We start from the raw sequence: 72,089 nt of genomic DNA on the forward strand, positions 1-72,089 counted from the left end.
ACTAAAGATCTTCTAACTTCATATGCTTATGTACAACCAAAGGATTTGTGGTTTTTATCATATTACTACGATGGATTTACATTGACAGCAGAAGGATTCAGGACCAGTTTACATCCAAACCAAACCAGGCAGGTAGTAGTCACAGCAAATGTTGACACATACACCACCTGGAAATCTGACACCTTGATGAAAAAAAAATAAAACAAGAAAGCATGAAACCTTCATTAGTATCGTGCTGCAATTGCCTTGAGGAAATTAAATTAAAATTCCATCAAAACATAATTATCTCTTTTGCCTTTGGTGTGTTCATTGTTTACTCACTGCAACATGTCTGTTCTTTGCAATGGCAAGGCTGGCTATTCCTGCAGGGAGGCCCTGTAAAAAATATCAACAAATGAGCTGCTGCATTATTCTATTTAGCAGAAATGTTGTTATGTGTGACTGCCATTTTGACATGGCAATTATCTAAACAATGTGTATCAACTCATTAAGGTAGAGCTGTATGAGAATCATCATTATGATGATCACATACAGAGCCTGCAGCACAGCGTAGGTAGTCCATGTCAGCAGGAAACACATTTCCCAGGTACAGAGAGAAACCAGATGTGATGAGAAGACTGCCCTGAGGACGCACACACAAACACATACACATACACACTGATGCAAGTGTATACAAAGTGTCCAGTTAACCATATGTAACACAATACATTAAATTTAATAATTTAAAATAGCGTGTGACAGACTAAATAGATACAACCTCTGATGTGCCTCCTTTGTACCTCTCCCTGACAATTTTTCCTCTCACCCCTATGAGAACGCTGTAGAGCCAGGCCCTGTAGCTGAAGCAGGGGTGCTTTAGAGGCTCCACCTGGGCCAGCTGCAGATCACTGGCCCTCACGTCCACTGTGTAGCTGTCCCGCTCAGGCCTAGGCAGCTCCCCCCTATCTAGCCTTCTATCCACTCCCCTGTCGCCCCGTCGTCCCAGCATCTCACTTCCCTTCTGCAGAGTGGACACGTGGCTGTAGGTGAACTCCTCTCTGGCTGAGAGCTCATTGCACTGCATCTCTGAAACAGCTGGTGGCTAACTTCAATGATGGGATGAGAAACACAAAATGAGGATTACAGGCACAAGAAAATGGGGGACAGACAAATCCAACTGTGAAAACTGCATCAGTTCAGGGCAATTGAACTGTTTTCAACATGTTTCTTCATAGCTGTTTCCATCAGTAAGTTTATTTTCACAAAAAAAAATAGAGTACTCCAAACTGGGAATTCAGGAAAACAAACAAACAAACAAACAAACAAACAAACAAAAAATGCAAAAAGTGCATTAAAAACTGAAAGAAAATTAGGCAACCTGATGGCTCATTGACACCACCTATTCCATCTTCCTCTTTTTCACTTTTTTTTTTTTTTTTTTTTTAAATATTGCTCCCTCTACACTCACCTGTTGTTGAGTATCTTGCAGAATGTCCCCAAATATTGTCCAGCAAATGTACCCTTCAACAGCTGAGATCAAATCACCACATGCAAGACAGCTTGTGCTTGTCTGGAGCTCCTTCTGTTCCTGTTCTCTCTTCTTAACACAAACACTCTCTTTCACCCCCAACTCTGCTCCCCCCTCTCTCTCTCTCTCTCTCTCTCTCTCTCTCTCTCTCTCTCTCTCTCTCTCTCTCTCTCTCTCTCTCTCTCTCTCTCTCTCACACACACACACACACACACACACACACACACACACACACACACACACACACACACACTCTTTACGCAACGTTTCTCAGAAACTGTTCTGTTTTGTTGAGCTCTTCAAAGCATGGAGCTTTGAAAGGCATCACTGTTGTGAAGCCAGCCTACTTTGGGCCAAAGGGAGAGCTCCTGTGCATGACAACAAGGGGAGGATGAAGGGGCTCAGGCTGGGGGCAGAGTTAGTGGAGTGAACACACTTTTTACATTTGCTTATGCACACACATGCACAACAACCTACTCACAAAACAACAATAAACACACAGACGTGAGCATATGGCAGCACACAAAGTTATGTATTTAGAAAACCTACTTCTTTGTAAGAAAAATTAAACAGCCACAGAGAAACCCGATCATGTACAGTGCCTAAACCATTGAATGTGTCCTCATGTGGAGTTCAATGACTTCTCTCTACTTGCTGTTCACAGTGCAGTAAATTACGACTTCCAGCAGTGCTTTAGAATAAAGAAGCAACACAGCCATTTGCATGCCTTAATCACATGGTTCCTTGTCTGACGCAGCTAATGTGATGATGGATAATTTCTGGTGTATATAAGATTCTCCTAGCTCCTCATTTCAGAGTGAATTCTATTGGATGACGACATCTTGTGAGTGTGTGCATGTGTCTTCTTTGTGCCAATGTATAAGCATGTACATGCTTATAAATGCCAATGCATGTACATGCTTATACATTGCTTATCGGGATTCCATGCAGTCCTCAACACAGTGGAACATTCTTAGCTCAACAATCCTGGGTGACAGTAACCATGGTGACTCCTTAACAACTACTGTCACCCCATCACTCGCCATTCTCATACAGACCCACACACACTCAAGCAGAAAAGCATTTTGCAACAGTTCTCTGTAGACATTTAAGGGGAATAAGGAATGATGACAAGACAAAATTCAAATCTTTGAATGTAAAAAATTACTAAAAGCCTCTTTGGACTGGTATGTTTAGTCCCAGTAATATGATTGTTGGGTAACCTGCTGCCCTGGACATGCCAAATAAAGAAATGTGCATATTAGTATCATGTTTGCCCCTTGGGTTTCACTGTACCAGGCTGGCACAAAGCCAAGGACAGTTGTTTTTACAATTGGTAATATGCATTGATCTTTACCAACTTTCCCTTGACACAGTCTGTCAACAGAAGTCAAGATGGGCTAAGCTGTGCTTCTGTGCTTTGGCACAGAATGTATTCAATAGCTGCATATTACATATTCAACTGTTTGTCAAACTAAACTACAAACTAGAATGTGTATTTAGAGTCCATTTTGCACACTTGCAGACTATTGTAAAAACTGAACTAAAACTAAGTGAAAAAATATTTAAACATATTTTAAAAAAATTGTGATACTAATCATAATGCAACCTACTGTTGGGAGTTTTTATGTGGTGATTTGTACTACTTTGTGTGTTCTGCAGTGTGTGGACTGGTCCTCTTCCGACAGAGGTTGGGCGGGGCTGGGGAGCCAGCCCGGACACAGCTGGCTCCTATCACAATCCCGTACGGGATATATACGGAGAACAGCAGTGGACTCAGCGGCAAATTATTGTCCGCCTCACAGTGGTATAATCGGCTCCTCCACATGTTCTCCAGTGAATGATTTATCACTTTGTGAATGACATCTTGGATAGTCACTTTGTTATCTCACCTGCCCTTTTGCGCCTCGCCCCTGCAGAGGGTCCGCCTGTTCCCATCACCAGCTTCCAGGCTCCAGCACCTGCTGCCCAGCTGCCTCATCACTCAACCCCACTCTGCCACCAGCCTCCATCTCGCTACTGCTCACCTGTGTCTCCCCACCACGTGTCATCTCGCCTTATGGAGATTCCCTCCTCACCGACCTAAGATTCTCCCTTGTCGTCTGATTGATTGATTGATTGATTGATTGATTGATTGATTGATTGATTGATTGATTGATTGATTGCACTTTAATAATCCCCAAGGGGGAAACAGGACAATAGATACATTGAGACAGGGCACAGTACAACATACAATCATGCAATCAACAGGACAGATAGATAAGTACAACACACACTACAGCAACACACAAACAGGTGTACCACATAGACACTGACAGGACACAATAATCACAGCAAAACCAATAAGTAAATCACAACATCATAAAATAGTCAACAGCTCTTATTATAGAATATGAGAACAAAGGACCTCCTAAATCTCTCAGTGGGGCATTTGGGTTTTTTGACTCCTACCACTCATAGTGAAGATGCTGTGCAAAGGATGGTCATCCCTTGACAACACACTCCTCATCTTCCTCATCACCCTCTTTTCTACTATTTCCTCCACATAACTTGGGCATGAGTCAATGATGGACCTGCCTTCCTTATGAGTTTGTTCAGCCTGTTCCTGTCCTCAACAGTTACCACCCCAACACACAACAGCATAAAAGAAGAACACTTTCCAGTATTCCATGATAAAATATGTTTACAATAGGCCTGCCCATATCAAATGACCTCAGTTTCCTAAGAAAAAATAGTCTAGACTGGGCCTTCTTGAAAGTAACTCTACTGTTCTCCTTCCAGTCTAGTTTACTATCCAAATGCACACCCAGGTATTTATATGAGGGAACTACCTCTACTGGCTGACCTCTAATAAGAATAGGGTCTACCTCACTTTTTTTCTTCTTAAAATCAAAGGCTAGCTCATTAGTTTTATCTATATTTAAAATGAGATTGGCATCATCACACCAAATGACAGAGCTATCCACCTCATTCTGATACGCTGCATGGTCATTGTTGGTAATGCAGCCCACTAATGCAGAGTCGTCAGAAAACTTCTGAAGGTGACATGAAGCACTACTATGTCTGCAGTCAGAAGTATACAGTGTAAATAAAAAAGGAGATAAAACTGTGCCCTGATGTGCCCCTGTGTTAGTGGTGATGATCTCAGACTTGGTGTCATGAACCCTAACATACTGAGGTCTACTTGTGAGGTAGTCAGTAATCCATGCAACAGTAGATGAATTAAGATTAAAATCAGAAAACTTTTTAGCTAAAATGTGTGGCTGTAGAGTAATAAAAACACTAGGCCCTCCCTATATGCAAACTGAAGTGGGTCCTGAAAGGCACTGAACTGTGCCCTTAGGTGCTCCAGCACAGTCCTCTCAAAACATTTCATTGCATGTGAGGTTAACGCAATAGGTCTGAGGTCATAGAGTGCCTTAGCATTAGGTTTAGGTACAGGTACAATACAAGATGTTTTCCAGATTGCTGGGATTTTTGACACAGACAGAGACAAGGAAAACAGATGATGTAGCACCCCACACAGCTGATCAACACGTGCTTTAAGGATCCACGACAAGATCCCATCTGGGCCAGGGGCCTTATTTACATTGAGCCTCCTCAGCTGAGAGCTTACCTCCTCAACAGTGATTGTTATTGGGGGGCAAGGAGAAGGACCACCCCCATCGTCCTCTAAGGAAACTATGGAATGTGATGGTGACTGATTAACTGAGTTGACAGTAGGGTCAAATTTGTTGCCTGGCCGTATCCAGTTATTAACTTCAAGCCCTTCCATAGACCCTTAGTGTCAGACTCCTAGAGTTTGTTCTCGACCTTATTTCTATAGTTATTTTTCCCTTGCTGTTGCAAAGTGAGGTGCAGAGGACAAAAACATCATGCAGGCAGGGAGTGATGCTGAACAAATTTAGGCAGACTTTTATTCTCTAACAAAAAAAACAAAGAAAACTTAACACTACCCTTTAGCTCCCATCTCTCAGCTTAGAACAGAATCTGGTGCTGCTCTTCCTAAACCAGTCCAGGCTCTCCCAGTGCTCTCACATATATAGTATAGGAGCCCGCCTTGCCAGTACAAACTGACCTATCAGGTCAGCACTGCAGGAAAGAGGGCTGAAAAGGTTAACCACAAACACATAATGTCTTTCTTAGCTTGCTCACCCAACAAAGCCTCATTTCATTCTCATAATAATAATAATAATAATAATAATAATAATAATAATAATAATAATAATAATAATAATACATTTTATTTGAAAGCGCCTTTCAGGACACCCAAGGTCGCTGTACAGAAAATATACAAACAATGATATAAAATACAAGATAAAAAACAAGATACAATCAATAGGGACGGGGGACTGTGTGAAGCAGTTTATAGAGTAGGCAAGTCTGAATAGATGAGTTTTGAGTTTGGATTTGAAGATGGGCAGGGTGGCAGAGTTACGGAGGTCAGGTGGCAGTGAGTTCCAGAGTTGGGGAGTAGAGCGGCTGAAAGCTCTGCTCCCCATGGAGCTAAGACGGGCAGCGGGTACAGTGAGATGGAGGGAGGAGGAAGATCTGAGGGCACAGGATGGAGTGACAACGTGCAGGAGGTCGAGAGGTAAGGAGGGGCAAGGTTATGGATAGCCTTGTAGGTGTACAGAGGGATTTTCTAAGTGATTCTTTGAATTACCGGGAGCCAGTGAAGTTGCTGAAGGACAGGGGTGATGTGGTGTGATGAGGGGGTTTTGGTGATGATCCGGGCAGCAGAGTTCTGAACCAGCTGAAGTTTATGGAGGGACTTTTGAGGTAGGCCGAAGAGGAGAGAATTCCAATAGTCAAGGCGGGAGGTGACAAGGCTATGGACAAGGATAGCGGTGGTGTGGAGGGTGAGGGAGGGGCGGAGACGAATGATGGAGCAAAGGTGAAAGTAAGCAGACCGGGTGGTGTTATTAATGTGAGATTGAAAGGAGAGTGTACTATCGAGGATGACACCCAGACCCAGACTTTTAACCAGGGGGGAGGGGAAGACTAAGGAGCTGTCAATGGAAAGAGAGAAGGTGTCAACTTTAGATAGGGTGGATTTGGTGCCGCTGCACGGTGGCGCAGCAGGTAGTGCAGGTGCCTCACAGCAAGAAGGTTGCCGGTTCGATCCCCGGGTCAGGCGGGGCCTTTCTGTGTGAAGTTTGCATGTTCTTCCCGTGCATGCGTGGGTTCTCTCCGGGTACTCCGGCTTCCTCCCACAGACCAAAAACATGCTCATTAGGTTAATTGATGACTCTAAATTGTCCGTAGGTGTGAGTGTGAGTGTGAATGTTTGTCTGTCTTTGCATGTGGCCCTGCAATCGGCTGGCGACCGGTTCAGGGTGTACCCCGCCTCTCGCCCATTGTAGCTGGGATAGGCTCCAGCCCCCCGCAACCCCGAAAGGGATAGGCGGTATAGATAATGGATGGATGGATGGATTTGGTGCCAATGAGTAGGAATTCAGTTTTATTGCTATTTAATTTTAGAAAGTTAGAGGTTCATCCATCCATTTTCTATGCCGCTTATCCCTTTCGGGGTCACAGGGGAGCCGGAGCCTATCTCGGCTGTCAACGGGCGAGAGGCGGGGTACACCCTGGACCGGTCGCCAGCCGATCACAGGGCACATACACACAACCATTCACACTCACACTCATACCTAGGAGCAATTTAGAGTCACCAAACAACCTAATGAGCATGTTTTTGGTCTGTGGGAGGAAGCTGGAGTGCCCGGAGAGAACCCACGCATGCACGGGAAGAACATGCAAACTTCACACAGAAAGGCTCGACCCGGGAATTGAACCTGCGACCTTCTTGCTGTGAGGCACGCGCAGCCCCAGAAAGTCAGAGGTGAACCATGATTTTATTTCAGAAAGGCAGGAGTTGAGGGAGGGGGATGGGAGTGTGGAGTTTGGTTTGCAGGAGAGGTAGAGCTGGGTGTCATCCGCGAAGCAGTGGAAATAAATGTTAAATTTACGGAAGATATGGCCAAGGGGGAGGAGGTAGGTTATGAAGAGGAGGGGCCCCAGGACAGAGCCCTGGGGCACACCTGTGGTGACTGGGGAGGGGTCGGAGGAGAAAGACTTGAGTTGTATGAACTGAGTTCTTCAGTGTGTTATCACAAATATCATACATTCAAAATAAGCAAATCATTAAAATATCGCACAGGATTTTTTCTTAATCACCAGTCATTTCATCTCTCATCCTTTTGCCCAATCAAATCTAAGAATTCACCCACTCCTACTGCACATAAAAGGGCTATTGTTCAGGTGTGCTCCCTCTTTGAACACCAGCACAAGATGGCCTCCACCAGGACTCACCCTCTGACAGGTTAAAACTTTGATTACCACATGAGTTTACTAGATTCTTAAAAAAAAAGTGCTTCTAATGCTGAGTACAATTATACAAGATTGGTATTTCTCACTTAATTTATTGAACTAAAATTTAATAAAGAAAACAAAGCAAATGTGTGAGAGTATCTTACTTGAGAAACAGGGGTTTAACAAATAGTGAGGGAGGTGAGGCTTCCTCACGCTTGCCTAATGGCAGCCCTTAGATTTTTTTGTGCAACTTTAACCCTGTCCTTATCTTTGCTCATGAAGGCAGCTTTCTTATCATTTATTGCATTCTTTATTTCTTTTGAGACCCACAGCTTATCATTTGAAAATAGTTTGATAGTTTTACAGGGAATGGTCAAATCAGTGCAGAAATGAACATAATAAGTAAAACAGTCAGCCACTTCAGCCCCGTTGGGGTCTTCCTCATAAAACACAGACTAGTCCATACACTCAAAACACTCCTGTAAGTCCTCGAAAGCCTTCTTAGACCATACACGCCCGGACTTTGTTGATAAAGGCTGTTTACGAGCCAAGGTGGTGTATTTGGATGAGAGGAGCACCAGATTATGGTCCGACGTGCTGAGTGGAGGGAGGGCGGTGGACGTGTAACTGTCTTTAATATTAGCATAAAATAAGTCAATAGTTTTGTCACCTCTCGTGGGGCAGGTGACAAACTGCCTGAACGATGGCAGTGAGGCTGAAAGGGTGCAATGGTTAAAATTGCCATTGATCATAACAAGAATGTCCGGAGAGTGGCTTTGAAGTTCCTGAGCTACTCTTGCTATCACGTCAGTCGCCAGTTTGGCATTGGATGGGATGGTGGGATGTACGCCAAAATGACTATGACATTAGAGAATTCACGAGGGAGATAATAAGGTCTGCAATTTACCACCAGCAGTTCAATGTTCTGATCATGCACCGCTTTACAGTGATGTGACCAGGGTGACAACATTGTTTGTTGACGTACATACACACACCTCCCCCCGATTTCTTGCCTGAGTTCACCGGGTCTCCGTCATGTCGTATCATGGTGTAGCAATCTATGTCAGTGTATGCCATTGTAACGCTGTCCGTAAGCCAGGATTCAGTCAGACAGAGAAGACTGCACTGTCGGTACAACCGGTCATACTTCACAAGCGCTGCCAGTTCATCAACTTTATTGACTATGGAGCACACGTTGCCCATAATCACAGATGGTAATACAGACTTGTACTTCCTGAGCCTGTTCTGCACCCTAATGGCGCTCCGTCACCCTCTTCTCATCCATTTTAATTCCGGATGTAAATCCAAGTATGGATGGCCACAGTTCGCCATTGTATCCCGAATGCTGTATAATTCACCCAGGCCGTAGGAGACGACTGCTGTTTGGTTAGACACTCCAAGGCCTTGTACCTTCATACGTATGAATCCATTCCATAAAACTAACCACAGAAGTCCAAATGTGTGTACTTCAAATCCCGACATATTGCGTGTGATTCTAGCATTCCAAATAGTAACAATGCTGTGACATGACGGTAAAAACAATACAAAGACATACACTTCTCACAGCTGCAGGTAGCGAGTCGCCAACAGGGCAGGTGCCAAATCACGACACACACAGTCTGAGGGCACACTGTGCACAATAAACTGTGAACCAGTCTCTCCGAAAGTCTCAGAGTCTGTGTCTGAGTCCAAATTACACCCTTTTACACAACAGGATAATCTGGCCTCGACATGGACCCAGCAGACTCTGAACAAATTCACCAAGCCCTGAGTAATCGGGGGTGGTGGTAGAATGTCACGAACAGCTGTGATGGGCACCCTCCAGGACTTGAACGCTAGTGTGAATCAAATTAACACCCACCTCAGATGGCGTCTCTAGCGGCTCCCCAAAGTCATCTGGTGCAGCTCACTACCCGTTCAGCCTCTCCACCACGCGCCAGAGAGCCCTTTGTCCCTCCTCCCAAGCAGCATGCTGGGGTTCCAGGGTCCTGTAGCCGTTTTCTGCTACAGTGCCCTTTAGTGTTTGATCAACAGCCGGCTAGTTATCCCAGCGACCGGGCAAAGATAGCTTATGTTATTAACATCTTAAGGGGGAAAGCAGGGCAGTGGGCGACAGCTCTAAGGGAAAGTAAATCCTGGGTCTTAGATTCATTTGATAGTTATTATTCCGAGCTCCACAAGGTGTTTGATCATCCTGTGTGCGGTCAGGAGGTGCCGAGCAGCTTCTATCGATCCGGCAGGGCGCTGCTTCGGCCGTTTCGTTCTCCCAGGATTTCCGTATCCTAGCCGCGGAGAGCAGCTTAAACAAAAAGGGCTTTGTGACATTATTTATAAATGGACTTTCTGATGATTTAAAAGATGAGCTCGCCACTCGGGATGAGCCAGAATCATTTGAGGAACTTGTTTCGTTCGCTATTAGATTAGATAATCGATTGAGGGAGAGATCAAGCAAACCGAAATCAATCCCCACCGCTCAACGCAAGTCCGGTTTTCAGTATCCTTCTCTTCCCAGGCCTGTTCTGCCCGAACAGACTGGAGCGCCCCCTGCAGGAGAGGGGGAGCCTTTGCAACTGGTTCGAGCACAGTTATCCTCCAGTGAGCGACTACGGCAGGTCCAGATGAAACTCTGCGTGTACTGTGGACAAGCTGGACACTACATTTCCTCCTGTCCCCTCACACCAAAAGAAAGGGCTTATCAGTGAAAGGAGGCACACCAGTGAGCCGATCTGCTTCACAACACAGCCCTCCTCCACGAGTGAGTTTACCAGCTATCCTTCATTGTCACCATAGTCAAGTGCCGCTTATGGCGTTAGTGGACTCAGGGGCCGACAATAATTTTATTGACAGGGAATTAGTGAACCAACTCGGGATTCAGACAGAGTCTCTGGAGGTCCCTAAGGATACCAGTGCTCTTGACGGTAGGTTAATTGCCACGGTCACCCACCACACTATTCCCCTCACCCTAGTTTTGTCGGGTAACCACAGAGAGCAGATTCAATTTTGTGTCCTTCCCACTCCCACCTGCCCTGTGGTTTTTGGGCTTCCCTGGCTGCACATCCACAATCCAAATATTGACTATAATACCAGTTGGAGTTTGCTTTGTCTCCCGAGTCACCAGATGTATCCCCCATAGACAGTATGACATGGCCATAACATCTCTCGCCCCGAGAAGGAGGCCATGGAGAAATACGGCAGGTTTTATCCGACCATCTTCATCCCCCCTAGGAGCTGGGTTTTTCTTTGTAGATAGAAGGATAACACACTCCGCCCGTGCATTGACTTCCGAAATCACCTTCAAGAACAAATACCCTTTGCCTCTCATAGATCCCTCCTTTGAGCCGTTATGCAAAGCTACAGTATTCACTAAGCTGGATCTCCATAAAGCATGTCACCTTGTCCAGATAAGAAAGGGAGACGAATGGAAGACAGCCTCTAACACCCCCCTAGGCCACTTTGAGTTTCTAGTGATGCTGTTTGGCCTGACTAACGCCCCCGCTGTTTTCCAGACACTTATTAACAATGTGTTACGGGACATGCTTAACTGATGCGTGTTCGTCTACCTTGACGACATTCTCATTTTTTCTCAGTCACAGGAGGAGCACACACGACAGGTTCAACAGGTCCTCCAGCGCCTCCTGGAGAATCGTTTGTATGTGAAGCCCGAAAAGTGTGAGTTCCAAGCCAAGTCTGTCAATTTCCTAGGTTATGGGATTGCTCAAAGACAGCTGAAACCGGGTCCTGTCAAAATAAGAGCAGTGGCAGAATGGCCCGTTCCAACCTCCCGGAAACAACTTCAGCGGTTTCTAGTCTTTGCTAACTTTTACCGGAGATTCATTTGTGACTACAGTAAAGTAGCAGCCCCTCTCACCAAACTAACCCCTATAAAAGACTGCTACCGCTGGACTCCTGAGGCCGAAAGTGCTTTTCATCGGCTGAAAGACCTGTTTACCCGGGCTCCGTTGCTCCTCCACCCTGATCCTGAGCGGCAACTTGTGGTGTAGGTGGATGCGTCCAAGTTGGGCGTGGGAGCAGTCCTTTGTCCAAAGGAGTTCAGAAACTAATAAGATCCATCCGTGTACATTCTTTTCCAAGCTATTATCCACTGCGGAGAAGAATTATGACGTTGGAAACCGTGAGCTTCTGGCAGTGATGTGGGCACTTCAGGAATGGAGGCATTGGCTGGAAGGCGCAGCTCACCCATTCCTGGTATGGACAGACCACAAGAATTTGGCCTACCTGCAGACAGTGAGGAGCTAAATTCCCGTCAAGCGTGGTGGGCTTTATTTCTTAGTAGATTTAAATTCACACTGTCCTACTGTCCAGGCTCACGCAATGTAAAACCAGATGCTCTGTCCCGTCAGTTTTCTCCCAATTTTTCAGACACAGACCCTGAAATCATCTTGCCTCCATCCTGCGTCATTGGGGCTGCTTCATGGGAGATTGAGAGGTTGGTCAGAGAGGCACAGAAGAGTGAACCAGATCCTGGAAATGGGCCTCCGCATGTTTGTTCTGAACGCTGTTTGCTCACAAGTACTTCAGTGGGGACATTCGTCCAAATTAACATGTCACCCTGGTATTCACCGCCCTCTGAAATGTCTTCAGCAATCCTTCTGGTGGCCCACTATCACTCAGGACACAAAAGAATTTTTTTTTTAACTGAAATAAAACCCGGAGTGGTATTTAGAGTTGTATTTTTTTGTCTGAAATTGTGGATTGTTGATTTTGAGTTGGACTTTGGGGAAGGGGATTTTGGTTTGCTGCATTGATTTTCCTTCAATATATGATCCTTAAATTGAATGAATTGAATGTGTGTTTTCACTGTGTTTGTTGTTTAATGTGCCTGGCCTCCCTTGTGTGGTTTTGAGGTAAAACAACCAAACATTAACTAAATAATCAAAAGACAATTTAAAGAACTGACTCATTCCATTAACATCTTAAATGCCAGGAGAGATACCTGGCTGGCACCCCTAAAAACCACCCTTAAAAACAATATAAACTTAACGTTCAGACTCAACCCGTCACAAAACAGAATTATCAATGTCCCCTTGTGGGTGTTTTTGAGTGAAAGACTACACCAGATGAATCTAAGAGCAGGTCCTTTGTATCCTTTACATCAGTCTTTACAGAGGGAAGATACATTAAGTCACAAATATACAAGTCAAGTGGACAGCTGACAGCATAATTTTCACAGTTCAGGACCAAACAGTTCTGGAGACTCTCACACATGCTGATGACAAAAATATTCTCGCCCAACTTTCACTCATATAAGTGTGAAAAAGCAGTTCCTCTGTGAAACTTTTCAAGAGTTCAAACTGAAAAAAGTAAACAGGAGCTTGTTGTTTTTACAGCATTATCTACTGTAACAGTAAGACACATTAGAAAACATCTGTGGATATATACATTAAGCTGCATTATTAATAGTTCTGTTTTTATCAGCAATATTTATACAGAGCTGAAGAAGGAAAAGTCCTCTTTCACACGCAGTTGCCCAGATTGTTTGATTAAAATCCCTCTTTTGCATGTGTGACATTACAGGTACTTGTCATTACTTTCTTTGATTGGCTTTAAATATAATCAGCACAGGTAATGCCCAGACACTGATATACAAATGAATTGCTCTGTACAGGTCTGCATGCTGACGCAAATAATCACAATATTAAGCAGTAGTTCTTCCTCACTGCCAGGAAAAACAGGCACTTATGGCTTATTGGAATGTGCTGAGTTATCACCTCAGCACAATGAGTCATGTATTGTATGTGTTGTTACACTGTTCACTGTTACAGCTGATTGGACCTCTTCCTCTGTACTCCTAGCTGATTCAATACACAGTATTAGGAGTCAGTATTCTTGCTGAGTTAGGGACATTGTTACAGTAATTGTATTATTGGCAAATTATGGCAGAATACAACTATCTCATAAGAGTCATCGTATGTTACTGTAATTCACAATTGATAGACATCAACAAGACAGACAGACTACGCTGTGCTAAAATAAATAAGAGGCGTATGATATTCACAGACAGAAAGATTGAAAAGGAGATACAGACCCGTCCTCCCGTCCATTATCATGGGGAATGTGAGATCTCTTCCCAATAAGTTGGACGAATTAGCGGCGCTGACCCGGCACCAGAGGGACTACAGGGAGTGCAGCCTCATAATGTTCTCGGAAACGTGGCTGACTCCGCTGAATCCAGACACGGATGTGAAGCTGGACGGCTTTAAGCTGCTGCGGGCGGACAGGACGAGAGAGAGCGGTAAGAGGAAAGGAGGAGGGCTGGCAGTGTTTGTGAATGACAGATGGTGTAACTCTGGACACATTACTATTAAAGAACAACTCTGCTGCAAGGACATTGAACTGTTAGCCGTTAGCATGAGGCTATATTACCTGCTGCGGGAATTCTCGCATGTTATCGCGATAGCTGCGTATATTCCCCCCTCTGCTAAGGCTGAGGCAGCCTGTGATGTTCTCCACTCTGTCACAAGCAGGCTGCAGACAGAGCACCCCCAGGCCCTCCTTCTTATCTCTGCCTCTCCATCCTCCACTCTGCCCACCTTCACCCAGTATGTTACATGCTGCACTAGAGACAATAAGATACTTAACTTGTCTTATGCCAACACCAAGGAGGCATACACTTCTTCACCCCTCCCTCCCCTGGGAAGATCTGACCACAACCTGGTTCATCTCCTGCCTGTGTACAAACCTCTCGTGCACAGGCAACCAGCTGTGTCCCGCACAGTGAAGAGATGGTCCGACGAGGCTGACGAGGCTCTGAGGGACTGTTTTGAGACAACTGTGTGGGAGGAATTCTGTGATTCTCATGGAGAGGACATTGAGGGTCTCACACACTGCATTACGGACTATATTAACTTCTTTGTGGAAAACACCATACCCACCAGGACTGTACGGTGTTTTTCCAACAACAAACCATGGATTAACCCTGACATAAAGGTTCTCCTTAAGGAGAAGAAGAGGGCCTTTAAATCAGGAAATAAGGATGAGCTAAAGGCTGTGCAGAAGAAGCTGAGATGGAAGATCCGTGAGGGGAAAAACAACTACAGAAAGAAGATGGAGGTTCAGCTGCAGGAGAAAAATGTCAGTGGAGTCTGGAGAGGCCTAAAAACCATCTCTGGCCACAAGGAACCTGACTCTCAAGCTTTAGGGGACCAAAAGTGAGCGAATGACCTGAACTTATTCTTCAATAGATTCGATCAGTCATCTGTCCCTCCCCCAGCCCAGTCTTCCATGCTGCAGCCCCCCCTTTCCCCTGTCCCTTACAACAACACAGGTGAGAAACCAGCTCCGGAGGATCAAGGCGAGGAAGGCTGCAGGCCCAGATGGCATCAGGTCCAGGCTCCTCAAGTCCTGCGCAGATCAGCTATGTGGGATTGTTGAACGCATGTTCAATCTGAGCCTGAAGCTGGGGAGAGTGCCACAGCTATGGAAAACATCCTGCGTGGTACCAGTGCCTAAGACTCCGCACCCCAAGGACCTCAGCAGCTACAGGCCGGTGGCACTAACATCCCACCTACTTAAGACGATAGAGCGGCTGGTCCTTGTTCATCTCCGCCCCTCGGTGAGCCCATCGCACTTCAGTTTGCCTACCAGCCTGGCATCGGGGTGGATGACGCCGTCATCTTCCTCCAACACCGAGCTCTCTCTCACCTGGAGAAACCTGGGAGTACTGTGAGAATCATGTTTTTTGATTTATCCAGTGCAATACCAGTATTGTTTGCTCATATTTCATTACTCCTTGTTTATATTGTTTTTATTGTTTGGTTGATATTTAATCTTTAATGGACTAATAAAGGTATATCTTATCTTATCTTATCTTATCTTATCTTAAAATGGATGGTCCTATAAGTCTTATTTTTCTCTTTCACTTGAAATGATCCATCACTCAGATACATCTCAATACAGCGCCATTTCTTTGATAAATATTCTCTGGCCCTGTGCTCAGAGAAGTCAAGAGATCAGGCGATGGATCCTTTGGAGGAAGACAGATGAATGGACTGAATGCGCATGGCCAGGGTTCTCTCCAGGTCGTGCAAGATGTCACAGCTGGGGTCATCTGGAGGTGTCGTACAGCAGCTGTTTGAATGGCTCCAACTCAATCAGGAGTACCATGTTCTTTAAGAAGTAACCCTCTATATAGGACGCCAAGTCTGGAGCATTAGGAAACTGTGTGTGTGTGGGGGGGGGGGCTTTTTTTTTTTTGGTTACACACTTTATGCACACATTTTCAAGATATTGCAGATAAACTTTCTTAATTTCTTAACTTTAATAAGAATTCAAATTACACACTTACTCTGGACACTTTTATCCAAAACATTCTAGTCTGTTTTTGCACCTTGGTGTGGTTGTATATCTCCACACATGTCTCAGTGTTGATGTTCTTGGAGCAGATGATCTCACAGTGCCTCTGCAGTGCTTCCAGCTGGAAGAATTTGGCAGCAGACAGAAGCTGGAAAAAATCAACTCAAATTATTGTTTAGAATTTGCTTTGTATTTGATAATAGACATTACTGTAGTATTTGAACATTGATATATCCATACTTATGGTTCCTAAAGTCTCAAAAAGCAGAACAGGAGTCAGAGCATTTAGCTATCAAGCTCCTCTCCTGTGGAACCATCTTCCAGTCTTTGTCCGGGAGGCAGACACTGTCTCTACATTTAAGAGTAGGCTTAAAACTTTCCTTTTTGATAAAGCTTATAGTTAGGGCTGGCTCAGGCTTGTCCTGGACCAGCCCCTAGTTATGCTGCTATAGGATTAGACTGTCGGGGGACATCCAAAGATACACCGAGCTCCTCCGTCCTTCTGTCCCTCTCCATCCGCACGCTCTCATGTCCTACCACGGCGTGTTACTAACTTAGCTCCTTCCCCGGAGTCTCTGTGCTTTGTCGTCTTGCAGGTTCCCATGGACAGTGGCTGAATCTGGATTGTGGATTTCAGCTGCGTCTCCTGCCTTGGCCCTGCCTGACATCCACTGCAACTGCTACTGCTGTTATTACATCCACTGTCACTGTTACTGTGACTGCATGTCTGTCTCTCTGTCTCTCTCTCTCTCTCTGACTGCTTTTCTTTCTGTCTGTCTGTCTGTCTGTCTGTCTGTCTGTCTGTCTGTCTGTCTGTCTGTCTCACTCTCTCTCTCTTGCTCTTCCTCTCTCACCCAACCGGTCGAGGCAGATGGCCGCCCACCCAGAGTCTGGTTCTGCTCGAGGTTTCTGCCTGTTAAAAGGAAGTTTTTCCTCGCCACTGTCGCCAAGTGCTTGCTCATGGGGGGATTGTTGGTTTCTTTGTAGATAAAAGAGCTTGGTCTGTACCAGCTCTATATGGAAAGTGTCCTGAGACAACTTCTGTTGTGATTTGGCGCTATACAAATAAAATTGAATTGAATTGAATTGAATTGAATTGATATATCCATAGATGACCTTGAGATTCTAAATTTGTTCATAGTTAAAAGGTTTGTTTTCAGTGTAAGCTTTATAGTACAAAATACAGCTGGCAGTGAAAGCTGTAATAATGCCCTAACCTCCATAATATCAGTATTCCTGATGTGCAGAGCCTCTGTTCCTCCACAATAGAGATACTGCATAACTAACTGAAAAGAAGAAACACATGTTGCACAGCTCCCAAACAAGAATAAATAAAAAATATAATATGAATTTATGAAGGAACCAGTATGTGGTTCAAGTGTCATGCAAAAAATCTCACCTGAAAAATATGATATTTGACATTGCTGATTTCAATGCATGTGTTTTCACCGCAAGGTCTGTTTGCTAGAACAGTTTTAAACCTTGGGAGAGAAGGTCAAGAGACAGAGCAAGAAAAACATAAAAAGAGAAATCACAGGAAAGATCTGCCATTTTGGTAATTTATTAATGTTTTTAACACTGTGAATAGCATGGAGGAAAGCAAAATAAGCCTCTAATTACTACACAGTAATGAGTTTCAGTTGAGTTGAGTTGCAGTCGGGGTGGGGAACTGCTAACATCAACTGGGGATATTGTCGGGCAGTGGAAGGAATACTTTGAGGACCTCCTCAATCCCACCAACATGTATTCCTCAGGCGCTGAAGTCACCAAGGTAGTTAGGCAACTCTGCAGCGGTTGAGCCCCGGGGGTGGATGACATCCACCCTGAGTATCTCAAGGCTGTGAATGTTGTGGGGCTGTCCTGGCTGAAATGCCTCTGCAACATTGTGGTCATCATATGAAATCACATACCGATGGCACAGCATCGGGAGCAGTTTTTAGGTTCAGTATCTTGGACAAGGATACTTCGGCAGGTGGACTGCCGAGGCCAGGGATCGAACCACCGACCTCCTGATCGGTGGACAACTGCTCTACCTCCTGAGCCACAGCCGAGGAGAGTCTAGTTGATAGTTGAACCACAGATCAAGGAGGAGCAATGTGGTTTTCGCCCCAGCTGTGGAACTGTGAACCAGCTCTATACCCTCGCTAGGCTGCTGGAGGGAGTTTGGAAGTTTGCCAAACCAGTCCACTTGTGTTTTGTGGATCTGGTACCAACAGAGTTTGAGTCTGGCCCGCGTAGTAAGTTGGACCTATTCCCGGTGAGGGTTGGGCTCTGCCAAGGCTGCCCCTTTTCACCGGTTCTGTTCATAACTTTAACAGACAGAATTTCTAGGCGGAGCTGAGTGGTGGAAGTTGTTGGGTTTGGTAACCAGAGGATCTCGTCTCTGCTTTTTACAGATGATGTGCTCCTCTTGGCATCATCGAATCACGACATCTTGCTGGGACGGTTCGCAGCCGAGTGTGAAGAGGCTGGGATGAAAATCAGCACCTCCAAGTCTGAGGCCATGGTCCTCAGCTGAAAAGGGTGGATTGCCTGCTCCGGGTCAGAGAGGAGGTCCTCCCCCAAGTGGAGGAGTGTAAGTATCTTGGAGTCTTGAGGTCAGCAGGAGGATTGGGGTGGTGGCTGCAGTGATGCAGGTGCTCAAACAGTCCATTGTGGTCGACTGGCCTGGGAATGCTTATCCTGATCCTGCAGGAAGAGCTGGTGGAAGAAGCTAAGGAGAGGTTGTCTGCCCCCATGACCCGGGCCCATGAAAAGTGGAAGACGACGAGTACGAGTATATTAAAATGTTTTTGAAAGCCAATGTTCCAGTAAGTGTACCTGTTGGAAGCTGTGAAGAGCAGGACTTGCATAAAAAGGCTTCCCCTCCACCAAAAAGGACACATCTGACATCTCCTTGTTGTTCAGGAAGTGCAGACCTGAAAGATGATAAAATAATGAGGTCATAAAAATGAGGTGTACAATTTAGCCTTGCTGGCCATTCTTCATCATTTCTGCTACTTGTTTTTTTGGACAATTACTATTCCAATCTCAAAACACTAGATGGCAGTATGTACATTTGCATTTCTTTTGGGTAGCACGGTGGAACAAGTGGTAACACTGTTGCCTCACAGCTAGAAGATCCCCGGTTAGAATCCCATTGTGGGCGCTGGTGGCGTGTCCTCCACCATGCTTTGGTGCCTGCTGCTCGAGGAAAAAGGGGCCTTTCTGTGTGAAGTTTGCATGTTCTCCCCGTGTTCACTCGGGGTTTCCTCCGTAATAACCCCCACTAAAAACATGCAAGAGCTCACCTGAGATCACCACCTGACCAATGGTGACAAAGAAGTACAGGTCCCCGGGCGCGGGCGTCAGCGTTGCCTGGCAGCTGGCAGCCCACTGCTCCTGGTCTGCCGCGGAGGATCGACAGATCGAGGATGGGTCAAATGCGGAAAAAACTAATTTCACGGAAAGCATGGCGTGTAGTGCAACTAACACCTTGTGTAATGTGATTAATAAAGTATGTTTCTTCTTTCTTCTTCTTCTTCTTCTTCTTCTTCTTTCCACTAGACATTCTCTGCAGTATCAGCCAACTAGAGAAAATAAACTAATGCTTTCATGCTGCCTTAATGCTGTGTTTACACATAGTTAAATTTTACAAAAACAAAGCTAAAAAGACAGGCCCTCACCCAAGCGTGATGACTGTTTCCTCTTGATCTCTGCCAGTTTAGGGATGGGGTAAGGGCCATAACACTGGGTCAAAATTGCTGACTGATAACCTCATTCTGACAAAAAAAAAAAGACAAAGCATTAGAGGATGATGAAAGGTGCTTGGCTAGGCAGTGCTCATCCAACATCCAGAAATTAATGTTTTGCAAGAACACAAAAACTTACTGCAATGATCCTCTCCTATACAAACATCCCCAACACTATTACCAGCACAGTGAGAGAATGAAACATCTGAAGCCATCAATCACACTCAGCATTCACGTTGTTCAAGCAATTGTTCTATAAGTTACATATATACACAAATGGATATGTCACACCTTTCACAGACAGGGGATCAGGTGAATATCAGACTTATTTTTTACGCCCTCTGTTCCTTGGAAATTACTGTAATGGGGAACACCATGTCAAGTGAGCTACAGTTGTAGTGCTTTCCACTTGTCTTTGTGTAGTGCTAAAAGTGAAGGAGGAGGGTGGACAGTGTCATTCAACTGCAGCTTACTGAAGTATGATGCCAACAAACAGCATTAACAGCCACATATTCCACCTGGAACAAATTTGCATGTCTATAACATCCCCCTCATTCACTCGCCAGATAAAATGTGTGACAGTGTGTGACAAATGGAACTGAACTGAACTGAACTGAACTGGTCTGATTGGTGGAAACGTTCCTTAAAGTGCTGAACAAAGGATTCGATGGGCCGAGGCAGGCTGTCTGTCAGTGGAAAGATGAACAGCCCCTACTTTGATGTTGCTGATCCTCATGGTAGAGAAAACAGTGCCAGGGGTCCCAGGGCCAACGGCCCACAGTGGGATGGGGTCACTGGCCCCACCATATATCAACCAATACAGTGATAAGGACTGAAGAGGCCTTCACATGATAAGAAATTTGCTCTTTGCTCACCGCCAGGTAGGGCGCAGAGGCGCTGAGGCCTTGCAGTAGCGTAGTAGTAGTAGTAGTAGTGTCATGTGTCACTCTGGTGCTTTGATTCTCAGCAGTAACCCCTTTTCTCTCTCTCCCTCTGCTCCTAGACTGAGTGCACGGATCAGCATCAGCTCGGCAGCAGGGTTGATTTGATTCACCTGTGTCTCATCCTGCAATCAAGCTGGCTACTTAAGCCGGCTCCAAACTTGCCTCTGTGCCAGAGTATTGCGTATTGCTTCTCTCATGTGCCCTGCTCTCGAGCTTTGTTCCTGCCTCACGACGTTTTGCTCCAGTCTCTCTAGATTTTCTTTGTACTTTGTCTTTCTCCAGTTTGAGCATTCTCCTGGACGTTTTTCGGTTGTTTGTAAGTAATTTGTCTTGTGTTTTATCTGACTTTATTTGCTACTTTTTTCCCTTTAAGGTGATTTTCAGTTGGTTGTCCTCAGATCGAGCGTTTTCCCTTTATGGTGATTTTTTGTTCCTCGGATCGAGTGTTTTCCCTTTATGGTGATTTTTTGTTGTTACTTTTGGAAAATAAACTTGTTCTTTTGTACTCTGCATTTGGGTCCTGGCAAATCCCTTGCACGAACCGTGACAAGTAGTCGCTATTCCAGACGCAGTAGTCATTTTAAAGGCCCCTACACATGATCAGCAGTAAAAACGCTTTGTGACGGCTGTCCCATTAATGTTTTCCTATGGAGAGAGCGCTGGTGTCCGACTAAGCAGCACCGCGACCCTCGGTGTGGCACACCGCTCGGATCTGCCACTTACCGCTGTGCTCAAAATTCAGATTACTTGAACTTTAACCTCGTTTGCCGCTGACCTTTCAAAGCGCAACCAATGAGATAACAGCTCTAGGCAGCGTTTACGAACTACCGTTGAGCTAAATACAATGCTAACGTTAGCTTAGCTGTTTGTGTACGTTCGCTATTCCAGGCAGACACAGCGACTACTGCGTCTGCCTGGAATAGCGACTACTACTACTACTACGCTACTGCAAGGGGCCTTAAGGGTGTTTGTGTGTGAGAGAGGAAATGCTGTAGGTATGGGATTGCACATGCATGTGAGCCTCTGTAGGTCTGCTTGTGTGTCATTTATGTGTTTGTGCATGCGTGTGTGTCTGCGTGTGCCTGTGTGCGTGCATGTGTGTGTATGTGTGAGGGTTTGTGTATGTGTAACCACTACTTGGAAAAAATAGATTAACCAATGGTTCATAAGTAGCTACATAAGTTTCTCACACACAGGCCCGATAAGGAGGATGATAAGCAAAACACAAATGCACTTTAGTTAGAACAGAATAGAGAACACATTTATTACATTCAACACAATAATGAAAAAAATCAATAACCCCAACATAATTGTCTTTTTTTTCCTTTTCCAGTTCAGTTCTGTTAAGTCAGGTCAGTATGTTTTTCTTATAGTCAGATCTCAGTTCAGTTAGGGGCCCCCTTTTTAGTCTTTTATTTTCGCTCAAGCTTATCTGTCTCTTTGAGTGGAAATCCAGCGCATCCCAGGACACCATTGGATTTTCTCCCTCCACATGCGACAGCAGAGATCCTCGCCGAACCTCCCGCTCGCTGGGAAATCTTCGTGGCCGTCCTCGTCAGAGAGCAACACACACAAAAAAACCAACCTGCATACCATATAAATTAACCTTAGTTAATATCAAATTGTCTCTCTCAGTATGCAAGTGAATCTGGAAATCTTATTTCTAAATTACTTCTCCATACTCACTGCTGGCTACATGTTCATATACACAAACAACATGCCCATAATTAAAAAGCATTTCTTGAACAATATTGTCCACCAGCAGCAGTAACTTACATTACAAAACACTTTACAGTGCCCGTTGTCTTAGTCACACACATTTCTCCGATTGGTTTTTTTTCCCGATGCTCACACACGTGTTAAGCTAGCGGTAGCTAGCGCTAACTAAGAAGAACAATTCAACACTCACCGGAGAGTTTAAAGACTTAAACACTAATCCTCCTCTCTTGCTTCGGCAACCAAACGTCCCAAAAAACAAGTAAGTATCTCTCGAACAATACAGAACCGTCTAAAAAAATCACTTTTCTCTTCTTTTTTTCTCCTCCCGTAGCTTTGTATACATACTCCGACTCCGTCGTCTTCTTCTACTGTGTACCACTACGTACGATCCTACTCCTTCTGTCTCCCGCTGAGCTACTGAACAAAGCTTATTCTATGGCGTCTACCGCCCCCCTTTGGATTTCCAGTGAAAAACCACTCACACAAACATTTCAACTGTAACCGAACATCTATAAAACACAAATGTAAACACACAAAAAAATAAATGGAAATGTAACTATAACTGTACAAATGAAATGAACAAATGAGTTTAACAATAAAATAAATCATGTTGAATTCATGGGGGTTACATATGCACTGCAGTGCTTTTTGTCATATTAGCAATGACAGCAAAGCTCACATTGCTGGCAGGGCAGTACTAAGCCAACACACAAACAGAAGTCGGGACAATGATGAAATCTAATTTGACTAAGGGAATCATGAGCTTAAGTAATGAGACGGGACCCCTGATCTAATGAGCATGTCATAAATCATTATCATTTCAAGTAATTGCTATTGAGCAGGCCTCTGGTACTCTGTCAGTCTCTCTAAGCTGAGCTATGACCTGACTACCTAATGACAATCATGCAAAAAAAGAGATAAACTCAGTAAACAGAGCAGACAGATTTGAAAATATAAAAGAACATTTTACAGATAGAGATCAAAAAGTAGTTTTGGAAGTTCTACTGAATCTATAACAATGTGACATACGAAGTGGCACCTCAAATAACAATTCAAAGTGATTTAACAGGTGAAAGAGACTGTGTAGTACCTTGCTGGCTCTGAGGATCTGGAACATGAGAGACAGGCCGTGTGTGATGAGCTCTTCAGTGTACTCCTCTTCCTCAATGCAGCTGAACTCTTTCAGAAGACCCTGGATCAGAGGTCGGCGATGCTGATGGAAACATGTGCGCAAAGACTCCAGCCAAGTGTGCAAAGTCCATGGAACCCTTAGGAAATAGGTATGGATGTAAACACGCATGAAGCATATCAAATACACATATAAACATATAAAAAGAAAGTACAAATGTGTGATACTGTACAAAATGCATGCGCATATTTTAGGGAGTGTTTACAGAAGCAAACCGAGCCTCCGTATATCCATGGTGATACCGACATGCCCATGTTCTGAACAATGGTACATGGCTTCTTTCAGGGCTTTAAGTTTGGCCTCCCCAGATCGAATCAGATCCATCTGTGACAGACTTCTACTTTGCAGCTCCAAACCTTCTGCCAGAATCTCTTCCAGGGATATGACATCACCTGTACCACTCTCTGTATGGGACAACAGCTTAGGAAACACATTTCTTGAAGAATAAAAGTACAGAAACAAAAAAGAAATTTAATTTCATTGATCTGCACAGGACTCTATTAAATTGCTTTGCATTGCTTTAGTTTGTGTGTCCTGTCCAGCATGTGTTTTTGTCCAGTTTAAAGGGGAAACAGGTGCATTTATATTGTAATAGATAATTCTGTGTAGCAAGATGTGGTCATTACTGAGGACAATCTGAAATTAACTCACAGCTTTGATTGTTATTGTTGCATAAAGCTCAGTTTTAATTAACAAGTATGTCTAAATAAATACATGCTTAGTACACATCATTGTGAGTTGTACTAAAATTATATTTAAATTTCTGTAGTGCAATTACAGACAAACACTTTTTTGCATTTCTTTGATTCTCCATGTGGATTACAACAGTAATTTAAACAGTTAATCTCCACCAACTCCAATTGTTCAGTGTTTACGTATTATTTACACTACTACTTGCAATACTGCACAATACTGTTTTACATTTATTTATCACTTGCAACTTGCGCATATTTTTTTCTGGTATATAATTTATAGCTCTGACTCTATCTCTCTTGTTCTTTTGTGTTTTCTGGTTTTGATGTTTGTGGGTCTGATTTTATATTTGTGGGTTTTTCCTCCTGTGGAGAGATTTTGGTTTATTGTTCCTTTTATTACTTAATAAAAAACGTTTAATGGCTACCTGTGATTTCGTCCTCTGTGCCTTGGCATTAGAGTAATTTTCTGGTAAAGGGGTCTCCAGACCTAACAATTTTATGTTTACATTTAACCTGCTGCCGCAACAAAAGAATTTCCCAAATTGGGATCAGTAAAGTAAAGTCTAAGTCTAATGTCTTTATAGAAAAGTTTTATGTTCCTGTCACCATTTTATCTGTCAGTTTGTGAAAAATTGATAAAAAGTCAGCCATTGAGTATTCATGTGATAGGCCATGTTCACGGACCATGTCCATTCTTTTACGTATTAACATTTCTGAAAATATACTGTAGCTGCCCAACCAAATACACTGGTGTTGTGTACCAGCTTTGGTAGAAACGGCACAACAAAAACTCATAGGGAAATATTTGCACTAAATTGAATGTGAACAAAGGTTGAGGAAATTCATGGACGTCCTCTTTTTCAGATTGTGTTTGTGCATAAACAAGATTATGTGCTAAATACACTATGTAGTCATGAGTGAACATGAATGTGTGTATGTGCATGTCTCTGTGTGCACAGCCTCCAATACCTGTGTCCGTGAGCTGCTGCCAGACTGTAGGAATTCATGTATCCCTGTGGCGTGGTGGAGATGCCATTACTGTACACGGTTCCCACCATGGGGTCTGCCCCATGCTCCAGCAGCAAGCTCACCAGTTCAAGTTACCTGTGCATGAAAAACAATTGTCAGAGAGACAAGATATAAGCAGGTATACATTTGATCATTATTCTGCCTGTATGCCTCACGGGTTATTGACTAGTTATAGAAAGCCTGCTGCTGTTGTCTGTGTGCTACAATACAGTTGGACAGGAGGCTGGGGATAGTAGTCACACTGCGTCTCTGTACCTGCAGCAGCAGCCAGTTGCAGTGGGGTCTCTGTGTAGTTCTCCATACTGTCCTGCAGTGACCCCTCCACATTGGCTTTGGCATCCAGCAGCAGCTGCAAAGGAGATTGGTTGGTGACATCGAGGGGCATAAAAGAAATAGTTTAAAATGTTGGGAAATATACTTATTTGCTCTTTTGATGAGAGTTAGATGAAAAGATTCATACCACTGAAATTAGTGAAATTACTTATATTTAATGACAAAAGGTATTGATTCAGGACGGCACGGTGGAGCAGCAGGTAGTGCGTGTGCCTCACAGCAAGAAGGTTGCTGGTTTGATCCCTGGGCGGGGCCTTTCTGTGTGAAGTTTGCATGTTCCAGCCAGCTCCCTGCCTCCACTGCCTGCTAATCTTTTTTGTCTTGAAATCGTTAAAACTGTTTCCAAAACCATTTTCCATTAGACCTTTATGATTCAAAATCCAATGGACAGATCACTTAGAGGACAAACTGAATGAGTTAAATGCGTTTACTAACAATTAGACCGCTTTGTTTCCACTTTCCACTCATTAAATGCAGTCTGATCCATTTGTTCAAAACTGCAAATTAACTAGGCCATGTTGTCCAGACCTAAAGACTCACTGGGGAAAAATGAAAATAAGAAGAGACAGGAGAAAACTCATAGCAGAGACCCACCATCATCATCACCACCAAGAAGCTTTGATGACAAAAATGACAACCATGAACTGGACCATTACGAGAGGTCATGATGAAAGAACCACAGGTGAGGAAGGATGTCACTACCTGCACCACAGGCACATGTCCATGTAACACAGCAAAAGTGAGGGGTGTCCCCTGCAGTGTTTCAGGAAAGACTGAGGGGTGCTTGTGCACTGAGTTGGGAACCTGGGGAAGGGACACAGGTGTGTTGAATAGGTGGGAGGGAGAAAGGTGAAGGAGAGAGATATGAGGCATTAAAACTACCACGTGGCCTACTGAGCACAAGACAAGTAGCTGTGGATGTTACGGCCAGACAATGGAAACCAGGACCCAGGAGCAGAGTTCAACAAAAAGTAATTTATTTACAAAGTGACAACAGAAAATCAGTTCAGAAGAACGACTACCAAAAAACAAAGTAGCAACAGAAATACTCACGACAAAGTACCAACTAAAAACTCCAAACTGAAAATCACCTTTGATAGGGAAAAAGCCAGGACAACATGCAACAAAAAGACAATCAGTATAAACTAATAACTCGAGAGAGAAATACACTGAGGTTAGCTCGTGACGAGAGGCGGATGATCTCTAGCTGCGTAGCATGTGCAGGAAGCATAGAGGATAATCTGGCACTGGGGACTTGTGAGAGGGTGGCTTATGAAGCCAGATGATTAGGCAGAAACAAGCTGCAGGTGTGCCAGAAGAATCAGCGCTCCTGGAGATCGCTCCGCCCCTCGTCACTCGCACTACCGGAGGGAGAGAGAGAGAGAGAGTGTCAGTGTGAGCAAAACCAAAAACATACAACAGAAAACAGGGCCACAACAGTGGAGGGGGAGAGTGATACAGGAAGCTCGACAGGAGACAATACAGTAATTAACAAGGAACCCTGGGGCTGCAGAGGACATTCTGTGTCTGTGTGTGCCTTCTAATGAACACATTGGATTGATCTGTGTAGTTAGTCCTAATGGTTTCACTCTGGGGCTGCACGGTGGCACAGCAGGTAGTGCGCGTGCCTCACAGCAAGAAGGTTGCCGGTTTGATCCCCAGGTCAGGCGGGGCCTTTCTGTGTGAAGTTTGCATGTTCTTCCCGTGCATGCGTGGGTTCTCTCCGGGTACTCCGGCTTCCTCCCACAGACCAAAAACATGCTCATTAGGTTAATTGATGACTCTAAATTGTCCGTAGGTGTGAGTGTGAGTGTGAATGTTTGTTTGTCCTTGTATGTGGCCCTGCAATCGGCTGGCGACCGGTTCAGGGTGTACCCAGCCTCTTGCCCATTGTAGCTGGGATAGGCTCCAGTCCCCCGCAACCCCGAAAGGGATAGGTGGTATAGATAATGGATGGATGGATGGATGGTTTCACTCTGATTTTTCCACCCTCCACTGTGTGTTGCTGTGACAGGGCTCTGACTTGGCCTCTCTAGGACTAATTTCTCTGGTCAGGCTGCAATGAAAAACTATGACCCAAATGAAAGCATGACACACATGAGACTCAGTCACATTAACAAAGTATCAAGGCACATAGCTTTAATAGTACTTTTAATGAGTGAAACAACAAGATGCATTTTGTGTTCTTTAAGGTACTGTAGCTATACTGTCACTGGAAATAAAAGCTGGTCACAGTTTTCCCCTCTAACAATTCCTGTATCTCTTTAGCAGTAAGATGAACACTGGATTTTGTTTTGTGCGACTTTTCCAACATTTGGAACCTGTAAGTAATTCATTGGTACCCGAGGTGGCCCAGCTGTGGAATGAAACAAATTTGCACACCTACACACCAGTTTCAGAACAAGATACATAAAATGAATTAAAGCCCGTCTGTGTATTTTAGTTGACAGTGCTGTGTGCTTTTGCCAGGGTCACAAATGCAGTGGACTGCAAATCATCACAATGAACAAAGACCATGAGGACCATGAGATCATGAGCCCTGAACTGAACAAGCTCTCTGAAGTGTGAACAGATGCCACCTCGATTCTCTCTAAACTCTATGAGAAATTCAACTTGCTTAAAGTCCGGCAATCTTTATCAATTTTTTCCCAGACAGAGGAAAAATGACTCAGCAGCAGTCCTCGTTATGTTTCCCACTCTAAATACTCCAATGCAAGTCAGTTTCGCTGCTCAGACAATTAAAAATCTATTTGCACACTGTTAACATATCCTCTACTGTAGCAGGGCAGTCAGTGCCCCATGATTATCAGCTCTTATGCTTTCAGACACATGATTCGTTTTGTTGTGTTTCGTCCAATTAAACACCACACATAGTTTCAGTATTACAATATTGATGAATCACTTTAGAATTATCAACACAACATATTGCACAAAATTGTAGAATATTATATAGGTCAATACCTCTCACCTGTCATAAAAAAACACCCTTTGTTGGTATATACAATGCAGACATCTCCCATAATTAAAAAAAAAAAAAAAGTTCCAGTTCAATCCTGCCTTTGAAAATAAAAAAAACCCCGTAAAAACTACATCAGTACTGATCTCACTGTTAATATCAGCACCAGCAGCATGTGCACCATGGCCTTGTCTCCACGGACACAAGCGTACATCAGCGGGGTCATCCCCTTCACAAGCACAGATACAGAGAACAAGAGCAAACACATTATTTATGTTAAAGATATACTCCATTGTGACACCTAGTTATTTGAGCATAAGTCTTACAGTAAGGTAGTACAAAGCAAGGCTGAACTTTTGACTGCTCTTAACTTTTATTCTGGCCAGTTCCACTGCTGGCACCTTGAGTCTGATGAGAGTAATATTCTGTTATTGATCACTTTGAGATACCTTAAGAATCCACATCTTCTCTGGGCCATCAGAGATGTCAACAGACCTTGTCTGACAGAAACATTGAGGACAGTACTCTATATTTGAAGGTGTCTGTGTAGATTAGCTCTAAACTAAACATTGACTTTCCAATGGAAAATCAGGAGCTACCCTTTCAGTATTCCCCTTATGATTTACTGCACTGGAGGGGGAAGTTGTGATATAATGCAGAGCACCTGTAAAGCCACAGGAAAAATAGATGTCAGAATAAGCTTTAACATCCATGCCCACCTCTCTGCTCACAAGTCTGCATGGTGTTCAAAGGTGAAGGCGCCACAGTTTACCACGTAAACAAGATTTTTTTGTTACACAAGCTGTGTATGTGCATGTGTATCATTATAAATGTGTTTGCATATGCATTTTTTAATGTGTTGACTGTGTCTCTAACCTGCTCACTCATGCTGTTGATACCATCAGACCCCAGCAGGTTGACAGCCTGCTTCACCAGGTCTGTGCGTCCACAGCTGAGCATACGGAAGCCCAGTTGCTGCAGGAACTTTGCTTCAGTAGAGGTAGCAACCAGTTTCCTTGAGGAACAGAGGCAATCATCTGTCCTGAAGGGCAAGGCACACAAAGTGATTCACAGTGCAAGCAAGGCGGTTTTTTGATTTCTTGCTCATATTACTAATCTGTGAGTTTGTGCGTGTGTTTACGCGTGGGCCTGCTGGTGTTTTTATGTGTGGATGAAGAGGTTGGATGCACACACACTTGACAGCCTAGAGGCAAGCACACTGCTTACAGCTATACCAGAGCTGACAAGGTTCACAATCCACTCCAGGTAGTAGCAGTCTGGCAGCCTGCTGGACATCATCACTGTCCACAGAGAAGCTGCGTCTGTGCTCAGTGTGAACCATAGCCATACGTACCCACTCTATCAGAAGCGGCAGGATCATGAAAGGCCTGTAGGAGGAGGGAGAATCACATCTTCTGGCCATCAGAAACTCATGGTGAACTTCAGTCAGACTAAGTATGTAGTGTGCCTGGGCACTTGCAAGGAAAATCAACGTAATACAGAATTTGCGTATGTTTGCACACGTTTTGGAGATCTTGCCCAGTATAGGCAATGTTTGAGAATAGGATAAACTCTGTCTAGAAGAAGAAATCAAAGGCCCAAAACTATTATGTAGCAGAGAGATATTCCGATGCGAGAAAATCCAAACTGAGCAAGATCATGCATAAATTATAGACCATACATCACAGCAATAAAAATAACTTCTGTTTTATGCAGTCTGAGTCAAGTATGAAACTTTGTATCCACTATGTCTTGAATCACTACCTATTCTGCTGTATTATACAGACCTGACGTTTGATAGAGTAATGTTATAATACTGTACTGATACTGTTATGGCTCTGCTGGATACACTGAGGCCCATAGTGTGTTCTGTAACCACACATGATACATTTGTGTAATGCATTGTAAGGGTTTCTATATGCCTTTAAATGCATTGTGATGCTGAAACATGTCTTACCAACACAATGGTGTTTTCTATAAACATAATGGATGGAAAATGTGGTTGTTGCATGGCAATAGTCTGTCTGCATTCACCTGTTTGCACAGCGGCAACGCCACCTGCTCATTACGAGCGTTACGCATTCAAACACACTCACACTGATAGCATAGCATTGGGGGCAATTTTGGGGTTCAAAATCTTGCCCAAGTATACTTCAGCATGTGGCTAAGGACAGGGATCGAACTACTGACCTTCTGACAGGTGGACAACCACTCTACCTCCTGAGCCACAGCCTCCCATAAAGAATGGAAGTATGAATTAATTAAATAATTTCTCTTCCTGGCTTCCTGTCTATGTCACTCCTCTGCTCATCCTGCATTACAGCAGCCACGTGGAATCTGCATCAGAATATGTATCTTCATGCATATGGATGATGACAGATTTGGACCTTTTTACTGTCCTGACAGCCTATTATAGATTTAAAAACATACTTTCTTTACTTTAGCATATTAATGACCTGCCATAAATATATTATACACAGCATAACTAAACTCTCTATGCTTTGTAATTACAGAAAATACTATGATTAGACAAATCATTCCTTATGAGTGCTGGTGTAACACATTATGAAGGCTGATAATGAATATTATAAGCATTCCACATGTATAAATATACATATGGGTACATAAAAAAAATAAGATATGGGATTAAAAGAAAGGTTTACAGGTTAGTTATCCATTTTTAAACTAATCAGTTTAAAACAGCATATGTTGAATCTGACAATTTAATATTTTTTTAACAGTACATAGATTCTAATTATATAAACAGTATTCAGATGATAGCATGAAGAATTGTTTCATCAGAAAAATACGATTTTTGATACAGATTGTTTGCATGCTGCTTAAGAAATAAGATGGTGTTGTGTTTTGTCTAAACTGTCACATATCTAGGCTGTGTGTACTTGATCAAACATGGTATAATTGTGTGGGATTTACCATTCAATACATCACTTTACAAAGAATGTCTAATGCTTGCACTGTCCTTGACAACATGCATAGATCACAGTCCGACAGCTGCCAGATGATACTGTCCCACTATGCCAGTGGTCGTAATTTTAAATACTGCCTGAGTACATCTCTGTGCATGCTCACTCAGGGATGGAACCACTGACTTTTACCACCTCAGGGCAGTGGAAATTTACCCCAAGTGGTCAAGTTCTGACATATTTATCACTCTCTGAGTTAAAATGAGTTGAATCTGATATTCATCTTCCTTTTAGTTCTTTGTTTGATCTTCACCAACTCCTCTGAAAATATCTGACTCTTTACCTGCAAAATGCTCCATTATGTTTACAAGCTACTGGCTTACTTTGTCTCTTCAGTTCAGGTAGGGAACAGGGAGCTTTTTTGTTGTAAACAACCGCCTGCTTCATTTGCTCACAAACGCTCTGCAGAACTGAAGGGAACTGCAGATTCAGATAATAATCTGTGGATTTAATATTACAAATTACTATTATTATATCACTGTGATCCAGCTTGGTCATTCGAGCTGAGGTAGTGGCATAGCCATAATTTTTCAACTTTTGCGAAGTAGTGTGGGCCACTAATTTTTATTTTTATTATTATTATTTTTTTAATATTCCGATATATGCAGTAGGCCTACAGCAATTGTCCCAAAATAAAAAAACAACACGTGATTTTGTCACAGATCAGACGATTATGGCGAACAATAATGGGCTGCATTGATAAATAGATTATACTTTATTCATCTCCCGGGGGGAATTTAAGGCACGACATATATGTATGCATGTGATTTTAACACTGAACATAAAGACTGGCCAAATAGCTAGTCAAGACCATGGAGAAGAGAACCATATAAAGCAGCCTGAGCTAAATATGAGCAAAAACACGTATGCCAGACTAATGTTGTAGGCGATTGCGAGCACTTTGAAGTACATGTAACAAAAAAAAACAAAAAACAGTCGGACAGCCTGAACCCAAAACATGGATTCTGAAGGTACTACTCAAAATAACAAAACATAACAACTTCTGACCAGGAAGGTTATTGAGTTCAACAAACATTTCAGGGATGTTCAAATTGGTGTGTGTGTGTGTGTGTGTGTGTGTGTGGCTGAGTGTGAGAGCGTGTGTGTGTGTGTGTGTGTGTGTGTGTGTGTGTGTGTGCGTGTGTGTGTGTGTGTGTGTGTGAGAGAGAGAGAGAGAGAGAGAGAGAGAGAGAGAGAGAGAGAGAGAGAGAGAGAGATGAACTCGGAGCTAAATCCATCCCGATGACCACTGAATTTGGAAGAAAGCGGGAGAGGGAGAGAGAGCAAGCATTTGCATGAGGTTGTGGCGAGTCTTATTGTGACTCTCAACAGCTTGTTGACACCCGGGAAAATGTCCGGGTGTTCATCACCTCTATCAGGGACGCAAACTCATTCCCTAACGCAACCTTCCTTTCAAGTTAATGCCGGGCACTTCTGATAGGGTGGGGCAGCTATCAGTCATAGTGGCACTGGCCCATATTGGCCCTTATGTGCTACATCACTGAGCTGAGGTGTCTACAACCAGTTCTCATGTCTTACTGTATTTATGCTGGCCCATGACATTTCCTGTGCAAGCAGAGGATGCTGCTGGGCTGAGGAGGAAGATTATTTCACTGAAAAGAGTGCAACAGTAATTAAGGAGAAATAACTACCATGTAAAGCGAGATCAGCAGGTGTATGTAAAAAGAACTTTAAGCATTATTTCAATTTCAGTGACCATATACCAGCTCTGAGGACTCTTGGTTTTGGCCCAAAAGAGGACTGACAGACAGAAGTACAGCAGTGTAATAAGCTAAAAATACGCTGTAAAAACAGCCCTAAAATCCCTGCGGAACTTGTCCAGGACAAGCCTGAGCCAGCCCTAAGCCAACTCTTAAATGTAGAGACAGTGTCTGCCTCCCGGACAAAGACTGGAAGATGGTTCCACAGGAGAGCAGCTTGATAGCTAAATGCTCTGACTCCTGTTCTGCTTTTTGAGACTTTAGGAACCATAAGTAGACCTGCATTCTGGGAACGCAGTGTTCGAGTGGGGTATTAAGGTACTATGACCTCTTTAAGATAAGAAGGTGCCTGGCCATTTATGGCTTTGTAAATAAGGAGGAGAATTTTAAATTCTGCGTTCTGGAGCAACTGGAGAATATTCAGCAACGAATTTGGGCAGCCTGATAGTAAGGAATTGCAATAATACAGCCTGGAAGTTAAGAATGCATGGACTAGTTTTTCTGCATCATTTTGAGACAAAATATGCCTGATTTTTGCAATATTGCATAGGTGAAAAAAAGGCAGTCCTTGAAATTTGTTTTACATCGGAGTGAAAGGACATGTCCTGGTCAAAGATAACTCCATAAGTATTGTAGTCTAGTTAACTGACTGGTTTCTTCTGGCTTCATTGATAAATATAGCTGGGTATAATCTGCATAGCAATGAAAATTTATTGAGTGCTTCCTGATAATCTTACCTAAAGGAAGCATATATAAGGTGAATAGAATTGGTCCAAGCACAGAACCCTGCGGAACTCCAAAGCTGACTTTAGCGAGCACAGAGGAGTCATCATTAACGTGTACAAACTGAGAGCGATCTGACAAGTAGGATTTAAACCAGCATAGCACAGTTACCTTGCGCAGTTACCTTCATGCCAATGAAGTGTTCCAGTCTCTGCAATAGGATACCATGGTCAATGGTGTCAAATGCAGCACTAAGATCCATTAAGACTAGTACAGAGACAAATCCTTTATCAGATGCAATTAGAAGGTCATTTGTAACTTTAACCAGTGCTGTCTCTGTGCTCTGATGCACTCTAAATCCTGACTGGAAATAAATAAACTATAAACTATTATTGTTAAGAAAGTTGCACAGCTGATTGGCAACTGCTTTCTCAAGAGTTTTTGAGAGAAAGGGAAGGTTGGATATCGGTCTATAGTTGGCTAAAAACCCTGGATGAAGAGTAGGCTTTTTAGGTAGCGGTTCTATCACAGCTACTTTAAAGGACTGTGGTACGTAGCATGTTGAGAAAGACAGATTGATCATGTCTAAAGGCCCATTTATACCCTCCGGATCTGGACGAAATCTGTCCGTCCGTCCCACACGTTGCCTCCGTAGGGGGCCTTCATATCTCCGTCCGTTTTCAGCGTTTTGTCAGTGTGTCCTCTAGGGGGCAATGTCGAGTCATAAATTACAGAGCCGTTGTCATGGCTGCCGTTGCCTTGTCAACGCTTCTGTCAGCATATACCGGCATCAGTAATGGCGTCAGTAGAGGAGGTTATTATAATGACAGTACTGAGAAATAGGAAAAAAAGAAAAAATCAGAGGTCTGCGAGGCGGTGGCATGTAAGGCCACTGAATGAAGACCGATTTGTAAATGGAGAATTTTTCTCACTCGTGTTGGCCATGCGGGAAATGGATGAAGAAAGGCATTTCTCCTACTTTCGGATGTCCGCTGCAACTTTCGACCAGTTGCTTCACCAGTTCTCTTCTTCGTCGGTTTTTAGTTTGACTCATTTTGCTAATTTTGACTCTACACTGCCCCCACGACTTCCGGTGGTTTCGAGTGGTTTCGTCCGGAGAGCTCCGGATGGCTAAGCTCAGAGCTGACGGACAAACTGACGGATGAAACAGCCTCCGGATACGGACGACGTTCATAACTGTTATTTACGGAGGGTATAAATGGGCCTTAATACTGAAGAGTCAATTAAAGGTAATATGTCTTTAAACAGCTTAGTCAGGATGGGATCTAAAATACAGGTTGATGATTTTGATGATGAAATAATTGAAATTAGTTGTCGAAAGTCAACAGGAGTACAGCATTCTAAAACTGCAACAGGCTGAGTAACAGCTTCTACGGTTTCTGTGTTTGAAGGCAAAACAGTACCTGTTGACGGCAGGAGCCGATGAATTCTGTCTCTAATAGTTAGGATTTTATCATTAAGATCTAGAGCTAAAGGAATACATGGCTCAACAGAATTATGGCTCTCTGTGAATATGGCTACAGTGTTGAAGAGAAACCTGGGATTATTCTTATTTTCCTCTATTAGTGCAGAGTAATAGATACAAATACAAATAAATTGGCTGCACTGTTTTCCATTAATCATGAGAAAGAGTGAGAATAAGGTTTTCAAATGAGTTATAGTCGAGTTTCAGCTTAGGGTTGATTAAAAGGCTTGAGTGAAAAATGGCTGCAACTCCACCTCCTCTGCCGCTGCCTGTGAGTATTAATATGGCTCGGAGGAGTAGCTTCATTTAGGCTCACATACTCTTCAGGACACAGCCAGGTTTCAGTCAGACAAAATAAATCAATATTATGGTCTGATATTAACTCATTTACTAAAACAGCTTTAGAGGACAGAGATCTGATGTTAAGGAGTCCACATTTAATTCTCCTATCTTGTTGTACTATTGCAGAGGTTGTTTGAATTTTAATTAGATTCTTATGTTTAACTCCTCTTCTCTGTACTTTTGGTTTACTTAGTTTACGTGGTCAGGGGGCAGACACAGTCTCTATGGAGTGTTGGGTGGGTAACTGCTCTAATGGAGGCGCAGAGAAGCGTTTAGGACTGCAGCTCTGCCTCCTGGTCTCAGAGTTGTCAGGGGTTAGGTTCATAAATAAAATCGATCAGATTTCTAGAGATGAGAGCTGTTCCCTCCAAAGTGGGATGGATGCCGTCTCTCCTAATCCGACCAGGTCTTCCCCAGAAAGTCTGCCAATTATCAATGAGGCCCACACGTTTGCTGGACACCACCTCGACAGCCAGCGATTGAATGATGACATGCGGTTAAACATGTCATCACTGGTCAGATTTGGCAGGGGTCCAGAGAAAACTACGGAGTCCAACATATGCATATATGCATATACATTAGTATATGTATACACCGATTCCACATTAATTTTAGTGACCTCCGATTGGCGTAAGCGGGTGTCATTACCACCGATGTGAATAACAATCTTACTGATATTATTTACTATTAATTATTATTTATTTATGCTTATCCTTAGCCAGCAGTTTCAAATTTGATTCGACGTCGCCCGCTCTGGCCCCCAGCAGGCATTTGATTATGGTCGCTGGTGTCGCTAACTTCACGTTTCTCAAAATGGAGCTGCCAATAATCAGAGTTCGTTTCTCAGCGGGTGTGTCGCTGAGTGGGGAGAACCTGTTAGAAACATGAAGTGGTTGGTGGTGACCCGTGGGCTTCAGCTTGGGACTATGCTTCCTTCAAACAGTCACCCAGCCTCCCTGGTTTCCTGGCTGCTCGGGAGCTGTGGAGGGACGGCTAGCCGGAGCTACACTTGGTCGGTCCGCACCGGCTATGGGGGCCTGGCTATCTACAGCTAATGGTTTGGTTTCCATAGTGCAGAACTGAGCTTCCAATTCACTAAGCCTCACCTCCAACTCACCAAATAAACTACATTTATTACACGTACCATTATCACTAAAGGAAGCAGAGGAGTAGCTAAACATGTGACACACCAAGCAGGAGAGAGCTGGAGAGGGACAGAGAGAAGCCATCGCTAGCTGCTAGGCTAAGCTGGTGTAGCTAGCAGAGCAGACAAGCGCATAGACAAATGAAATTAACGGTCGCTAAATAAACAGACTTATGGGTGCTTGAGCAGAACTGATGTTACTTTAGAGCGCGGATAATAGGCCGCCGTAAAAAACACAGAGCAAATAACACTCGGAGCAGACAGAGCGATAAACGCATGCTACCACTAACGCAGCAACCGGAAACAGGAAGTGAGACAATACGCTTACCTCAGCACGTCCTGACAGAGAGTAGGAGTAGATATGGAGGAAGTGTCATGTATGTGTAGCGGGAGCTGGTTCCACAAGCGTGGAGCTGCAACAGCAAAGGCACGGTTGCCTTTCTGTTTGAGTCTGGAGCGGGGGATATGAAGAAGGCCCTTGTTGCAAGATCTTCGGGACCTAGGGGCTGAATGGGGGTGTAAAAGGTCAGAAATGTAGGATGGGGCCAGGCCATTGAGGGCTTTGTACACCATTAAAACAGTTTTAAAATGGATGCTGTAGTGTACTGGCAGACAGTGAAGGGATGCCAGAACAGGTGAGATATGATCCCGTTTTTTTGAATCAAGTCAATAGTCTAGCTGCTGCATTCTGGACCAGTTGGAAGTGTGATATGAGGGACTGGGGGAGACCAAGGTATAGGGAATTACATTAATCCAGCCGAGATGTAATAAAGGCATGAGTAACTTTTTCCAGATCCTGGTATTACAGTGAGGGTTTGATTTTGGAGATGATTCTGAGCTGATAGAAGCTGTTCTTACTTCTACTACAGATGAGATTTGTTTGTTGAAGCATAGGTCAGAATCAAAGACGACACCCAAATTCCTTGCTGAAGGTTTAATGAACGGCGTGAGACGATCAAGCTTGGTTGTGGTGAATTTATTGGCTTTCCATCCATCCATCTTCTATGCCGCTTATCTCTTTTGGGGTCGCGGGGGGGCCGGAGCCTATCTCGGCTGTCAACGGGCGAAAGGCGGGGTACACCCTGGACCAGTCGCCAGCTGATCACAGGGCACATACACGCAACCATTCACACTCACACTCACACCTAGGGGCAATGAGCATGTTTTTGGTCTGTGGGAGGAAGTCAGAGTACCCGGAGAGAACCCACACATGCACGGGAAGAACATGCAAACTTCACACAGAAAGGCCCGACCCGGGAATCGAACCTGCGACCTTCTTGCTGTGAGGCACGCGCACTACCTGCTGCGCCACCGTGCAGCCCGAAAGGATCATAATAATACATAATAATTACATTACCTAAAGGGAGCATCAGATGGTAATGTTTACTCATTGGTTCATGTCAGTAAGTATGACTTAACATTTAAAAACATGTTAAATTATATATATTTTGATATATAAGTCACACCTGACTATAAGTTGTAGGACCATCCAAACTATGAAAAAAAGTGCGACTTATACTCTGGCAAATTTGGTAAATCAATCTTATCTTAAATCAAGGCACCAGAAGCATTCTTGGATCTTGCTTGGTTTTTTTTTATCAAAACATTGAAAAACTCAGCAACAAAGTGGTAGAAAAGTAACTCACAGTCCATCAAAGACAGGACAAGGCAACTTTCCCTATGGTCAGATAAACTTAAGTATCAGATCAATCATCAACAGATTGAGAAGAAGTTGGGGCTTCTTTAACACCAAGGTCAGAAAAAGATGGTTAACCTACAGCAGCATAACACCACCACGAAGAAGCAAAACATTCTAGCCGCAGGTATCCCTGAGAAACAAATTAGAAATGAACAAACATAATGTGTGACTAACATGTTTTAACAACTTTTTTACACAAAACTCCCAGGTCAAGATAGTAACAGAGAGACAGTGTTGCAGAGAAGGATAGCATGACAGAGATAGAATAACTCATTCAATTAAAGATCACTTGCCAATGGCTTTTTTGTAGGAGGTTGTTAAATTTTGGTCATGGATGCAGTCTTGGAGAATTTTGGTTTGCGACACTGATAACAGTGTTGAAATACACTTTGGGTAAGTGAGGTGCAGGGCATAATAAAATGCCATGAGGTAGATCTGTTACGATCCCAGCTTCCTGTCTCTCCCTGTGTGTCTCCTCTCCCTTTTCCCTGTGTGTGTGTCTGTCTGTCTACCCCTGGATCCATGGCTGGGCAGCCCCTCACCTGCTGCCAGCTCCTCCCACTGCTACTCACCTGCAGTCACTCTCCCTGATCAGGGAGAGTATTCAAGGCATGGACCTGCTCCTCTCCTTTGCTGGATTATTCCTCATCCCCATGTCGAGTTCTGGTTGTTGGTCCGTAAGTACGAGTCTCTTTGTTTTCCTCTCTGGTTATCAAAAGTCATTATTTTGTCCTTCGTTTTTTCCAGCCTTTTACATGCTGTGTTTTTCTTTTTCAGTGCCTGTCTGCCGCTTCCACGCGTGCCTCGTGCCATACCCACTTCGTCGGTGCTCCCTTAGTTCGTCCACTCCGTTTGAGCACGTCTTTTGTTTTCTTCGTCCTCCACTCCGTTTGAGTGCGCCTTTTGTTTGTTTATCATTCCGCTCGTTGAGCGTGTTTTCTGTTCTTCGTTTTGTTAATAAATTTATTACTTGGTTTTACACAATCCCTGCCTCTGGTTCTGCATCTCTGCGTCCTAATACTCGGCGGCTGTATAGCCCTAACAAGATCAGTCCCTCATCAAACCTCTCTCTGTCGAAGGTGGTCACTGGTGTGTTTTCCATGGTGATCATCCAGTTCTCCTCAGACACAAGCAAGACAGGGTTCATTGGCGCAGGAAAGCATTAGGGTCTTCCAAAGTCTAGTTGACAAAAGTCAAAGATTAGAAAAACACCAGTAACACAATGTTACTTGAACAGACTCTGAATAATCAATCAATCAGAATTAATCAGAATTTCTCAACCAGGTCAACTAAAGTTAAAGAATTGTGCTGTATGCCTCATCAATCAGCCAAGGTGACAATGCGCCAAATGTGGACATTGCTGCAAAGAAGCTACAGATTCTAAAATGTTGTTTTACGAACATCTTCAACCCAGCAGCACAGAAGATACAATGATAATGTCAAGGTTGACACCCAGGATTAGTGACACCAAGTCAGTATCAGACCAAATGTCAAAATCTAATCAGTTAAACCTTGCACCAAATTTAAAGAAATTCCCTCATAGAGTTCCTGAGATAGCATGTTTACAAGATGGGGACAATGTTCAGGTCACGCTGACTTTAACATCTGACCTCCAAAATATAATCAGTTCAATGCTTGATATCATGTTCACAAGAAAGGGACAAACTTGAAGTCATAGTGACCTTGACCTTCGGCCCCCAAATTTAATCAGTAGATCATCAAGCCCGAGCAAACTTTGGTGCCAAATTTCAAGAAATTCCATCATGACGTTCTTGAGGTATTGCATTCACAAGAATGAGACAGCAAGCTGGGTTGTGGATGATAGCAGTTGGCAATTGACCAGTAAGTGTTTTCTGTCATTATTTCTGGCTCACACTAGGAGCTAGGCTGTTAGCAGACTTTGTTATTGTTGTTGTTGTGTCATTGTGTCGCTCTCTCTGAGTTTCGATTGTAGGGTCGGTTGACGCAGGCCACGCCCTCTATCTGTTGCTAGCCAGTGAAATGCTGAAGGGGTGGGTTCAGCCGTGGCAACAGGCTGTGAGGGGGCACAGGTGGCACTTCCTGTATTTAACACACACGCTGACTGGTGTCATCAGAGAGCAACGGGCGGTGCCTGATAAGGTTTCGACCATCAGCAACCAGTTGTCTGAGCCTGACCAACTCAGTAGGATACCACTAGCTAACAGAGCCTCACTCTCCTTATTTTCTTATGTCACAGAGGAGCAAGTCCCCAACCTTCTGCTCGGCTCTCGGCCCACTACCTGTCCACTGGACCCCATACCCTCTGACCTCCTGCAGGCCATCTCACCCACACTCATCCCTGCTGTCACCCACATGATTAACTCCTTACTTACAACAGGTGTGTTCCCCACTGCTTTTAAACAAGTCCAAGTAACCCCACTCGACCCAGCTCAGGTTGAAAATTACAGGCAGGTTTCACTCCTCTCTTTCCTTTCCAAGACACTTGAGCACACAATCTTTAATCAGGTCTCTGAATTCCTTTCTGATAACAACCTGGATGATCCCAGCCAATCTGGTTTCAAACGCAGACACTCTATGGAGACTGCGCTTTTATCTGTAGTGGTAACACTACGATCAGCTAGGGCTACTGGTCAATCCTCTGTTCTACTATTGCTCGACCTATCAGCTGCCTTTGACATGGTTAACCGCCAAATCCTCCTCTCCACACTCGCTGAGCTCGGCTTCTCAGGATCTGCTCTCCCACTGGTTTGAGTCCTACTTCTCAGGGACATTCTTTGCAGGGAGAACTGTCTAAATCCCACTGTTTGTCCACAGGGGTACCTCTAGGATCAGTGCTTGGACCCCTTCTGTTCTTAATATACACCACCGCACTTGGTGCAGTCATCCACTCACATGGCTCTCATACCATTCATATGCTGATGATACCCAGCTCCTCCTTTCATTCCCGCCAGATGACCCCACTGTCTCAGCACAGATATCGGCATGCCTCGCTGATATCTCGGCATTGAAGAAGGAGCAACATCTTCAGCATAACCTGTCATCCCAGCCGGTCCCTCTATACAACAACAGATCAGTATCCAGCTTGACTCAGCTCTGCTCACTCCCACAAAATCTGCCAGAAACTTGGATGTCATAATTGATGACCAGCTCACTTTTAAAGAGCATGTGACCTCTGTCACTCGGTCACGCCGATTTGCCCTGTACAACATCAGGAAGATCAGACCATACCTGTCTGAGCACGCAACACAAATCCTAGTACAAGCACTGGTACTATCACACCTCGACTATTATAATTCCTTACTGGCAGGGCTCCCAGCATGCTTGTTAAAACCTTTGCAGATGATACAGAATGCGGCAGCTTGCCTGGTATTTAACCAGCCCAAACGAGCACATGTCACTCCGCTTGAAAAGACTCCCTAGATCATGTGCTTTCTCAGTTCCTTTGTTTTCCAAATATGGTGAACCCAAAGGATACCTGCCACCTGACCACGCTCACCTTACCTGCTGGGTAAGGGGGCAGAGACTATAAATTGTTTGTCTCACCCTGCCATTCATCCTTTTGCACTCCCTGCCAGCCCTCCAGTACATCCACATATCCTGATGTGTGTCTTCAGCGTTAACGTGAGTGGTCAATTCATCATTTTGACTGTTATTTGTAGGCCTTTTGAGGTGGCTTTGCTGATATGTGCTCTGCTGCTCTGATTTCTTTGTTCCCAGACATGTGCCAGAAGCCATGTAAGAAGATTGTTTGTTGGTTGACCGTTTGACTGTTTAGTTGTGAATTGTATATTTACACATAGACTTATTTGTTTTTTTTCTTCTTATTTGATTGACCACTCCGTTGTTTAATTTAATTATATTGTCTCTTTGTTTATCTCTTTCCTGAAGCAGCACATGCAAACAAGCCATGACAAGGACATTTCCAAATCAAACCCATCAAAGATCAAATCAAAGATAAATAAAAGCCACTGGTGTTGCATCGAAACCTGCCATCTCCCTTTCCTAATTTCATCACTCCACTCCTTGTCATTGACGTCTTCTGACCGAGACTCTGTTTGCTCCCCCACAGTCACTCTCCCTGAACCACATCACCCCTACAGTTCCTTCTGTTAGGATCCTGCCTTTCAGTCTCTCCTTTTGTGTCTCCTCCCCCTTTTCCCTCTGTGTGTGTGTGTGTCTGTTTACCCCTGTTCCCACGGCTGGGCATCCCCTTACCTGTTGCCGGCTCCGCCTCCAGGTGCTCACCTGGAGCACACTTCCTGATTGTCTGAAGAGTATTTAAGAAGCATGCAGACCTCACATCTTTGCCGGATTATTCCTTCGCCCTTCCATGTCGGTGTTTGGTCTACAGGTCAGGAGTACTAGTTCTTTGTCTTCCTCTCCATCTGAGAAACAGTTAATGTTCCATTGTTTGTTCCAGCCACTTATAGTGTGCTTTTCCTTTTGTTTGTTTCAGTGCCTGCCAGCCGCTTCCACATGTGCCAGTTGTGTTTATACCCACCTCGTCGGAGCTCTTTTCGTTTCCTCCACTCCTTTTGAGTGCGCTTTTTGTTGTTTTTTCATCCACTCGTCCAAGTGTGTCTTTTGTTTGGTTTTGTTAATAAATTGTGTTACTTTCATAAAGCCTGTCTCCGGGTCTGCATCACTGGGTCCTATATGTGAGTGGCCTAACAGAATAATCCGGCCAGTATGGACCTAGCAGACCCCGTTCGAAAAGCAGTCACTATGCAGGGCACCTTACTGGGCCAGCATGAGCAGCTGCTACAGGCCTTATGCGAGTCTACACAGCACATGGCGGCGCAGGTAGCAGACCTATCTCGCCACATGTCGCAACTTACCAGCTTTGTCTCGCACCCGTCGCAGCCCCAGGCTAGTTCCTCTGAACCAGTGCTCACCGATTCAGTAGTTACCAATCCTGATCCGTTTGACGGTTCCCGAGACAAGTGTCGAGGTTTCCTTCTCCAATGTCATGTAGTATTTCGCCAGCGTCCCCGAGCTTTCCTTTCCTACCATTCCAAAGGTACACTACGCTTTCGGATTGTTACGCGGCATGGCACTGGTTTGGGCGGAGGCACTGAATACTTCCGTGGACATTAGCTCGCTAACTTTCTCAGAATTTGAGAGGAGGCTTAGGCTAGTTTTTGACCATCCCGACCACGCTGGTAATGCCTCTAGCCAACTGCTACAGCTTACACAGGGCGCCCGAGCTGCTGCAGCGATCGGCAGCGATCTTCCAGATCCTCAGCTACGCCTTCACCGCGCTGGCAAAGAACGGCTTCCCTCCACCATGAACCAGGAACTGCACTTCCCGTCGTCTCTCCACCGCTGGCAACGGAGAAGGAGGAGCCCATGCAGCTTGGTAGAGCTCAGCTGTCCTCCTCAGAACGCCGCCGTAGAATGAGAGCGGGTGAGTGTGTATTGTGGACAAATTGGTCATGCCCTGTCTGCCTGTCCTGTTCGACCAAAAGATCTGGCTCGTCAGTAGCAATGGGGGTACTGACGAGCCCAATCTCCCAGAACTCTGAACCCCCTAAACCTCGCAAGTTTCTAGTCCAGGCATCTCTGGGTGTTGGGGAAGAGCTGCTCCCCGTCCTGGCTCTCATAGACTCTGGTGCCGAAGAAAACCTCCTGGACGAACATCTCGCCGCGGACCTGGGCTGCCATCTTGAGGAGCTGGAGGAGCCCATCAAGGCCTACGCCCTCGACGGCAAGGTAACTCACCGCACTGCGCCCATTAAGATGATTGTTTCCGGCAACCATCATGAGGAGATTTCGCTCCTGGTTGTCTACACTCCACACTCACCCTTAGTCTTGGGACATCCCTGGCTACAAACTCATAACCCTCACATTAACTGGTGCCAGGGTAAAATATTAGGTTGGAGCTCACCTTGCCATGCTAACTGTCTGCGTTCAGCCATTGCGCCCCTCCAGCCGCCTCTACAACGTTTTCCCGTCCCGAGCTGGAGGCCATGGAGAGCTACATCAAGGAGTCACTGGCAGCAGGTATTATTAGACCCTCCACCTCCCCACTCGGTGCAGGCTTCTTTGTTGAGAAGAAAGATAAGTCTCTCAGGCCTTGCATTGACTACAGGGGTTTGAATGAAATTACTGTTCGCAACAAATATCCACTGCCACTCATTAACTCGGCCTTTGACTCCTTGCAACAGGCTAAGGTTTTCTCGAAGCTGGACCTGCGCAATGCTTACCACCTGGTGCGCATCAGGGAGGGGGACGAGTGGAAAACCGCTTTCAATACCCTGCTTGGGCACTTCGAATACCTTGTCATGCCATTTGGACTAACCAATGCTCCCGCTGTGTTTCAGGCGCACATCAATTATGTGCTCAGGGACTTCCTTGACCGGTGTGTTTTCGTCTATCTGGATGATATACTGATCTTCTCACAGTCGCTGGAGGAACATCAAGGCCATGTTCAGCAGGTGTTATCTCGGCTTTTGGAAAACCGCCTGTTTGTCAAAACCGAGAAGTGTGAATTTCACACGAACACCGTGTCCTTCCTTGGGTTTATTATCCAGGAGGACAACCTGAAGGCCGACCCTGAAAAGATCAGGGCGGTTGCTGAATGGCTGGTCCCGGAGACCCGGAAGGAGTTGCAGTGTTTTCTAGGCTTCGCCAAATTCTACCGCAGGTTTGTTCGGGACTACAGCAAAATTGCCGTTCCTCTGACCAAGTTGACTTCCTCTAAAGTGAAGTTAACTGGTCAGCAGAGGCAGACAAAGCTTTCCTGAAACTGAAAACTCTGTTCACCTCCACTCCGGTATTAATTCAACCTGACTCTTCCAGACCCTTCATTGTGGAGGTTGATGCTTCCGATACCGGGGTAGGGGCCATTCTTTCCCAATACTCGCAGTCTGACAACCGCCCTTGCGCCTTTTTCTCTTGCCGTCTCTCCCCTTCAGAGCAAAATTACGACGTGGGCAACCGTGAACTACTGGCAGTCAAGCTGGCCTTGGAAGAGTGGAGACACTGGCTGGAAGGAGCTGAACATCCGTTCATGGTTTTGACAGATCACAAAAACTTGGCCTACATCAAGGCAGCCAAACGTCTTAACTCTCGTCCAGTGGAGGCCCAGCGGCAACACCCGGACCCAGGTAATGGCCCCCGTAATAAGATGTTTGTCCCTCACACTGTACGTTCGCAGGTGCTGCAGTGGACTCATGCTAACCGTCTTTCCTGCCATCCTGGAGCTAACCGCACCATCTCCCTACTTCGTCGCCACTTTTGGTGGCCCACATTGGAGGCCGATGCACGAGAGTTTGTGGCTGCCTGTTCAATCTGTGCCCGTGGCAAGGCTTCTCATAAAGCGCCGGCTGGTCTCCTTCTTCCTCTCCCCATCCCTGGCAGACCCTGGTCCCATATTGCTGTGGACTTCGTCACCGGACTGCCTCCCTCCCTAGGTAACTCCACTATTCTCACTGTGGTCGACCGTTTTTCTAAAGCGGCACACTTTATTGCTCTCTCCAAGCTCCCTTCAGCTTTAGAAACCGCAGAACTATTGGTCTACCACGTGTTCCGGCTGCATGGTATCCCGGCAGACATTGTGTCTGATCGTGGACCTCGGTTTTCCTCCCAGGTCTGGAGGGCATTCGCCAAGGCTCTGGGGGCTACGGTCAGCCTCACCTCTGGCTACCACCCTCAATCCAACCGCCAGACTGAAAGAGCCAACCAAGACCTGGAGACAGCCCTGAGATGCATCTGTGCTGACAACCCGGCAGACTGGAGCTCTCTCCTCCCCTGGGTTGAGTACGCCCACAACTCCCTCACCTCATCGGCTAGTGGTCTCTCCCCCTTCAAGGCATCGCTGGGGTACCAACCCCCTCTGTTCCAACCTCAAGAGACAGAGATTGCTGTTCCCTCGGTGTCCGACCACATCAAGAGGGTCAAAGAGGTTTGGCAAGCAGCCATCAGAGCACTGGAGAAAAACCAGGGAGTCAAACAATGCTCGGCAGATCGCCACAGGACCCCGGCGTCAGCCTATCAACCAGGTCAGTCGGTGTGGCTATCTTCCAAGAACATTCCTCATAAAACTGACTCTCAAAAGATGTCCCCTAGGTACATCGGCCCTTTTCCCATCCTTAAGATCGTGAAACCCGGTCTCCTCCAGTCCCTTGTGTCCTCCCTCCTCCCCCCTCCCCCCCCCCAAATCATCGATGGGGGTCCTGTTTTCACAGTTCGACGACTGGTCGATGTTAGAAGACGCGGCAGGGGCTTCCAGTATTTGGTGGACTGGGAGGGGTACGGTCCCAAGGAGTGTTCCTGGGTGCCCCGGTCCTTCATTCTGGACCACACCCTCATCGATTAATTCCACCGAAGACACCCCGATCGTCCTGCTAGGCCGCCAAGAGGCGACCATGGGGGGGGTACTGTTAGGATCCTGCCTTTCTGTCTCTCCTTTTGTGTGTCCTCCCCTTTTTCCCTCTGTGTGTGTGTGTCTGTCTGTTTACCCCTGTTCCCACGGCTGGGCATCCCCTTACCTGTTGCCGGCTCCGCCTCCAGGTGCTCACCTGGAGCACACTTCCTGATTGTCTGAAGAGTATTTAAGAAGCATGCAGACCTCACATCTTTGCCGGATTATTCCTTCGCCCTTCCATGTCGCTGTTTGGTCTACAGGTCGGGAGTACTAGTTCTTTGTCTTCCTCTCCATCTGAGAAACAGTTGATGTTCCATTGTTTGTTCCAGCCACTTATAGTGTGCTTTTCCTTTTGTTTGTTTCAGTGCCTGCCAGCCGCTTCCACACGTGCCAGTTGTGTTTATACCCGCCTCGTCGGAGCTCTTTTCGTTTCCTCCACTCCTTTTGAGTGCACTTTTTGTTGTTTTTTCATCCACTCGTCCGAGTGCGTCTTTTGTTTGGTTTTGTTAATAAATTGTGTTACTTTCATAAAGCCTGTCTCCGGGTCTGCATCACTGGGTCCTATAACTGAGTGGCACTCTGCCTAACACCTTCACCGCTGTTTATATCCCTTCACTGGCTCCCAGTTGTTGCCCGCATCAAGTCCTTGATGCTTGCCTACAAAACTGCCACCAAAACTGCTCCGACCTACCTGAACTCCCTCATTCAGGTTTATGCTCCCTCCACCCAGTATGCTCTGTCCAGGAATGGTGCCTGGTGCTGCCACCTCCAAAAGGCCCCAATTCTCTAGCTAGAGTCTTTTCTTTTGTGGTTCCCCAGTGGTGGAATGAGTTATAGACCAAAGACCAAGACCAAGCTCTATACTGAACACCTCGACTCTATGCACTTTTTGCATTACTTTGTAGCACTGCCTCGTAAGAGCTATGTCCAGTTGGACCAGAAAGTTGCATTGGGGCCCTTGTGCATTACATACTGCTTGTAATGTTGTTAAGGCTATGCAGCCGCCGAGTATTAGGACCCAGAGATGCAGAAACCAGAGGCAGGGATTGTGTGAAACCAGGTATAATTTTATTAACAAAACGAAGAACAGAAAACAGGCTCAACGAGTGGAATGATAAACAAACAAAAAGCGCACTCAAATGGAGTGGAGGACAAAGAAAACAAAAGACGCACTCAAACGGAGTGGATGAACTAAGGGGAGCACCGATGAAGCGGGTATGGCACGAGGCACGCGTGGAAGCGGCAGACAGGCACTGAAAAGAAAAACACAGCATGTAAGAGGCTGGAAAAAACGAAGGACAAAATAATGACTTTTGATAACAAGAGAGGAAGACAAAGAGACTCGTACTTACGGACCAAACAACCAGAACTCGACATAGGAATGAGGAATAATCCGGCAAAGGAGAGGAGCAGGTCCATGCCTTAAATACTCTCCCTGATCAGGGAGAGTGAGTGCAGGTGAGTCGCCGTGGGAGGAGCTGGCAGCAGGTGAGGGGCTGCCCAGCCACGGATCCAGGGGTAGACAGACAGACACACACACACACACACACAGGGAAAAGGGAGAGGAGACACACAGGGAGAGACAGGAAGCCAGGATCTTAACAAATGTATGAAATCTCATATGTACGTCGCTTTGGATAAAAGCATCTGCCAAATGACAAATTGTAATTGCAAATTGAGACCTATGACAAACTCCAAAATATAAAGCCTCTGGATGACTGGTGCTATAATGGAGGCACATAAATAACCTAGCACTTACACCTGATATTCGAGACAAAAGATTTTGCACATATGTGACCAGCCGTGAGAAAACCAGCAACAGGTCTCCCGGAGGGCAGTTTGTTATTTACAGATTCTGAAAGTGCAGTTTCTAAGCTTTCCAACGATGTCTAACACATGGAAATCTGAAAATATTTGAAGAAGATGTGGCCATTTGAATGTAGGCACTCCTCAGACTAGTTTAGTGAGAAATCCAGCCTGAAAGATTCTCACCTACCAGGGGAGCCACGTAACACAGTGCTGCTCATTGCATCTCATTTACAAAAGTTCAATCCCCTAACCATTGTTCAAACTATTGTAGTAGTTTTAACAATGGTTATCAAAGGGAAATGGAAATTCTTTTGTTACAAAAAGCCCCTGAATAAAAATGAAAAACAAGAAAGGTAATATACTTAAGAGTTAAAAGGAGCAAATGTAGATACTTATTTCTAATATTAAATAAAATAAATTCTGTCACTGTGTAGCGCAGTGGGATGGATCAGTCTGTTGCTGAATGAGCTGAATGAGTCAAGTCAAGTCAACTTTATTGTCAATGCTGCTATATGTACAGGACATTAACAGAGGCCAGCACTTGATGATCATAAACTCCACGAAGGGTGAACAGTGTCTACAAATCACCACACCTTCTTGACAACAAGCATCCCTGACATAAACACAGACCCCGCCGCCGCGGGTCTAACCTCCCTCAATGAGGGATCTGTCTGCTCAGTAGCATGTTAGCCAGTCCAGCTGGCTGGCGTAGTCTGGTATGCTGTTTTTGAGCCATGTTTCCGTAAAAACGAAAACACAGCACTCTCTCACGGTCTGCTGGATCGATCTCAGAAGGTGTATATCATCCAGTTTGTTGTCCAAGGAGTGTACATTGGTGAGTACAATAGATGGTATAGCTTGTGTGGATTCGCCGCTAGCCTCACCTGGATACCCCCGCGCTTTCCCCGCTTCCGCCTCCTCTCGCACCGCCTGCATTACTTTCTCTGCGGGTGCGCTGCAGTAGTGTGGGTCGGTGTTGAAATGGGCCGCTGGAGTAGGCCGAGGTCAAGTAACTCCTTAGCATGCGCCGGGTTTAATTTGCAGATTGCTGTGTTGCCGAAGTCAAAAAGAGTCCCACAGCTGTATTTGTGCATTGGGACAAACAAGCGCGACGAAAACAAAATCACTCCAACACATCGACAAAGACAAACATGTAGACACCACATTATCGGGACAGAGAGGAGCTGCTGCGTCTGCACGCGCCACCATCACTACTACTCTTCGTTGTATTCTTCATTGTCTTCATCTTCAGCTAAGCTCTCCAGTGTAATGCAGTTGCTCTCTTGTCAATTTCTTCAGTTTCATCTTCTAGTTCGGTTTCAGAATCAGAAGTGAGATCGGCGTCAGCATAACCAGAAACTCCATAAGTGGTTCCCTTTTAAGGTGCAGCTCATTGGCTGAAAAAAGAACAGAAGCATGTGAATAGCCAAAGAACCAATATGCTAATTTACTTGTGAATCGCCACTCCCGTAACTAGGACTGAGAATTTCCTCTAAAACAACCCAATTTCAAATACAAAGTTGATGGTCTTAAGGCCCCCAATACTGTTATTTGAAACATGGAGTGGCCTCTTCATGATTTCAACTTACATATTCTGCAAAAAAACAAAAATCACTAATTTAAAAAAAAAAGATTTTTCTTTGTTTACACAACTTGCGCTGGGCTTGTTGCTGGTTTTCTTGTGGTGGGTCACATATTCCTTGCTAAGGAGCAAGTTGAAATATGGCTACTCCTACAACTATTCTAACAGACAAAACTCAACCTTTTGGCAATGTGAAAATTATTGCTTATTACACAAAATAACCCAACAGAATATTTATGCAAGCATGCATAACTACAAAATACAAGGAAAAATGCACTAAGTCTTACCTTTAGGACATGGAAAAGGGCCTCACTGTTTGTTCCCAGCTTTCTAAGTAGCATGGCGCTGGATGGAAAGAGAAGTGGCAGGGCTCTGAAAACAGCTGTAGCATGCTCCACTGGTTTGAGATAAAAGGCACAGAACAAAGAAATAGCATAAACAACCACTCATCTTAAGATCTTAACAAAACTTGAATAATAAACTTAATAAATCAATAAATTGTGGTGTCACCTCCATTCAAGTTTTTTGGAGGCTACATAGCTTTCTTCATCACACCATAGAACTGGACCTTTGCATAGAAGCTTTCCCATCTGTCTGGCATCTCAGAGATGTATGAGAGATTGTAGGAGCCATTCTTCATTTATGTTGTGCAAGTTCTTTATTTTGACCACAAGGGTGCATTGTAGTTTCTTGTGTCTCTGTTCAATGAGTAACCACCCACCAGCTGCTCAGCAGCAGCTGTACAAGATTTGGTAGTCTCTTGTCTCTTGTCGTAGTTTGGTAGTTTGAGTTCAATGGTGGTGGGGAGCACAACAGTTCTTACCGACAGCCAGAGGAAAACCAGTGCTCTTTAAGTTCAACATCAACTTCATGGTAAAGTTCTGTTTTGTATACAACCCTTTTTTCTTTATTTGCAATAAATGGGAACATCACCCAAAGAGAACAACTTTAAAAAGGATTTTGTTTTTTCTGAAATCGAGTGAAGATCAATCCTCAAGTCACCATTACATGACTAAATTAAGTTTTTGTTTGATAGTCATCGCAGAGATGTATGAATGATTGCTTGGTTGAATAATTCTCTGCAGCTCATCCAGGACCTGAAAAATAAAGTCAAATAATGACTGGAAATTTACGAAAACAAAATAATCTCCATTGCTGGTTCTGGTCAAATACTTGTCCCTTAAATAAAAACTCTAGAGTGTGGCCTCTACATTATGATTTGTGAAATATGAATTACATTTTGCCCTGAAATTTGTACTGAGAAGAGTGGAAAATGTGACAAATCATTACAAGGAGCATTTTCTCATGTGATGCACCTCTCTGAAACATGGATAAGCCCCTAGAGTCTTCGTCACTCTGTCTTGCTTCTTTAAAACGTCGGAGGTAATGAAGCGCCTTCTAGCCCCAAACTCAAGGTTCAGCAAATGAGTTACTGCAGCTTTGTTTGGCTTCTTCGACTTGTACATTTCTTGGAGAGTCTTGTAGTGTCTTGCCTGCATCTTCAGGCTGTCCAGGTGGCCAACTGAACCAGCTGGAGAAATAAAGGGAGGAGGGTGTCAGAAACATTATTTTCTAAATGAACAAATTAACAGACCAACATCCATTCATGCCTACAATTTACTGCAACATTGCACAATGGAATACTAACATTTCTCGTTTATCAAACACCCATAAATGCATACAGAATTTATTAAATACAATGCATACATGCTTCATAGGGATGCACCGATCTGATTTTTTCACCTCCGATACCAATATCTGAGGTCTAGTTATCGGCCAATACCGATCCGATACAGAAAAACAGCGCTGAATTACCGAACAAATGGTACGTCTCATTGTGTTGAAAAGACTGGGATCATTCTTTTGTGCATCAGACATGACTAAAACATTTCTTTCCTTTTTATTTAAACCCCCCCCCCAACAATCAGATGTAAATGTACTGAGTTATTTATTTAATAACTGTGCACCAGTACAACAATCTTAAACCAATAGCTTCTCTAGCTTGGTCAAACAACATGTAAAAAATATATATAACAAGTGTAACTGGATCTGTCTCCCACTTACAATGGCATCACTCACAGCGCACTGTGATAGAAGTCCATCGCGTTGCGTCGCTGGTGTGTGACCCATGGAAGTTTGTAGCATTGAGCATTGCACTGTGTGGCACATAACTCTCATCCAGCCAGTGTACAGTTAAACTTAAAAGTTAGTTGTGTCATACCGCCTCCTTTTTGTTTATTCAGTTCAATGAACTCAGTGTGCTCCCTGATGTGAAATCTTTGAAGGTGCCTGATTAAGTTTGTTGTGTTATAACTTGACATTTTACCACCGCCCCTCGAAACATTTACTGTGCAGGTATTACAATTAGTCGTCGAGTTTGTAGGCTGAGATAGTTTGAAAAAGTTCCAGATAGCCGATCCTTTCGCTTGCTCTATTTTGTAAACAATGCGGTCCACATTACGTGCGCTTCAGCACTGCGTGTTGCTTGTGCATGACACCACTCACAGCACCTGTAGCATAGCATTAGACTGAATAGATCGGCCCCTATGTATCGGGCCCATTGTCACCGATACCCGATTTAGAATTTTCTTTGATATCCGGATCAATACCGATACCAGTATCGGAGTGGTGATGATGAAGCACTAGGGATGCTTCATCATTGCTATCCTGGCGATGCACTGGGCTGCTGGCTGTGGGTGACTGGCGCTGCACTGGGCTGCTGGTTGGAGGTGACCAACACTGTACTGGGCTGGTGGCTGGAGGTGACCATTCCAGAATGGTTGATGTACTGGAATCACCATCATAGTCACTTGTTGTAAAATCTGCATCGATTGCCCTATCCTGTCGTGGTTTCGTTTAAGGAGGAACCTTGGCCGTGTTTGGTTTTTGGACAATAATGACCAAAAACTACTTACCGACTCACAGTTTGATGACCTGTCTTTTATCATTGGGTAGTATTCCACTAATTGCTTTGCTATGGCATCGACTTAATGTTTGCTGGGATATCTGGGGTCATCTGTGGCTCTTGCAAATGAAATCATATTGGTCATAGTGTTTCTTATGAGTCGGCAGAAGAGCTCCTTTGACAAGGCCACCACATGCTCGGTTCCCAGCCGTTTCTGCTCAAAGTAGAAACGTCGTGCCTGCTCAAGCTCACTGTCTGTGAAACTATGTATTCTGGGTTGGACAAAGTCATAATCTTCAAAGTGTAGGGCTCCTCCATTGAAAGGCCAGTGCTTCCAGCTTCCAGTAGCACTCTCTCCCTGAAATACATTTGCACTTTAGACATTTCAAAGGATAACTTTCTGTCATAGTTTGTGCATTTGCATGTTATTCAAATTAACATGCATTATCATTGAGAGAATTTGAAACTTTTGCATAAGCACTTAACTTTACGCTGTTAAATAGGCTTAAAATCATTTACAACAGAAATAAGCACACGACTGTGCAATAACAATAAAGTGTAAAATTATTTTTAAAAATCCTGTCAATTCAATAGAATCGTGTTCTAAGCTCTTACATATGAACCTTTCAGTACTGTTAATCAGTCAAATATTTCAGCCCATTTCTTTGGCTAAAAATAACAATTGTTGTTAAGTGGACCAGAAATTTAATTACTTTACAGTTTGTTAATAGTGTAGAGTGCACTCGTTTTGTCAATGTTTAAGACAAAGAACTGCCCTTTTCATCTTTATTCACAATAAGCCATATTGCTCGACACCTCAAGAAATTTTCAGGACCAGCAAAGAAATCTTTGATGTCCTCCCAAGTAAGTGATAAGTCCTCTGCAATATTAGCAGCTGAAAGATAGATGGGTTACAGTTTGAAGCAAGACACTGAGGTTATTTGTGAATTCATTTCGCCTTGTGCAAACAGGAGGTGAGTTACATTACATTATGGCACTAAAGTGTTATTAGCATAGTGTTATTATATGCAACATAAATTTTGTATCAAGGCTATATAAACAGTGGATTTACTGCAAATATTTTTAACTGCAACATATGCACCATATCATTTGCATGTAATGCAGAACTTTTAGTCTCATGTGTGTCATAAACATCAAAGAATTCTGATTGTTATTTACTAGGTTGGCACAGTGAAACAGTGGTAACACTGTCGCCTCACAGCTAGAAGGTCCTGGTTCAAATCCCGCTGTGGGCGCTGATGGCGCCCAGTGCCTGCTCGAGGAAAAAGGGGGCCTTTCTGTGTGGAGTTTGCATGTTCTCCCCGTGTTCACCCGGGGTATCCTCCTTAAATAACCCCCACTAAAAACATGCAAGAAGATCACCACCTGACCAATGCGGAGGAAGGATGGACCAAGGATCGGTTCAACGCGGAGAATAATAATTTCACAGAAGCATGGTGTGTAGTGTGCAACTAAACTCTGTGTGTGATAATAAAAAGTATGTTTCTTCTTGTTCTTGTTCTTCTACTATAACTACTACACCCATGCACAAAACTATTATAGAGAGAGTAGTTGTGGTTCTATAGCCCATTCCATATAAGCCACCAGATATCACTGTGACAGCTGCATTAAATGTCCAGAACAAAAAAATAGAAAGAAAATACAAAAGCTTCATGCGTCTTCATCCATGTATCACTAGCTGACACTTCATCAACCATTAAGACCCTAGTACCATTGTAAATTAAGTAATGTTAGGGGGGCCCTATTATGGAAAAAATCTAAATCATGATTTTAGTAGGTCAGTAGAGAGAACACAGTTATTTTACACTACTTTCATTATTACTGACTTTGAAAACATATTTCATCTTACTCACATATTCTTAAGTTTTCTCCTCCATGCATTCATCTTATGAACCTCATTCCCTACCTTTACTTTCTGTCTTACCTTAAACAAGAGTAATTTTTTCTTAGCTCCACTGAAATAACAATAATGTAAACATTCAATTTTCATGGAAAGTGTGTAACTTTGAGTGTATTATTTATCTGTAAGTATCCAACACAGTGACTGGATTACTAAAATTTACCAGTTAATTTAGGCTAAATATTTTATCTGTACAACCTATTCAAAAGCATCTTTTTTGTTTACCTCGATTCACAAATGCAAAGAAAAAAGTTTCATTCATCAATAACGCACCTTTTAGGCTATCAAAGTGAGGTGACCTTACATTTAAAAAGACATATTTAAGATACTCATAAAAATCTTTAAAAATGCCAAGGAGATGGATGAATTGTCACAGTCTCTGTCTCTCATCCACCTCCGATCACTCAGCTGCAGTGTTTTTACCACTCTACCTGCCAGCCGCGCCTGGCTTCAGCTATCCTCTTGCCTGCTCCCCATCGGTACTTCTGCTTCCGTGGACAGCTCTTCTGGCTTCGATCCACCCGCCTGCCTCCGACTACTCCTCTGCTCTCTCCTTGCCGGCACCGCGGCTCGATCAGCTGTTTCTCCAGGCTGCGGAGCTCCCTCCTCGTCATCAGCGGCTGAGGTACGTAACTCCGCTGCTCACTGGCACCGCTGCACGATCAGCTGTTTCTCAGGCTGCGGAGCTCCCTCCTTGTCATCAGCGACAGTAGTAAGCGATTTACTCTGCTCCGTACCTTGTCTTTTCTGTGGCATTAATAAAGCTCATTACCAACTGTTCCTGCTCTCCGTTGTATTGCATTTGGGTCCAAAACACGCCCGTTTCAGTACAATCTGGCCAGAAATGGACCCAGCAGATCCCACCTCTCCTCAGTCTTGCCTAGCCCGGGTGGAGGGAATGCTCCAGCAGCATGAGGCTCTGCTCGCCTCCAACGCGGCGGAGGCTCGTCAGTCAGCTTCAGCTCTGGAACGAGCGCTAACCTCGCTAGCCACCCAGGTACAACAGATGGCCACCTCCATGACTCAACACGCCGCTGCTGCCTCAGTTCCAGCCCCTCCTGCTCCTATCCCAGGGCCATCTTCGAGCACAATATCCGAACCCAGGGTGGGGGTGCCAGAACGCTATGCCGGGGACCCTGAGGGCTGCAGTCCTTTCCTGACTAATTGCTCAATTCTGTTTGCCCTGCAACCCCACACCTTTGCCACAGAGGGAGCCAGAGTCGCCTTTGCCATCAACCTTCTCACTGGAAAGGCACGTTTGTGGGGAACGGCGGAGTGGGAGAGAGGCACGCCAGCCTGCGCCTCTTTCCAGGCTTTCGCAGAGGAGCTCCGCAAGGTTTTTGGACCCATTTGCTCGGGTCCTGATGCTGCAGGGGGACTCATGAGCCAGAGGCAGGGGGATCGGACTGTTGCTGACTATGACATAGACTTTAGAACCCGGGCTCGTCTCAGTGACTGGAACGATGCTGCCCAGTGTGATGCTTTCCTCAACGGACTAGCTCCTTACATCAAGGATGAGCTGGTTTCGTTTGACCTCCCTAATTCTCTGGATGGGCTCATCGAGTTGACCACGAGGCTGGACAGGCGTATACAGGTGAGGAGGAGAGAGCAGCGACAAGAGACAGCAGACCATCGACCTTCCGTCCGCCAGCGTGTGTTTCCTGCTGCCCCTGTCCTTCCTTCGGAACCTGCTCTTGGGGGGGCGGAGCCTATGCAGGTGGGCCGCACCAGTCTAACACCTGAGAAATGAGAGCGACGACGCCGAAGGAATCTCTGCCTCTATTGCGGCCAGGCCGGTCACTTCGTCTCCAAGTGTCCAGTAAAAGGGAGGGCTCAGCAGTAAAGAGGGACATCCTGCTGAGCCGGTCCCAGCCTGATCGACGAGGAACTCGCCCGTCAGCTAGATATTGAGCAGGACCCTCTTCCTCGTCCTGTGCCGGCCAGCGCCTTGGATGGTCATCTTCTGGGGACCGTCACCCATCAAACCACGCCCATCACCATGCTCCTGTCGGACATCCACCAAGAAACCATCCGCTTCCATATCCTGAGGTCTCCCAATGTACCACTGATCCTCGGCTACCCCTGGCTTCACCGCCATAACCCCCATATTGATTGGTCTACGGGGTCTATCCTGGGATGGAGCCCCTCCTGTCACCAGGTCTGCCTCAGACAGGCAGTGGCTCCCATTCCGCCTGCCAGTTCCTGTGCTACCCCAGACCTCTCCATGGTACCCCCTGACTCAGTAAGGCTAGGGCCACCTCTCTGCCCCCTCATCGGCCCTACGACTGCGCCATCGACCTCCTGCCCGGCTCCACACCTCCCAAGGGTCGTCTCTACTCCCTGTCTGCACCTGAGAGGGAGGCCATGGAGACCTACATCAGCGACGCCTTGGCTGCCGGGATCATCCGACCCTCCTCGTCTCCTGCTGGTGCGGGGTTCTTCTTCGTCAATAAGAAGGACGGTTCCCTGAGGCCCTGCATCGACTACCGAGGCCTGAACGAGATCACGGTGAAGAACCATTATCCTCTCCCCCTCATTGCCTCAGCTTTCGAGCTTCTCCAGGGGCCACCATCTACACCAAGTTGGACCTCTGGAACGCCTATCATCTAGTATGCATTCACGGGGGGGATGAGTGGAAGATGGCCTTTAACACCCCCACAGGACATTATGAGTATTTGGTGATGCCATTTGGACTCACCAATGCCCCAGCTGTTTTCCAGGCCCTCATCAATGACGTTCTAAGGGACATGCTCAACAAATATGTGTTCGTATACCTGGATGACATCCTGATCTTCTCCCGGTCCAAGCAAGAGCACATACATCACGTCCAGACTGTTCTGCAACGCCTGCTAGAGAACTCCCTGTTAGTCAAGGCAGAGAAATGTGAGTTCCATGCCTCCTCTGTCTCCTTCCTGGGGTTCATCATCGGCCAGAACCGCATGGAGATGGACCCTGCCAAAGTCTCAGCCATCACCTCCTGGCCAGTCCCTGACTCCCGCAAGCAGTTGCAACGTTTTCTGGGGTTTGCAAATTTTTACAGAAGGTTCATCCGGGGTTACAGCGCGGTGGCTGCTCCCCTCTCTGCTCTCACCTCCTCCAAAGTTCCCTTCCGATGGACCCCAGCTGCCGAGGAGGCGTTTCAGCACTTTAAGGGGCGGTTCAGCTCGGCCCCCATTCTCCTGATCCCTAACACCGAGAGACAGTTTGTGGTAGAGGTGGACGCTTCTGATGTGGGGGTGGGGGCCGTCCTCTCTCAACGTTCTGTGGAGGATCAAAAGCTGCATCCCTGTGCCTTCTTCTCCAGGCGTCTGTCCCCAGCGGAGAGGAACTATGACATCGATAACTGTGAACTGTTGGCAGTGAAGCTGGCGTTGGAGGAATGGCGCCATTGGTTGGAAGGAACCAAGACCCCCTTCCTCGTATGGACCGATGGTCTGAGGTCCTGCAGTGGGCCCACGGCTCCCAACTCACCTGTCACTCGGGAATTCAGCAAACCAAGGAGTTTCTGCAACGGTGGTTCTGGTGGGCCACACTGGATGAAGACACCAGAGACTTTGTAAATGCCTGCCCAGTCTGTAACCAGAACAAGGCCCCATGACGGGCTCCTGCCGGCCACCTGCAACCTCTCTCGGTGCCTCATTGACCCTGGTCCCACATCTCGCTGGACTTTGTCACCGGGCTGCCACAGTCAGGAGTTTATACCGGCATTTTGACAGTAGTAGATTGGTTTAGCAAGATGGCTCACTTTGTACCCCTGCCCAAGCTCCCATCGGCCAAGGAGACTGCTGAGCTGGTCTTGCAGCAGGTGTTCCAGCTCCACGGCCTCCCGTCTGACGTGCTCTCGGATCGAGGCCTCCAGTTCACCTAAGCATTCTGGAGGGAGTTTTGTCGTCTTATGGGAGCCTCCACCAGCCTGTCCTCTGGGTTTCATCCTCAATCCAATGGTCAGTCCGAGAGGATGAATCAGGAGATGGAGACGGCGCTCCGCTGCATGGCCTCCAAGCACCCTGCCACCTGGTCTAAGCAATTGCTGTGGGTTGTATATGCCCACAATACCCTCACCAGTTCCGCCACTGGGCTCTCTCCTTTCCAGTGTGCCTACGGCTTTCAACCTCCCTTGTTCCCAGCCCAGGAGAGGGAGACTGCCTGCCCGTCTGTGGAAGCCTTCATCAATCGCTGTCGCCGAACCTGGACACAGGCCAGGTCCGCACTCCTTCAGGCCGCAGATCGGTATTCTACAGCCGCCAACCGTCGCTGCTCCCAGGCTCCTTCTTACCAGGTGGGCCAGAAGGTGTGGCTGTCGACCCGGGACCTTCCGCTGAGGGTGGAGTTGAAGAAGTTGGCTCCCAAGTTCATCGGACCATTCCCCATTGAGAGGGTCATCAACCCTGTGGCTGTTCGGCTCAAGTTGCCCCGTACCATGCGGATCCATCCCACCTTTCACGTCTCTAGAGTCAAGCCCTTCCGGGAGAGTCCTCTGTTGCCTGCTTCTCAGCCACCCCCACCTCCTCGCATCATTGATGGGGCGCCTGCTTACACGGTACACCGCCTGCTGCGCTCTCGTCGTCGTGGAAGGGGCCTGCAGTACCTCGTTGACTGGGAGGGGTACGGTCCGGAGGAGCGGTCATGGGTCCCGGCCCGTCAGATCCTGGATGCTCAGCTCATTCGGGAGCTCCATCGCCAACACCCTGACCAGCCCTCCAACATCGCCTCGGCACAAGGGGGGCCCAACACCAACCCTTAGTCCCCTCCTGCATCTGGGACATCTGGGTCTGAGGAGGAAGACAGGGGGTCAGCCCTGCAGGGCGAGGAGACTGGGACGGAGGCCTCTGAAGAATTTTAAACACTGGGGAGGAAGCCATGCACGCAGCCAGGTAGATTGCAGCGTGCTCGTGGATCCTGACAGCAACCTTGCTGTCAACCATCCACCTGAAGAACTTCCCCACGTTGAAGATAAGTCTGCAGCGCACCGACTTGCTGCGACTGAACTTATCTTCTTCTGTGCTCATGTTGTACTGGGACACAGCACTGAGGGCTGCGTTGATGCAGTTCATCGAGATGGTCCATGACTGGACGATCTTTATGGCACTTTGGATCTCATATTTGGTGCATTTGGCATAGCGAAGACTCAGGCGCTGCGCCTCTTTGGCGACCCTGACCAAGGTCTATGGTGTAAGATCGCTTTCAAAAAGACGTGTCCATAATTAAAGTTTCGTATTTGTAAAGTTAACAATTTGTGTGTCATAAAAGTTGTTTTACACAAAATTTCGCTGCCATACAGTGTACAGGAGTCTGTGAAATTGGGTTCGGGTTACGAGTGTTTTTAGTATATGTATGAGTCTAAAAGCTGTGAGTGCAAAGTCTTGAGAATACAACTCATTTTTCTACGACTACAAAGTCTTCACTGTGAATACAAATTCAAGTTAACCGGTACGACTTGAAAAGTGCTGAAATGACGTCACTGAGGTCACAGTCAAATCGCAGGGGAAAGTAATCGATCTCTAAGCATGTCTTTAATGGTGTTGGTGGAATAAAATTTTTATTCAAATGTAATTATAAAATTTGAAAAATTACCTATCAAACTATCTAACTTCCACAAACAAGCCCTACTCGCGTGAAAACTGATTTACGAGCATAACTTTTCACCAACCAACCTTTATATCTGGAACAATAAGAATATTCTGTATAAAAAAAGTCACTGTTTTATCAAAAATGGTTTGACCATGGTATTGTTCTAGTAAGTCAACTCCTTAATACAGAAGGACAACTGCTGCGTTACGATGAATTTCTGTCTAAGTTTCAGTTACCAGTGTCACCAAAAGAATATGCCATATTGTTTGATGCTGTACTAAGGGGCATACTGCACCTCCTCAGAGGCTCAGGAGTCTCTAATGAGGACTCACTCAGCAGTGCCATTTTCATCGTTGGATTAGATATCACAAAGAAACGTTGCTCCAATAAATATATAGAAACTGCTTGCAAATTACAACTCTGCCACCTGGACAATTCTATTGGAACTCTCAATATGGTGACATCAACTGGAGCAAAGCGTGGCTGGTTGGTGAAAGGTTCTGTATTGGAAACAAAGTAAAGGAAGTATCTTTCAAGATAATGCACAACATCTATCCAGCAAAAAAGACTCTGGAAAGATTTAAAATTGATATGGACTTTCTCTGTGTTTTCTGTGGAAGGGAAAACGAAACAATACAGCACCTGTTCTATAAATGTATGTACTCTAAAATATTCTGGATGGACATTCAACATTTCATAAGAAGAACAACTGGACAAACGATCATTCTACAGGAAAAGGACATTTTTATTATCTTTGAAAAGAATAAAATGGACAAAAACACAGCATTTTTCATACAACTGATACTGCTCATGGCCAAATTCCATATCCACACAAAAAAAAATAAAAATAAAAATGGGCAGAATCCAAACCCAGTCTGGAACAATTCACCTAAGAAATCCACTAATATGCAATGTCAATAAAAGACAGTAAAAATAAAAAAGCCATGAAAACAAATTTTATCTTTGAGAGGCTCAATATAGCCCCACCCTAAGAACGATTATAATGGACGGTATTTATGTACATTTCTGGCAATGTCTTTTTCTCTTATTGTTTCTGTTTTTTCCCTTTCAATATGTCCTAATCCTTGGTGCCCCGTTTTTTTTTTTGCTGTGTATGCTTAGTACATCTGCTGTACAGTCCGCTTTATGTTTGTGAAGACAGTGTGTCAATGAATTGAATTGTATGCTGTTAACTAATTAAATAAAAGTTCATAAAAAAAAGTGTGAAAAAAAGGGAAAGTAATCATCGTGATTCCTCCAAATGCGCATGGGCATGCCCCTGACACAAACATGCAGGGCAACGCCCATAGACATAATATACGTAGACGCCTCATTACGTGCTGGAACGTAATCCAGCGTCGCCGCTGAGTGGGTCTCTGCTAGCACCAGAGCCAACCGAAGTCGTCGTAAAGAGCACAACTATGCCCCTATTATTATTTTTTTTTTTAATTTCATTTAGCTTCCCAGCCCCAGTTGCAAGCTTAAAAGGGTAGTGTTAGACGCTGGAATGACCTGGAATTTTAAAGCTTACTTTTCCAGGCCTTAAAAAAAAAAGAAAGAAGGAAAAAAATGTACTGAGCAGGAATATATGGGAGCTTTGTATGTATGTATGTGTTAAAATCAGTGTATATCACAGACATCAGCAGTTTCAGTCCAGGCTATTATGGAATCATTGTCATCCTGAGGCTGTGAACAGTTGTTTAAATTTAGACACGTCAGGCCAGACGGTGTGTGTGTGTTTGTGTATGTGTGTGTGTTTGAAGGCAGCACTGGACTGTGGGCCGACACACATGATGAGTTGGCCAAAAAGAAAAAATCTTCCTTGTTTGTTTTGGTGAAGTTTTATTCCAACACAATTGAGTATAAAAACTTACTCAAAGTTTAATACGCATGTGAACAGGTTATGTGAGATGTCTGGTTTTTGTGTGTGTGTTGTGTGCGCGTGCACGCGTGCATGTGCCTGTACTTAACTTTACATTAAATAAACTCAGCGCACAAAAACAAAAATGAAGAAATTCTTGTGTTATTGGTGTGTACAGAAGGGTCATGATTTTGTGTGTGTGTGTATGTGTGTGTGTGTGTGTGTGTGTGTGTGTGAGAGAGAGAGAGAGAGAGAGAGAGAGAGAGAGAGAGAGAGAGAGAAATCAAATGAACAATCAAACAGTTTATTAAAATATAAAATTAATTCATTTATACATTTATTAATGTGCCAGACCATATGTCTGTATTATGCTCTTTAACAAAGTATTTCAGCATGAAAGCATTTGTTTTTAATGTGTGACACTGCCCGGTATCATAACTACATCTCTGACGTTTGTAACAAACCAAACCGTGTGAAAATCGGGTAAAAATTAGAGGAATTATGATGATTATGGTAGCTGGACATACACCTTCCTCCATAGAAATAAATGCACTGGGGACGCATGGGAGACCCATCCAAGATGGCGGCCGCGCTGAACGTCAGCTCCAATAGGAAGCGTCAGTCAATGAGGTGTCTACGTATATTATGTCTATGGGCAACACCACCATCCCCGGAGAGACTTCACTGACAAAGCTCTGAAGTCCCATCCATTCGGCCTGAGACTTCAACCCATTCACATGCTCACACGCCATACCTTGTATTTCTCACACGGAGAAATTACCAGGATAACGCCCACCAAGTTGCACTATTTCATAAAACAGTGGAGTGAACGATCGGAGCAGTCTCTATGGAATCAGATTTGTGTCATAATAATCAAACAAAACTTCTTCAGTATCAGACAAAAATAAAAAATTGAGAGAGAATAAAACTCACTGAAGCAAAAAACATGTCGTCTCAAAAGTAAAACTTGTAACTTGCAAACAAATTATTTGTGCAATTGAGTAAACTATTGGTCTTTTACTTTTTGTCATATCCTCTGTTTCTTTCTCACTGTTCAGACTTTTGCTCTCACTGTCAGCTTTGCAGTCACGCTGCCAGCTCTCTGGTTTGCGCTCCCTGAGTTTTTGTTTGCAATTCTGACACAAACCTCTCACGTGGGTGGGCTTTTTCAGGGGTGCGTGGCTATTGGCTAGTGAATTTTTGAGTGACAGCTCAGTGCCCGGAAGTTGTCGCAGGAGAAAGTAATCATCGACGATTCCTCCAACTGTGCATGCGCATGCCCAGACGCAAACATGCAGGGCAACGCCACGCCACCAGCCCCGGAGAGAGGGGGTTGGGCCAAGATGGCGCTCTAAACGCATGTATTTGGGTGAGCTCCGCAAACCTAGCAACTTTCTGTCATAGACTGAGTGAACGAAGAAGCTATTTTAACTTGTTTTGATGATAATCCTGCCTGGCTACCTTTGGTCAATGCCAAAATTCCAAAATGAAAGGCCCAGAGAAAAGAAAGAGCGAAGTGAAAAAGTCGCTAACCGGCGCTAACTCTTCTAGCGTGTTTGCTAATGGGCAAGCTGAAGCTAAGAACGCGCTCATCGACAACATGCACAACTACCTCAGAACAGACTCCAGCCCAGTAAAGGTAACAATAATGGAAGAAGACTTCCCTCCGCTTCCCGTTACACCATCTAAGCCTCCTGCAGTTAAACAGAGAAAAGTTGAAGACAGGGAGTCATCCACTCTTCACTCCCAGTTCGCGTCCCTCTCCCAGTTGATAAACAGCAGATCGGATACGCTAGAAAAGATGGTCAGTAACAACTCCAATGTGATTGCAGAAATGAAAGATGCAGTCAAGGAAAACGCCAAGCAGATTGCAGACATTAAAGAATCGTTTGACTTCGTCTGTGCTGAGTTAAAAACCATGAAGAACAGAGTTGATACCATTGAATCCTGCATCGTGAAGTACGACACTCAGGAGAAACGCATTTCCCACCTGGAGAGTTACTCGCGCCGCTGGAATCTAAAACTCTACGGCTTGGAGGAGAAAGAAAAGCAAGATGTACGAGGAGAGGTCATCCAGGTGTGTCAAGCTCTTCTTCCAGATGCCAAGGATAAACTACCAGACGTCATCAATACGGTGCATCGCCTCGGCCCCAAGAAAGCGAGCAACACCCAGCTTAGAGGCATCATCCTGCAGTTCACCTCTCGGATCTACCGTGATGCTGTGTGGCGCCCCGCCAAAAACTCAACTTTCTTGAAGAATAAACACTTAAAGCTGGCAGAGGACTTGTCTGCAGAGGACAGAGAGAGGAGGAATAAGCTGTGGCCCGCCGTCGAAAAGGCACGGAAGGAAAACAAGCTGGCTTTCTTTGTGGGAGGCCGTGCTTTTGTGAATGGAGCTGAAATATTTCCAGACATACAGACAGACATGGTTGGTATACCAATGTAGCATGAGGTACAATCAGAGTACAGTCCACAATGGCATTTATTACTTTTCATTGGATATTTATTCTCAAGTCAAATAGATGCATCATGCTTTATGGCCAAAGCTGCTATTTATTTTGAACTTTTTAACAAATGTCTTGTGATGACACAGTTCTGAATCTTAAGCAGCCTCTTTTAGTTATTCTTTGTCCTCTTTTTTTCCCTCTTAATATTTAAACAGGACAAAGAGAGAAAAATAGTACAATTAAACTGGGAAGGATGAATGCCATTTTGAATACATTTTACTGTACTCCTGTTCACACAATGTTATTTGGTTTTGACCCATATGTTCACATCTTTCTAAAAAGGTTTGTTGCTCTCATCCCCTAGTTAGCACATACAAAGGATCCACAAGTTCTTTTAGGTGTATTACGACTCTTTAAGTCTAGCACTTTCTTCTTTTCTTATTCCTTTTTTTGTAGTTGTCATGTCTTTGTCTATTATTTCATTAAATGCGAGAGGGCTAAGAAATAGCATCAAACGTAAAGCTACATTCCTATTTTGCAAACAACAAAACAGTGACTTTTGCTTTATACAAGAATCTCACTCAACTGAGCAGAATACTAATTTCTGGAGATCGCAGTGGGGCCCTGATTAGTGCATTAGTGCATCTCTCCACTATCTCTAAATCCTCATACTGGAAACTTAACAATACCATTCTTAAACACAAAGTTGTAATTGCTGAAATTGAGAGATTAATAAGATATTACTGGAACAAAGCACTAAATGAAGATTTGTTTAGTAATAATTGGGAGTTACTAAAATACGAGATTGCTAAATACCTTAGGAAATATGGTAGTGATCTGGCGAAAAAAAGAAGATCAGAGGAGACTGATACAATATTCAGAATTGCATGTTTAACCTCCAAGCCAGTAGATGTCCTTACTGAGTTAGAGAAAGCTGAGCTCATAGATCAGCAGCGTAGGTTGGATGAGATTATATATCTCATCCATATATAACATAAAGCTGAAGGAGCATTTGTTAGATCACGTAGGAGATGGCTTGAAGAGGGAGAGCAGAACTCTGCTTATTTTTTTAGGCTGGAAAGACAACAGTCTAAAAACAACTCTATACAACAATTAAAAACTGATGGTTTGATTATTGATGATCAAAAGAAAATAGCAAACTACTGTGCTGAGTTTTACAGTAATCTTTATGCTTCCAATTACTGCCAGAAAACTGCCTCTAACTTTTTTGATTCTATTCCTAATATTAACCAATTGAATGTAGCAGATAAAGATTTCTGTGACAGACCTATTTCACTGAATGAGATCACTGATGCAATTAGCCATTTAAAAACCAATAAGTCACCTGGTGCAGATGGCTTTACTGCCGAACTTTACAAGCAATTACAACCCCTTTACAATCCCTTTTTTAAAAGAGGTATTTGCTGAAAGTACTGACAGAGGTTCACTTCCCCCTACATTATGTCAAGGCCTTATCACCCTGATCCCCAAACCTAAAAAAGATCCCCTTATTCTGGATAACTGGCGCCCAATCTCCTTATTAAATAATGATTACAAAGTCTTTGCCCTTATACTAGCTAAAAGAATGAAATCTGTCTTAGACACTATTATTGACGAATGTCAGTCTGGTTTTATGCAAAATAGACTTATTTCCAACAATATACGTTTAATTTTAGATATTTTGGATTACTCAGATTTTGTTCAGGATGACAGTTTCATTCTTTTTTTAGACTTTTACAAAGCCTTTGACTCCCTAGAGCATGACTTTATGATGACTGCATTAGGCAAATTTGGTTTCGGTAATTACTTTTGCAAAGCTGTGAAAACATTATACACTAATGGGAACAGCTCTATTAAACTTAGCAGTGGCACATCCCCCAGATTCTCCTTAAAACGTGGGGTCCGACAAGGGTGCCCTCTGTCAGTATACCTCTTCCTTCTAGCTGCACAATTGCTTAATTTACAGATCAAATCTAGCTCTTTAAAAGGCATTACTATTGCCAATCAGGAAATAATCATCAGTCAACTGGCTGATGATACGGTCTTGTTTCTAAAGGATGATACTCAGATTCCAAAAATGGTCAGCACTATTGAGTCTTTCTCTAATGCATCTGGGCTCTCCCTCAATATCAATAAATGTGAGTTGTTACCAGTGAATAGTTGTACAGTAACCTCAATCTTTAATATTCCTGTCAGGAACTCTGTTACATATCTTGGGATTCAAATTACCAAGGATAGAAACTCCAGATGTTCCTTAAACTTTAATCCAATTATTGAAAAGACACAAAAGGTTCTAAATCACTGGTTACAAAGAGACTTATCACATGTAAATCTGTTGCCAGGATGTTATGCAATTTCTTATGGAAAAACAAAACTCACTATATCCGGAAATCTACAGTTTTAAATGCTTACAACAATGGTGGACTGAGTTTTATAGATTTCACTTCCCTTAACAACACATTCAAAATAAAATGGATCAAATAGTATTTAAAGAACCCTACTTCCATTTGGAACTTCATCTCTCACTATGTTTTTTCACATCTTGGTGGCCTGAAATTTATTTTGCTTTGTAACTATAATATCTCCAAAATTCCATTTAAACTCTCAAATTTTCATCAACAACTTCTTTTAGCTTGGGCGCTGATTTACAAGCACAACTTCTCTCCACATAGATGTTATATTTGGAATAACTGTAATATATTATATAAGAACAAGTCATTATTTTACAATAAATGGTTTAACAATGGTATCATACTTGTGAGTCAGTTGTTTAAGGAAGAGGGACTGTTGTATAATTACTCAGAATTTCTTGCCAGATATAATATACCTATAACGCCAAAAGAATTTTCTGTTGTTTTTTTGACGCTATTTCACCTGGTTTGTGCATGCTATTTAGAAATATTGACTACCCTCAGCCCTTGTCACTGCTGCCCCCTGACCCAACTCAGTCTCCTGCAGGGAAGGTTTGTTTCTCCTCTAACAAAGGTATAAACTCCAGAATCAGAGCTTTGTTTCAGGATGCCCTGGTCTCTATTCCTTCAGCAACATTTTATTGGAATAATTTTGTGAGTAATGTAGTTTGGAAGAAGGTTCGGTCTTTGCCACAAAAGTACCTTTTAACAAATAAGGTTAGAGAGGTGTCATTCAAGTTGATCCATAGATTTTATCTGGTGAAGCATTTCTTGCAAAAGCTGAAGAGAGACATAGATATAAATTGCTCTTTCTGTGAATTGCATCCTGAAACCTGCTCTCATTTATTCTGGTCTTGTAAATTTACATATGAATTTTGGAAAGATGTTAATGACTGCATAACAGATAAGATCTTCACCGATTTTGCTCTCTACTATAAGGATGTTATATTAGGATGTTTCGAGTATCGAGAAAAAGATACAAATGCCTTTTTTTTAATCAATCTATTATTGCTACTCTGTAAATTCCATATTCATAAATGTAAATTTACAAACCAAAAACCCAAATTCTTTGTTTTAATGAAGGATTGAAACAATATATATCTTTAATTGAGTCCTCAAAGAACAAAAAGGCTATCAAAACTGTCACTGTTTGTAATCAGTTTGGTATCTTAAGATGAATTTTTTTTGTCACACTCTCGCTCACTTAATGTCTTTTTATTTATTTATTTATTTTATTTTTTTATCATATGTTATTTATTTACTTATTTTTCTCAATAACTTCTGAGTTATTTTTTGTTCTCATTATGCTTGTACTCTCCAAATTATTTCTTCCTTATTACTTCTTTGTTGTTTGTTTGCTGTTCTGTATATTTCACATTGTTTGCAAATTATTGAAATTAAAAAAAAAAAAAAAAAAAACAGCCCCGGAGAGACTTCACAGGTAACGTCAATAATAAAACAGTTGGAGGAATCGCCGATCGATTACTTTCTCCTGCGACTACTTCCGGGCATTGAGCTGTCACTCAAAAACTCACTAGCCAATTGCGACGCACTCCTGAAAAAGCCCGCCCACATGAGAGGTTTGTACGAGAGAGCTGGCAGCTTGACTGCAAAGCTGACGGTGAGAGCAAGTCTGAACAGTGAGAAAGAAACAGAGGATATGATAAAAAGTAAAAGACCAATACTTTATTCAATTGCACAAATAATTTGTTTACAAGTTACAAGTTTTACTTTTGAGACGACATGTTTTTTTTTCTTCTATGAGTTTTATTCTCTCTCAAATTTTTATTTTTGTTTGATATTGAAGAAGTTTTGTTTGATTATTTTGACACAAATCTGATTCCACATACACGCACGATGCTTTTGACAGTAACCGGCTTACCCCATACAAAGCACTGCGGTAAGGTTAGAAATATAGGCTTTTTACAGATTCGAACTTTCGGGTTCAATAACTCTAAGCGAAAGTTTATTAAACAGCAAACGATACCTCTCTTCAACCGCGGTAACAGACTACGAGCTACAAGCTAGTTTTTATTTATTTTTATTTATTTTATTTATTGGTCTCTACGAGCAGCCGGCAGCGAGACCAGAGCGCGGGGATCGTCGACAAATGTCTATACCGAAAGAAACAATAAACGATTATTCAATAACTTCATTTCTGTGAAGTGTAGTGCCACCAAACTCACCTCACACATTAATTACACTTCACAGAAGTGAAATTTTAATTTTAATGTTATTCCCAGCAAAAATTCCCCCAAATTATGTAAAAGCACCATTCCCTAATTACTGTAGCATAATTAGGAGGTCATTGATGTGTGGGGGGATTTTGGTGGCACGACACACTATTAACATGAAGTTATTGAATATTATTCCCAATAAAAATTCCCCAAAATTATGTAAAAACACCTTCTCCCAAACTAAGTGTTGTAATTTAATCAGCAGGAGGCCACTGATGTGCGAGGGGATTTTGGTGGCACAACATGCTATTAAAGTGAAATTATTGAATATTATTCCCATTGAAAATCCCCCCCCCCCCCCCAAAAAAAATAAAAATAAATAAATAAAATAAAATAAAAATATAAAAGCATGTTTCTCCAAAGCAAATGTGACAAGATACAATTAATGTGTGAGGTGATTTGGGTGGCACTACACTTCACAGAAATGAAATTATTGAAAAATCGTTTATTCTTTCTTTCGGTATAGACATTTGTAGACGGTCCCTGCGCTGAGACCTGGTCTTGGCTGCTCTTAGAGACCAATGTAACTCATACAACTGACACTACATGGAGAACGGCTCGGTCTGATAAAAAAAAAACAAAAAAACAAAAAACTGTGTTACCACGGTTGGAAAGAGGTATCGTTTGCGGTCTAACAAACTTTCGCTTGGGAGTTACACTCAAGTAACTGCGCCAGAGTGTCTCTTTTAGATAACTTTGCCTGTCCCAAGCCCGGATAAAGGATGAGGGTTGGAGTGGCGACATTAAAAAACAAAACAAAACAAAACAAAACAAAAAAATAATAATAGACAGACGAAAGGAATGGAATAACGACGTTATTAGGTTACATGTACATGGCAAATTATGCAATTTAGTTGATGACGTCATGTAGCGACTTCCAGCGACTTTTAGGACAGCCAATAGCTACTTTCCTTATTGAGGAGTTGCAAAACTGCGTGGGCGGTGATAGCCGAGGCCAAACATCGTTTATTTATTATGGCACATACAAGTAGTTAGTGTTTGTTGTAGATCTTGCCCCCTCCTGTCTGTCTGGCTGTGTGACCACTTATTGAAGATGGAAAGGAGTCATGACGAAGTGCTGAAGAAACCTGTGCGCCTCATCGCAGCAGTTTGCAATGACATGGGGATGGGGAAAGATGGAAAACTGCCCTGGAGTATACCGTAAGAATGAGACCATTTGTGATTAGGTCTTTTAAATGCTTGATTCAGTTACTAAAGTTTGTATCCTATGTGGTGCATGCATACATACAATTCATCAGCGTATACTGTGCAATAGAAGTGCAATATTTTGTATTTCACTCTTCACCAGCATCACTTTATTTCTGTGTAGCAATTAGCTTATAGCTCATCCTCTGCAAACCTCTTTGTAAAGTTTATCAGTCTTATGAAAGCATGTAGTTACTAAGAATTATTTCCACAGTTATTTTTAATGAATCGGCTGGCCCATAAATATACCAAAGTGATGGATGATAAATGCTTACTGTGTCACCCTAAACACCAAAAACATACATATGCAATGACATAAACATTGACAGTGTAGATGGGGAAACTAAAGGAGAAGCTGTATCAAGGAGAGTGAATTCAGGTAATGTTGGCCAGTTTTTGGCAGGTACTCTAGTAGAGTTACAAAAACACTGTTACCTCACTCCAGTGGTGTTTCTATGAATTGTTTTAGGGTTTATGAACGTCTTTATGTTGGAATTGAATGGGAATACACAATTTTTTTAGAAGCTACACACCTTCAAACATACCACCTCCTTGGTCACTAATGCACGTTCAGGTTATGTTGGGACAGCCTATTGGCTAAAGTGGGTCAGTCACCACCCTGGCTCTAGGCAAACAAAGGGAAAAGACAACAAAAGGCTGGCATGTTTTATCGTAAACCAACAATAATCCAAATGAAATGGGATGTGTTTCAGTCAGTATTATCAGTAGTGTTCATGTGGTTGCATGGATATGATGTTGTGATGGGTGTTGTACAGTAAAGTAAACTAAAGTTTAACCAAACCAAAAAGGTGCAAGCGTGGTCAGAGTCTGAGAGAGCGAGAGAGGCAGGTAAGAAGCTGGGCCTTTTATATCCTGTGGAGCACTGAGCTCAGGTGCTCCCAATAACCACAATCAGGTTGTCCTGGTCGCCACTGCAATCAGCTCCCACCTCAGAGACA

General features: G+C 44.2%; 2 protein-coding genes and 1 pseudogene across 5 annotated transcripts in view; 1 reads left to right on the forward strand and 2 right to left on the reverse strand.

Annotated features, from left to right (window-relative positions):
* mlc1 (modulator of VRAC current 1) overlaps nt 1-1,582 on the reverse strand; it is a 14,422-nt gene extending 12,840 nt beyond the window's left edge. For all 3 annotated transcript variants that reach the window (XM_070971666.1, XM_070971665.1, XM_070971664.1), the window contains exons 1-5: nt 1,448-1,582; nt 806-1,085; nt 533-622; nt 322-375; nt 81-182 (exon numbers count right to left, since the gene is read on the reverse strand). In XM_070971666.1, coding sequence (XP_070827767.1) covers nt 81-182; nt 322-375; nt 533-622; nt 806-1,063 — 504 coding nt within the window. In that variant the 5' untranslated portion in view covers nt 1,064-1,085; nt 1,448-1,582. The remainder of the gene's footprint in view (nt 1-80; nt 183-321; nt 376-532; nt 623-805; nt 1,086-1,447) is intronic.
* A 14,112-nt stretch (nt 1,583-15,694) lies between these two features.
* Nucleotides 15,695-41,166, reverse strand: LOC139337298 (ankyrin repeat and BTB/POZ domain-containing protein 3-B-like; annotated as a pseudogene).
* A 29,676-nt stretch (nt 41,167-70,842) lies between these two features.
* The window catches only part of LOC139337997 (dihydrofolate reductase), a 19,014-nt gene continuing 17,767 nt past the window's right edge, over nt 70,843-72,089 (forward strand). The window contains exon 1 of one of the 2 annotated variants that reach the window (XM_070972871.1): nt 70,843-71,085. In XM_070972871.1, coding sequence (XP_070828972.1) covers nt 71,040-71,085 — 46 coding nt within the window. In that variant the 5' untranslated portion in view covers nt 70,843-71,039. The remainder of the gene's footprint in view (nt 71,086-72,089) is intronic. The other variant, XM_070972870.1, reaches the window with a different exon arrangement.

Source organism: Chaetodon trifascialis, chromosome 10 (genome assembly GCF_039877785.1).
Source record: "Chaetodon trifascialis isolate fChaTrf1 chromosome 10, fChaTrf1.hap1, whole genome shotgun sequence".
Classification (NCBI taxonomy): domain Eukaryota; kingdom Metazoa; phylum Chordata; class Actinopteri; order Chaetodontiformes; family Chaetodontidae; genus Chaetodon; species Chaetodon trifascialis.